This window comes from Triticum dicoccoides, chromosome 1A (assembly GCF_002162155.2).
Source record: "Triticum dicoccoides isolate Atlit2015 ecotype Zavitan chromosome 1A, WEW_v2.0, whole genome shotgun sequence".
NCBI lineage: Eukaryota > Viridiplantae > Streptophyta > Magnoliopsida > Poales > Poaceae > Triticum > Triticum dicoccoides.
Window position 1 is genome coordinate 5,401,406 of NC_041380.1, and position 61,063 is coordinate 5,462,468.

Below are 61,063 nucleotides of genomic sequence, written 5' to 3' on the forward strand. Positions count from 1 at the left end.
TCGTCGACGACTGCCGGTGGCTGCGTTGCAGCCCTCGTCGTTTGATTCGGAGGTGCCGGTGCTGCGACTCGACGCCCAACAGTGCCGCCAGTGCGGCGACACAAAGCTCCTTGGCGCCGGTGTTGCGATGCGGCACTCGTCGATGTCGCCGGCGGCTGCTATGCAGCAGCAGCACTCGTGAACGCAGCCACGTTCAACGCTGTTGTCGGCGCTGTGACATGGCGGCCGTCGTCGGTTGCCGGCGCTGCTATGCAGCACCTCGCGACGCTGCGCTGATATGGCGGCTCGTCGGCGGTTGCCGTTGCTGCGATGCAACGTTCGACGGTGCTGCCGGCGCTCTGACGCGGGGATTTGTCGGCGGCGGCCGGTGCTACAATGCATCTTTGCCGGCACGGCGGCACTGCTATGCAACAATTGTGACGCTGCTGCTATGTGGTCCGTCGGCGGTCGACAGTGCTGCGGCTGATTTTGGGATGCAACACTCGCCGAAGATGCTGGTCAGATGGGTGAGGTGCCACGGTGCGGCGACGCAGCACGCCCCGACGGCTGCCGGTGTTGTTGCGATACATGGGCCGCTGCGGCGGAGGGACAAGGATACGACGGGGGCTTCTTTTGCGTGATCGGACGGCTACACGACGAATCGGACGGCTACAGACCTAACTGATTTTCCGTGGGAATCAGTCGGTTGATTTGTAGCAGCCGCCATAAAATATACAATGCATGAACATGTTTTAAATGCGTTAATATTTTTCTAAAATGTACAAATATTTTTTTAAACCGCGAGAACAAAAACTTGACATTTGCCAAACATTTTTAGATTACATGGTAAACATTTTCTAAAATTGTATTAAGTAGTAATATATATAATTATATTCATCTCTATATTGTAGTGCATTTTTGGAACATAATCATAAACAAAAAAAAAGGCCTCATACTGGAAAAAAAAAGAAAAACAAAGAAAGGAAAACGGAAAAGGCCTGTAATGGACCGGCCCACTACTTGGCTCTCCTTGAGGCAAGCGGTTCCTGCTTCTCCCTCATCCGGCCTGCGGGCCACCGATGCCAAGTTGCGCCGGCCTCGTCGAGCTTCTTCACCGCCGGCGAGCGACTACGGTGTCCGCTCGTCGGCAACGCCACCGACCACGTCCGCTATTCTACATCGAGGACGAGAGGATACCGAGGAGAGAGGCAACCGTGGCCATAAAGATCAGCTCCCGCACTCCACCTGTTCGATGAAATGCCCACAACGCGCCACAGGGCCGTCTTCTTCTCCTATCTTCGCGGTCGCTCGCCAGTCCATGCTGCCATCATTAACGTTGACAAGTGACCATCTAAAAGGTTGTCCCACAAGGTATAGCTGAATCCTGAATCTAGTTGACGTTCTTTCATACACATTTGATTTTTTTCCCTGCTAAAATGCATCAAGCTTTCAAAGCCGACATGGACTTCAAATCGAGGAGGCAGATCTTTATTCTGAGCTTAACTTACGTGCTACACCAAGTGGTCATGTCCCGGCAAGGCAGCAGGTATATGTCAACTACCTGACTAGTTTCTGTGACATTTCCCGTGCAATCACAGTGAGTGAAGTTGTAAAAGGGTTTCTTTATCTCGTCACATGATCGAAATGACAGGCTAGGTACCTGCGATCATTACGGAAGTATTTCCTAACCTATAAATTGTGTATTTCGGGTTCACTTTCATGGCAAGTACATATATTGTTGGTGTGAACAACTGAGCTTATCCTAGCTTGATATTACCAGAAAAAACAACTCATGGGAGGACATGCAAACCACTTTAATGCCAAACATGTTCTATATGATGGATTTGACCCTGAGCTTTTGGAACAATTACCGTTGTCTCGGTCCTATCATACCACAGCACATGCTCTGCTTCATTTCTGTTTCAGTGAACGTCTATTCTTGTGTCTCAACCAGTAGACTAATTTGTTGTGCTTGCTTTCCTCTGCTTGTGCAGGAGGATGAACTAGGACTGCCTGCAGTGCCACACACGTCAATTCGTATCTGAAACTAACAAAAACAAGCCATGGTGTAGGTTTGATCTTGATGTACATGGTTGGCGCTTTGTTTGTGCATGGACAAATTCATTGTATCTTTCATACCACTGCAAGTCGTTGAACAATGGTAAATGGAGCTATTCTCTATACGATTGTACATCTTGTTCTTAGTATGTCTCTGATTGCACTCTTCATGTCTATGATTGCACTAGCTTAGCTCTCACCATTGACTGTCACCTGGGGCTTTTCATCTCATCTCATCCTTTGTTTAGCTTGTATTAGGCATGAAGAAAAGAAGGTTGTATCTTTGTTCCATGTCAATTTCGCCAACTAATGCTTGAATTTAAGTGTAGTAGTAAATTATTTGTTGTTCCATCCTAGGGACAAGGATTACATACTCCTGGATACAATGCTCCATCACAAGGACCAGAACTTCATACTCCTGCCCTACAATCCTCTGTAAGTCCTTTTACATAGTACTGTGGTAATTTTCCTTTTTTACTCACCTAGCTCTGCGTGTTTACATTCATTTGTTCCTGTTTACGCATCGACCACTTGATTTGTGATTTTTCCTGCTTGGTCCAAGGTATTTTACCTTGATTCCTAGAGAACAATAAAGCATGACCGCTGATATCACGCCAGTTAGTAGATAAATGTAGAAATATTAATACACCATATCAAGTACCCTTGTAGAATGTAGAGAACAGCCAAAACAACGTGTCGTATGTGGGTATTATGTCTAAACAAATATAACATAGACACTGCATACATTTTACAAGCACCCCACAAAACAAATTATATTTGTGCATTGTCGGAAATCAGCAAGCGAGCAAACAAAAATATCAAGAACACGGGACACCGATCTTTACGTGGAAAACCCTTGCGGGAAAAAACCACGGCCACATGATGGTGATCTTTTACTATATCAGGAGAGTGGCTACAAATACATAGACGTACAACGAGTCATCAACTCATCCTTACTTGTTGTAATGTAAATGCGCTGAAATGCACGGAACATGAACTAGAGGAGGGTTGCTCGATGAGCATTTGGTATGCCTCCCGCATGCTTGGCCTTGCTTGTGGAGAAGATTCCAAGCAAGAAAAGGCCAGCTTGATGAGCAGAGATAACCTATTCTCTTCTGTTGTTGGTGTTGTCAGTCGTTGGTCTAGAATATCTTTCACCAGTATGACTTGTTCTCCGTTTGACAAAGTACCATCTAATAGATCCCTTGGATGCTTCCCCATCACTAGCTCTAGCATAACCACTCCAAAGCTATAGACGTCGCATTTCTCTGTCACAACATATGTGTACGACAATTCTGCACAAAATAAAAACATTAGAGTTCCGTCAGATGAGTCCTTCTAACGTGAGAAGAAAGGTTATAGTAGTACTAGTACATACCAGGAGCTATGTAGCCATACGTTCCTGCAAGTGCACTCCAGTTTGATGAATCAGGCTTAAGAATCCTTGCTGTGCCGAAATCTGAGACAAAAACCTTGAAGGTTTTATCAAGTAAGATGTTATTGCTCGTGATATCTCGATGGATTATAGGTGGACTGCATTCGTGGTGCAAATAAGATATTGCTTGAGCCACATCATTTGCAAGAGCAATTATCTTGTGCCAATCCAGTTCCTTTATTAGTTCCTCATTTTCCAATGTCATGTGGAGGCTTCCCTGCTGAATGTAGTCATAGACAAGAAATTTATATGCTGGATGGGAGCAGAATCCATACATTTTGACAATACTTCGTTGTCGGATCTGTGATAAGATTTCCATTTCACTGCAAACCTTCTTTCGTCATCCAACTCTTCTTCAGTCTGATAAAGCTTCTTTACAGCAACTAGCTGCCCGTCTTGGAGTTGTGCCTTATAGACTTTGCTGTATCCTCCTGTTCCAACGATGTACTTATCGTCGAAGTCCTCTGTTGCCCTTACAATGTCGTCAAATGCTAATCTTCCATCAAAATTCCAAACAGAGAATAGGTCCCTTCCTTGAGAAGTAACATTTTCTTGAGATTTTCTCTTGTTATGATTAAGCATTATTATGACAACAATTGCAACAACAATGCTGAAACCCACCACAAGAAGAATTGGCAAAAGCAAACCAAGTATCTTCCGTTTATGGTGACCAGCTACTGGAGTTGAATAACAAGGTGGTAGGCCAGAGAGGTTACCACACAGACCTTTATTGTGAAGAAACCAACTTGTTGAAGCATTTTGAAGTAGCCGTGTTGTTGGTACTGGTCCTTCCAAGTCATTGTATGACACATCGAGTGTTGAAAGGCTCAACATGCTTGCGAAGGAGGATGGAATGCTGCCACCAAACTGATTATGTGATAAATTCAGAAATTCTAGCATCTTCAACTTCCCAAGTTGTTGCGGCAACACACCACTGAGATTATTGTTGCTGATCATATTTTGTGCTAGATGTAGTATCAATAGTTGAGTACTTGCACCTAGATTTGGTGAGATGTGCCCCGAGAGTCTATTTGATGCCAAGCGCATTTGTACGAGTTGTGGGTACACACCAAAATTCTGAGATATATCTCCTTTTAGGTGGTTCCTCTCAAGGTTAATTTTAACCAGACTCATACATGTCTTTAAACTCCTTGGAATGGGGCCATTGAACCTATTATAAGGTACAACGAGTTCTTAAAGTCTGCCACCTGAACAAATATTTTCGGGTAAAGGTCCTGAAAGTGAGTTGTAAGACACCCCAAGTTCAACAAGGCTGGTGAGATTTCCAAATTCGTGAGGGAGATGGCCTGATAATTTGTTAATAAAGATTTACAGTTTTCGGATGCTTTGCAACTTCCCAAAAGTTTTTGGTATTGATCCTGAAATTTGGTTTAGATGCAAGCCTAAATATTCGAGGTTTATCATATTGCCAATTTCCTGGGGGATGGAACCGGTTATCTGATTTTCAAAGAGGGATAGGTGTACTAGCTTGGTAATATTTCCTAAGAAGTCGGGAATAGAGCCATATATTTGGTTGTTGCTCAATTCTAGGTCTTGGAGATTCAGTAAGATGCCCAATACTAAAGGTATTGGACCTGTGATTTGATTTCCATAGAGATAAAGTGTATTTAGCATAGTGAGGTTGCTAAGTTCTGGGGGTATTGAACCTGTGATTTGATTTTCATAGAGATAAAGCGCATTTAGCATAGTGAGCTTGCTAAGTTCCGGGGGTATCGAACCTGTTATTTGATTGTCAGAGAGATCAAGCATGTTCATCTTAGTGAGATTGGTTATGGAGATTGGATCTGGAACTGAAAAATAATTTGAACTAAGCGCAAGACTTTGCAAATGGACTAACCTACCTAGTTCTTGGGGTATAGGCCCTGAAAGTTCATTATTATACAGGTTCAAAGTATCTAGTTGGGTCAGATTTCCAAGGGTTTTTGGTATCATGCCGCCTAAGGAGCTGTTGCTTAGCTGTAGAAGTTGTAGGTTGACAAGCCTTCCAATCTCCTCAGGAATTGGTCCTGATACTATGTTTTGGTGAATGACAAGTTCAGTTAACATTGTTACGTTACCTAGAGATGCAGGGATATTTCCTGTGAGGCTGTTAAATGCGAGATAAAGCAGCCTAAGACTTTGTAGATCACCAATCTCATAAGGAATTTTCCCAGTGAGCTGGTTGTGGGTAAGGTCAAGTACCGAAAGTTCTGACAGGGAGCTGACACTAGCGGGTAGTGCACCATGTAGACTGTTGTTACTAAGGTTGATATATGTGAGGAACGGAAGAGCCGAGAAGTTGAGCTCACCAAGCTTTCCATGGATGCCATCATCCGGCAGAAAGATGTCAGTCACCACCCAGGGCATGCGACGGCCATGGTGGATAGCTGTGCACATGATGCCCGTCCAGTTGCACGGGCTGGTGTTTTCCTGCCAGGAGCTCATCTGTAGCGATGGAATCGCAAGTGTAGCCTTCCAGTGGAGGAGGGCCATGTGTTGAGACCTCAGCGAGATCCCTCCATGCCGTGCTGCATGTGCTTCTTGCAAGAGAAGGGGATCACAAATGTTTCATTTTGCTGCCTAGTGTTTGCATGTTGTGTGTGGTGGGGGATGTGATTCAATACACACTGCAACTACTGATATGTAAATAGTGTTATGAGGTCCTCAGTGAACCCACATCATTTGAGTGGAAGCTTCTGCTGGATGACTATTCTTCAGTGTCTCCATCTCTGCCTACTGGATGCCTATTAGCTCTTGTTCGGACACTAGCATATCCCTTTGGCACAACAAACAACAAATCCGGAAAATCCCCATGTGCATATTTTGAATTAGCTACTGTTCTGCCCTAAATCATATTTTAATGTTGTTAAACAGGAAAATGAAGTGCAACATGTTAATCTATGCATTTTTCTAAGTAAGTTACATATATAATTTATTTAATTCGGAGCTACGGTTCATTAGCTATGAAATAAATCGTCTTAGCATGGCATTTGAGCAAATTGAATCAAAACGCATTTTAAACATTTTTAACATGGATGAGAGTTGGATATTATGAAACTAGACAGAATTCTAAACATTTTTCATATTTAAAACATTTTAATAAGATGCATGGTTGTGGATTTATTATATGCATGATCTATAGGGACTTTTCTGTAAACATTAAAACCTGGGATAAATAGGAAAATTCATCCAGAAATGAAAAAAACGTAATGGGCCGAATCTGCTGGGCGGACTGGGCGCAGGATGTGAGTGCCTCACCATGGGCTCTTGGCCCGGTCGGTGCTGGGTTTGTCTACTGGCGCAGGACGCGGGCTGCTGGGATGGAGGTGATCGAGGCCTGGTCCACGCGGGCGCGGTCAACGCACACGAGCGAGCGCTTGTTCGTCTCTGACGAGAGGAAGCAGGCGGCAACGGGACTTGCGGCATCGGCGGACCTCCGGGAAGAAGATGGCGGCGGCCGGGCGAAGCTGTGGGCGAGGAGCGGCAGCGTGATGACCCACAATTATAGGGGATCTATCGTAGTCCTTTTGATAAGTAAGAGTGTCGAACTGTTGGGGAACGTAGTAATTTCAAAAAATTTCCTACGCACACGCAAGATCATTGTGATGCATAGCAACGAGAGGGGAGAGTGTTGTCCACGTACCCTTGTAGACCGAAAGCCGAAGCGTTATGACAACGCGGTTGATGTAGTCGTACGTCTTCGCGACCCGACCAATCAAGCACCGAAACTACGGCACCTCCGAGTTCTAGCACACGTTCAGCTCGATGACGACCCCCGGACTCCGATCCAGCAAAGTGTCGGGGAAGAGTTCCGTCAGCACGACGGCGTGGTGACGATCTTGATGTTCTACCGTCGCAGGGCTTCGCCTAAGCACTGCTACAATATTATCAAGGAGTATGGTGGAGGGGGGCACCGCACACGGCTAAGAGAACGATCACGAAGATCAACTTGTGTGTCTAGAGGTGCCCCTGCCCCCATATATAAAGGAGCAAGGGGAGGGGCGGCCGGCCAGGAGGAGGCGCGCCAGGGAGGAGTCCTACTCCTACCGGGAGTAGGACTCCCTCCTTTTCCTTGTCCAACTAGGAGAGGGGGAAGGAAGGGAGAGAGGAGAGGAAGGAAAGGGGGGGGGGGCGCCGCCCCCCTCCTTGTCCAATTCGGACTAGAGGGGGAGTGGGTGCGCGGCCTGCCATGGCCGCCCTCCTCTTCTCCACTTTGGGCCCATGAGGCCCATTAACCCCCGGGGGGTTCCGGTAACCCCCCGGTATTCCGGTTTTATCCGAAACTTCTCCGAAACACTTCCGGTGTCCGAATATAGCCGTCCAATATATCAATCTTTATGTCTTGACCATTTTGAGACTCCTCGTCATGTTCGGGATCACATCCGGGACTCCGAACAAACTTCGGTACATCAAAATATATAAACTCATAATGAAACTGTCATCGTAACGTTAAGCGTGCGGACCCTACGGGTTCGAGAACAATGTAGACATGACCGAGACATGTCTCTGGTCAATAACCAATACCGGAACCTGGATGCTCATATTGGCTCCTACATATTCTACGAAGATCTTTATCGGTCAGACCGCATAACAACATACGTTGTTCCCTTTGTCATCGGTATGTTACTTGCCCGAGATTCGATCGTCGGTATCTCAATACCTAGTTCAATCTCGTTACCGGCAAGTCTCTTTACTCGTTCCGTAATACATCATCTCGCAACTAACTCATTGGTTGCAATGCTTGCAAGGCTTATGTGATGTGCATTACCGAGAGGGCCCAGAGATACCTCTCCAACAATCGGTGTGACAAATCCTAATCTCGAAATACGCCAACCCAACATGTACCTTTGGAGACACCTGTAGAGCTCCTTTATAATCACCCAGTTATGTTGTGACGTTTGGTAGCACACAAAGTGTTCCTCCGGCAAATGGGAGTTGCATAATCTCATAGTCATAGGAACATGTATAAGTCATGAAGAAAGCAATAGGAACATACTAAACGATCGGGTGCTAAGCTAATGGAATGGGTCATGTCAATCACATCATTCTTCTAATGATGTGATCGCGTTAGTCAAATGAAAACACATGTCTATGGTTAGGAAACATAACCATCTTCGATTAACGAGCTAGTCAAGTAGAGGCATACTAGTGACGTTTAGTTTGTCTATGTATTCACACAAGTATTATGTTTCCGGTTAATATAATTCTAGCATGAATAATAAACATTTATTATGATATAAGGAAATAAAATAATAACTTTATTATTGCCTCTAGGGCATATTTCCTCAGTCTCCCACTTGCACTAGAGTCAATAATCTAGATTACACAGTAATGATTCTAACACCCATGGAGCTTTGGTGCTGATCATGTTTTGCTCATGGAAGAGGCTTAGTCAACGGGTCTGCTACATTCAGATCCGTATGTATCTTGCAACACTAGTGCAGAACCGGGCAATAGCACCGGTTCGTAAGGCCCTTTAGTGCCGGTTTAGGAACCGGCACTAAAGGCCCCCCCCTTTAGTACCGGTTCAGCACGAACCGGTGCTAAAGGGAAACCACGTGGCACGAGCCAGCTCCGGGGGCCAGGAGTCCTTTAGTACCGGTTGGTAACACCAACCGGTACTAAATGGTTGTGGGTTTTTATTTTATTTTGTATTTTTCAATTAAATTTGTGTTATCAATTTAATTTAGGATTGTTTTACGTTATAATGAGTTGTAGTCGTCGTCATCATCATCATCATCATCGCATATGAATAAATAAATAAACTCTAGCTAGCTAAAAATCATCATAGTCGTCTAATTACCACTATTTAATCACCATAGTCATTACCGCTAGCTATATAATCATCATCAACGCTGGCTAGCTTAAAGAGGAAACATTCACTTTGTAACAGAAGCAAAGATATCATCAAGTTCAACATAATCATCACCAACATCGAAGTTCAGGACACGGACATGAGACAAGTACTAATTAAGAGCATGAACTAGTAGCTACTGATCCTGCTGCTCCCTCAGGTAGAATAGCATAGAACATGTATAGCTCTCCTGATTCATCATACTGGAGAATGCAGATGAATCTGTCTCCTAATCTTGGGTTGCGCTTCTCCTAGCTGCCCCCTAGTACTTCTCTGCGATCGTTAACAATTTTGCTCCAATCTTTCACTATTAAGCATTCTTCGCTTTCAGAAATCCTAAATGCACTCATGTGCAATGTAGGAAATCTTGGTCGTAAGCTAACCATTGACATGCGACCTTTTGTCTCGATCCACTGAGACACAACTGTCATCGGAAGTACCTGTTGAAGAACATCGTATAGTAATTAATATACTAAGCAATGAAAGTTTAGCTTCAAAAATAATGTATGCAAAAGATGCTCTAATTAAGGACAAATATTTAAAATCTTACCATCTTTCAATTATAGATGTGACCGTAGTTCAATACGATCACCATTGGTCGCACGTTTTGAGTACTAACATTTTTAAGTTCAGGAAATTTTTTTGTCTTGACAGTATTAAGATCTTCAAGCCATGAAACATAATGACTTATCTCCTCACAGTTTAGTTGAGCCCCGGGGCAGTAGTAGGTCCTGTCTACCAAGCGCTGGACATGTTTGCTTGAACCAAAATAAGCTGACAATATAAATTAGTTGTCAACTATTTTTGAATAAACTGTATCAAAGACATAAACATATGCATGCATGGTTGAGAAAAACTCACCAAATGGTAGAACTGGAGGCGTTTGCACATCGACCCAGATGTCTATATTACCTTCAATATCATCTTTCGGATGAATATCAAAGGTGATAACCATATCAGGCTCAAATGCATAAGCCTTGCATAGTGCTTGCCAAGTTTTGCATTCAAAATGGGTGTATGTGTCTCCATTATATAATTTGATGTTGAAAGTATACCCATGCTCCGTCTTCAAGTAAACTCTCTTTACCTTCATATCATCTATAGCACTAAAACCTATCTTATTCAAGACAAAAATTCTTGCATGGCAAGGGATGCGCTAGTAGAATAGTGAAAATTTAAAATTATAAGTTGAAGCAAATGAAGCATAAGTTTTGCATTCAAATAATAATTGACAAAGTGACTTACTGTATCAACTTCGAATGTCTCATCCAGCTTGATGCTGAAGCGCCTACCATCAACAAGGAAATTTTGGTCGCACAGGCCACGCTGGTCTTCACAGTGTTCGCACATAATGAAATCTTTGTTGTCGTCAGATGACATTTCCTATGTTCATATAGGTGAAACATTAAACATCTATATCTAGCCAAATATATATTCATCTAACATTTGACATTAATATATCTAACTATATTCATCTCTAACAATTGACATTACTATATATTTAACTTTTCTATCGAATTCATCTAACATTCGACATTAATGTAACATTTATATAAACTAAAAATATATAATAAATTAAATAAACAGAAAAACTCATTAACAAATAATATTTTAATTAGATCATCAAATCTCAGATACCTAAATTTTCTTACTAAAAATAAACTAGTTATATTAATTATTCAACTAGTTCAAATCTCATATACCTAAATAAACTAGTTCGATGATTTTCTTACTAAAAACAAACTAGTTATATTAATTATTCAACTAGTTCAAATCTCATATACCTAATTAATATCTAGCTATATTCATCTCTAACAATTGACATTAATATATATTTAACTTTTCTATCTAATTTATCTAACATTCGACATTAATTAACTTTTTTTAAAAACAGAAAACAGAAAATATGTAAAAATATGTGTGTGTGTGTGTGTATGTGTGTGTATGTATGTGTGTGTATGTGTGTGTGTATACTGCAGTGCCGCCCCGTACGCCACCGCCCCGTACGTATGAGCGGGGACGCCGGCGTACGGGGCGGGGGCGGCGGCGTACGTACGGGCCGGTGCGCGCGGCGCGGGTGCGAGGGAGACGTACGGCCGCGGCGATGACGACGGACGGCGGCGTTCGGGGCTGCAGCGGCGTTCGGCGGCGTTCGGGGCGGCGGCGTTCACGGTCATTTAGCTCTCTAAACAATTAGGTAAATGACCGAAAAACAACAAATGATGTCAGAACATGTTGGAAATTGATGACGTCGCTTTAAATGCTGCATACTGAACACAAAAGAAGTCCGGAGTTCAAATAAGTTTAAAAAACATTGAAGTGGCCATGTAACAGATGAGTTCTCGTCTGAAACCCTGATACTCGGAAAGAATTTTTGTCCAGTTTGTACATGAAGTGCGTCCAGTTTTTGCCGTGACCCTCTCTACTCTTTCGCGCATGCTATGCAGGTGATATGATGATACCATGCCAAGTTTTAACATTTTCAGGATTCATTTTGTAATGATTTTCAATTTCACGGTAATTTAGCTCTCTAAACAATTAGGTAAATGACCGAAAAACAACAAATAATGTCAGAACATGTTGGAAATTGATGACGTCGCTTTAAATGCTGCATACTGAACACAAAAGAAGTCCGGAGTTTAAATAAGTTATTAAAAATAAAAAAGAGGTGCAATGCTGGTTAATTTGCTTCAAGCCATTCGGAATAGTGTAGACTGCACTGCACATAGCTCAGTGCAATCTATGCTATTTCGCAAGGCTTGAAGCTAATCAACATGTAGGTGAGCATTGCAACTCTTCGTCATTGTCTGTGCACTCACGGCTTATAAACCGCTCATACTGCCGCTCTCTTGGCGAGGTGGGACTAAAAACAGCTTGCCATAATCTCATTAGTACCGGTTCGTGGTACGAACCGGCACTAAATGGTGATGGTGGGGCCATAGCCTGACCGCAGGCTGACACAGCCTCTTTAGTACCGGTTCGTGGCATGAACCGGTACTAAAGGTTCGCCACGAACCGGTACTATTGATCGCCGCCACGAACCGGCACTAATGTACACATTAGTGTCGGCTCTAATTCAAACCGGCACTAATGTGCTTCACGTTTGACCCTTTTTCTACTAGTGCAAATCTCTATGTCTCCCACCTGGACTAGATCCCGGATGGAATTGAAGCGTCTCTTGATGTGCTTGGTTCTTTTGTGAAATCTGGATTCCTTTGCCAAGGCAATTGCACCAGTATTGTCACAAAAGATTTTCATTGGACCCGATGCACTAGGTATGACACCTAGATCAGATATGAACTCCTTAATCCAGACTCCTTCGTTTGCTGCTTCTGAAGCAGCTATATACTCCGCTTCACATGTAGATCCCGCCACAACGCTTTGTTTAGAACTGCACCAATTGACAGCTCCACCGTTTAATGTAAACACGTATCCGGTTTGCGATTTAGAATCCTCCGGATTAGTGTCAAAGCTTGCATCAACGTAACCATTTACGATGAGCTCTTTGTCACCTCCATATACGAGAAACATATCCTTAGTCCTTTTCAGGTATTTCAGGATGTTCTTGACCGCTGTCCAGTGATCCACTCCTGGATTACTTTGGTACCTCCATGCTAGACTTATAGCAAGACACACATCAGGTCTGGTACACAACATTGCATACATGATAGAGCCTATGGCTGAAGCATAGGGAACATCTTTCATTTTCTCTCTATCTTCTGCACTGGTCGGGCATTGAGTCTTACTCAATTTCACACCTTATAACACAGGCAAGAATCCTTTCTTTGCTTGATCCATTTTGAACTTCTTCAAAACTTTGTCAAGGTATGTGCTTTGTGAAAGTCCAATTAAGCGTCTTGATCTATCTCTATAGATCTTAATGCCCAATATGTAAGCAGCTTCACCGAGGTCTTTCATTGAAAAATTCTTATTCAAGTATCCCTTTATGCTATCGAGAAATTCTATATCATTTCCGATTAGTAATATGTCATCCACATATAATATCAGAAATGCTACAGAGCTCCCACTCACTTTCTTGTAAATATAGGCTTCTCCAAAAGTCTATACAAACCCAAATGCTTTGATCACACTATCAAAGCGTTTATTCCAATTCCGAGAGGCTTGCACCAGTCCATAAATGGATCGCTGGAGCTTGCACACTTTGTTAGCTCCTTTTGGATCGACAAAACCTTCCGGCTACATCATATACAACTCTTCTTCCAGTAATCCATTCAGGAATGCAGTTTTGACATCCATCTGCCAAATTTCATAATCATAAAATGCGGCAATTGCTAACATGATTCGGACAGACTTAAGCATCGCTACGGGTGATAAGGTCTCATCGTAGTCAATCCCTTGAACTTGTCGAAAACCTTTTGCGACATGTCGAGCTTTGTAGACAGTAACATTACCGTCAGCGTCAGTCTTCTTCTTGAAGATCCATTTATTCTCAATTGCTTACCGATCATTGGGCAAGTCAATCAAAGTCCACACTTTGTTCTCATACATGGATCCCATCTCAGATTTCATGGCTTCAAGCCATTTTGCGGAATCTGGGCTCACCATCGCTTCTTCATAGTTCGTAGGTTCATCATGATCTAGTAGCATGACTTCTAGAACAGGATTACCATACCACTCTGGTGCGGATCTTACTATGTTTGATCTACGAGGTTCAGTAGTAACTTGTTCTGAAGTTTCATGATCATCGTCATTAGCTTCCTCACTAATTGGTGTAGGTGTCACAGAAACCGGTTTCTGTGACACCTCATCAAGTTCTACTTTCCTCCCACTCACTTCTTTTGAGAGAAACTCCTTCTCTAAAAAGTTTCCGAATTTAGCAACAAAAGTCTTGCCTTCGGATCTGTGATAGAAGGTGTATCCAATAGTTTCCTTTCGATATCCTATGAAGACACATTTCTTCGATTTGGGTTCAAGCTTATCAGGTTGAAGTTTTTTCACATAAGCATCGCAGCCCCAAACTTTAAGAAACGACAACTTTGGTTTCTTGCCAAACCATAGTTCATAAGGCGTCGTCTCAACGGATTTTGATGGTGCCCTATTTAACTTGAATGCGGCCGTCTCTAAAGCATAACCCCAAAACGATAGCGGTAAATCAGTAAGAGACATCATAGATCACACCATATCTAGTAAAGTATGATTACGATGTTCGGACACACCATTACGCTGTGGTGTTCCGGGTGGCATGAGTTGCGAAACTATTCCGCATTGTTTCAGATGTACACCAAACTCATAACTCAAATATCCTCCTCCACGATCAGATCGTAGAAACTTTATTTTCTTGTTACGATGATTTTCAACTTCACTCTGAAATTCTTTGAACTTTTCAAATGTCTCAGACTTATGTTTCATTAAGTAGATATACCCATATCTGCTTAAGTCATCTGTGAAGGTGAGAAAATAACGATATCCGCCACGAGCCTCAACATTCATCGGAACGCATACATCTGTATGTATGATTTCCAACAAATCTGTTGCTCTCTCCATAGTACCGGGGAACGGTGTTTTGGTCAGCTTGTCCATAAGGCACGGTTCGCAAGTACCAAGTGATTCATAATCAAGTGGTTCCAAAAGCCCATCAGTATGGAGTTTCTTCATGCGCTTTACACCGATATGACCCAAACGGCAGTGCCACAAATAAGTTGCACTATCATTATCAACTCTGCATCTTTTGGCTTCAACATTATGAATATGTGTGTCACTACTATCGAGATTTAATAAGAATAGACCACTCTTCAAGGGTGCATGACCATAAAAGATATTACTCATATAAATAGAACAACTATTATTCGCTGATTTAAATGAATAACCGTCTCGCATCAAACAAGATCCAGATATAATGTTCATGCTCAAAGCTGGCACCAAATAACAATTATTTAGGTCTAATACTAATCCCGAAGGTAGATGTAGAGGTAGTGTGCCGACTGCGATCACATCGACTTTGGAACCATTTCCCACGCGCATCGTCACCTCGTCCTTAGCCAATCTTCGCTTAATCCGTAGTCCCTGTTTCGAGTTGCAAATATTAGCAACAGAACCAGTATCAAATACCCAGGTGCTACTGCGAGCGTTAGTAAGGTACATATCAATTAGATGTATATCACATATACCTTTGTTCACCTTGCCATCCTTCTTATCCGCCAAATACTTGGGGCAGTTCCGCTTCCAGTGACCAGTCTGCTTGCAGTAGAAGCACTCAGTTTCAGGCTTAGGTCCAGATTTGGGTTTCTTCTCCTGAGCAGCAACTTGCTTGCTGTTCTTCTTGAAGTTCCCCTTCTTCTTCCCCTTGCCCTTTTTCTTGAAACTAGTGGTCTTGTTGACCATCAACACTTGATGCTCCTTCTTGATTTCTACCTCCGCAGCTTTTAGCATTACGAAGAGCTCGGGAATTGTTTTATCCATCCCTTGCATATTATAGTTCATTACGAAGCTCTTGTAGCTAGGTGGAAGTGATTGGAGAATTCTATCAATGACGCAATCATCCGGAAGATTAACTTCCAGTTGAATCAAGTGATTATTATACCCAGACATTTTGAGTATATGCTCACTGACAGAACTGTTCTCCTCCATCTTGCAGCTATAGAACTTTTGGAGACTTCATATCTCTCAATTCGGGCATTTGCTTGAAATATTAACTTCAACTCCTGGAACATCTCATATGCTCCATGACGTTCAAAACGTCGTTGAAGTCCCGGTTCTAAGCTGTAAAGCATGGCACATTGAACTATCGAGTAGTCATCAGCTTTGCTCTGCCAGACGTTCTTAACGTCGTCAGTTGTATCAGCAGCAGGCCAGGCACCCAGCGGTGCTTCCAAGACATAATTCTTCTGTGCAGCAATGAGGATAATCCTCAAGTTACGGACCCAGTCCGTGTAATTGCTACCATCATCTTTCAACTTCGCTTTCTCAAGGAACGCATTAAAATTCAACGGAACAACAGCACGGGCCATCTATCTACAATCAAACATAAACAAGTAAGATACTATCAGGTACTAAGTTCATGATAAATTTAAGTTCATTTAATCATATTACTAAAGAACTCCCACTTAGATAGACATCCCTCTAATCCTCTAAGTGATCACGTGATCCAAATCAACTAGACCATGTCCGATCATCACGTGAGATGGAGTAGTTTCAATGGTGAACATCACTATGTTGATCATATCTACTATATGATTCACGCTCGACCTTTCGGTCTCCGTATTCCGAGGCCATATCTGTTATATGCTAGGCTCGTCAAGTTAAACCTGAGTATTCTGCGTGTGCAACTATTTTGCACCCGTTGTATTTGAACGTAGAGCCTATCACACCCGATCATCATGTGGTGTCTCAGCACGAAGAACTTTTGCAATAGTGCATACTCAGGGAGAACACTTTTACTATGATAATTTAGTGAGGGGTCATCTTATAATGCTACTGTCAATCAAAGCAAGATAAGATGCATAAAAGATAAACATCACATGCAATCAATATAAGTGATATGATATGGCCATCATCATCTTGTGCTTGTGATCTCCATCTTCGAAGCACCGTCATGATCACCATCGTTACCAGCGCGACACCTTGATCTCCATCGTAGCATCGTTGTCATCTCGCCAATCTTATGCTTCTACGACTATCGCCACCGCTTAGTGATAAAGTAAAGTATTACAGGGCGATTGCATTGCATACAATAAAGCGACAACCATATGGCTCCTGCCAGTTGCCGATAACTCAGTTACAAAACATGATCATCTCATACAATAAAATTTAGCATCATGTCTTGACCATATCACATCACAATATACCCCGCAAAAACAAGTTAGACGTCCTCTACTTTGTTTGTAGCAAGTTTTACGTGGCTGCTACGGGCTTAAGCAAGAACCAATCTTACCTACGCATCAAAACCACAATGATAGTTTGTCAAGTTGGTGCTGTTTAACCTTCACAAGGACCGGGCGTAGCAACACTCGGTTCAACTAAAGTTGGAGAAACTGACACCCGCCAGCAACCTGTGTGCAAAGCACGTCGGTAGAACCAGTCTCGCGTAAGCGTACGCGTAATGTCGGTCCGGGCCGCTTCATCCAACAATACCGCCGAACCAAAGTATGACATGCTAGTAAGCAGTATGACTTATATCGCCCACAACTCACTTGTGTTCTACTCGTGCATATAACATCAACACATAAAACCTAGGCTCGGATGCCACTGTTGGGGAACGTAGTAATTTCAAAAAAATTCCTACGCACACGCAAAATCATGGTGATGCATAGCAACGAGAGGGGAGAGTGTTGTCCACATACCCTTGTAGACCGAAAGCGGAAGCGTTATGACAATGCGGTTGATGTAGTCGTACGTCTTCGTGACCCGACCGATCAAGCACCGAAACTATGGCACCTCCGAGTTCTAGCACACGTTCAGCTCGATGACGACCCCGGGACTCCGATCCAGCAAAGTGTCGGGGAAGAGTTCCGTCAGCACGACGGCGTGGTGACGATCTTGATGTTCTACCGTCGCAGGGCTTCGCCTAAGCACCACTACAATATTATCGAGGAGTATGGGGGAGGGGGCACCGCACACGGCTAAGAGAACGATCACGAAGATCAACTTGTGTGTCTAGAGGTGCCCCCCTGCCCCCGTATATAAAGGAGCAAGGGGGAGGGGCGGCCGGCCAGGAGGAGGCGCGCCAGGGAGGAGTCCTACTCCTACGGGGAGTAGAACTCACTTCTTTTCCTTGTCCAACTAGGAGAGGGGGAAGGAAGGGAGAGAGGAGAGGAAGGAAAGGGGGGCGCCGCCCCCCTCCTTGTCCAATTCGGACTAGAGGGGGAGGGGGCGCACGGCCTGCCCTGGCCGGCCATCCTCTTCTCCACTTTGGGCCCATGAGGCCCATTAACCCCCCCCAGGGGGGGGGGTTCCGGTAACCCCCCCAGTATTCTGGTTTTATCCAAAACTTCTCCGGAACACTTCCGGTGTCCGAATATAGCCATCCAATATATCAATCTTTATGTCTCGACTATTTTGAGACTCCTCGTCATGTCCGGCATCACATCCGGGACTCCGAACAAACTTCGGTACATCAAAATATATAAGCTCATAATGGAACTTTCATCGTAACGTTAAGCGTGCGGACCCTACGGGTTCGAGAACAATGTAGACATGACCGAGACACGTCTCCGGTCAATAACCAATAGCGGAACCTGGATGCTCATATTGGCTCCTACATATTGTACGAAGATCTTTATCGGTCAGACCGCATAACAACATATGTTGTTCCCTTTGTCATCGGTATGTTACTTGCCCGAGATTCGATCGTCGGTATCTCAATACCTAGTTCAATCTCGTTACCGGCAAGTCTCTTTACTCGTTCCGTAATACATCATCTCGCAACTAACTCATTAGTTGCAATGCTTGCAAGGCTTATGTGATGTGCATTACCGAGAGGGCCCGGAGATACCTCTCCAACAATCGGAGTGACAAATCCTAATCTCGAAATACGCCAATCCAACATGTACCTTTGGAGACACCTGTAGAGCTCCTTTATAATCACCCGGTTACGTTGTGACGTTTGGTAGCACACAAAGTGTTCCTCTGGCAAACAGGAGTTGCATAATCTCATAGTCATAGGAACATGTATAAGTCATGAAGAAAGCAATAGCAACATACCAAACGATCGGGTGCTAAGCTAATAGAATGGGTCATGTCAATCACATCATTCTCCTAATGATGTAATCCCGTTAATCAAATGACAACACATGTCTATGGTTAGGAAACATAACCATCTTCGATTAACAAGCTAGTCAAGTAGAGGCATACTAGTGACGTTTAGTTTGTCTATGTATTCACACAAGTATTATGTTTCCGGTTAATATAATTCTAGCATGAATAATAAATATTTATCATGATATAAGGAAATAAAATAATAACTTTATTATTGCCCAACGAGGAGTAGCAGGAAATGATAAGCGGTTTTCAACAAGGTATTCTCTGCAAGTATTGAAATAAGTGGTAACAGATAGTTTTGTGATAGGATAATTTGTAACGAGCAACAAGTAACAAAAGTAAATAAAGTGCAGCAAGGTGGCCCAATCCTTTTTGTAGAAAAGGACAAGCCTGAAAAACTCTTATATAGAGAAAAGCGCCCCCGAGGACACATGTGAATTATCGTCAAGCTAGTTTTCATCACGTTCATATGGTTCGCGTTCGGTACTTTGATAATTTGATATGTGGGCGGACCGATGCTTGGGTGCTGTTCTTACTTGAACAAACATCCCACTTATGATTAACCTCTATTGCAAGCATCCGCAACTACAACAAAAGTATTAAGGTAAACCTAACCATAGCATGAAACATATGGATCCAAATGTGCCCCTTACGAAGCAACACATAAACTAGGGTTTAAGCTTCAGTCACTCTAGCAACCCATCATCTACTTATTACTTCCCAATGCCTTCCTCTAGGCCCAAATAATGGTGAAGTGTTATGTAGTCGACGTTCACATAACACCACTAGAGGCTAGACAACATACATCTCATCAAAATATCGAACGAATACCAAATTCACATGACTACTAATAACAAGACTTCTCCCGTGTCCTCAGGAACAAACGTAACTACTCACAAAGCATATTCATGTTCATAATCAGAGGGGTATTAATATGCATAAAGGATCTGAACGTATGATCTTCCACAAAGTAAACCAACTAGCATCAACTACAAGCAGTAATCAACACTACTAGCAACCTACTAATGCCAATCTCGGACTTGGAGACAAGAATTGGATACAAGAGATGAACTAGGGTTTTGAGAGGAGATGGTGCTGGTGAAGATGTTGATGGAGATTGCCCTCTCCTGATGAGAGGAGCATTGGTGATGACGATGACGATGATTTCCCCCTCTCGGAGGGAAGTGTCCCCGGCAGAACAGCTCTGCCGGAGCCCTAGATTGGTTCCGCCAAGGTTCCACCACGTGGCGGCGGAGTCTCGTCCCGAAAGGTTGCTTATGATTTTTTCCTCGACGAAAGACATCATATAGCAGAAGATGGCCACCGGAGAGCCAACAGGGGGCCCACGAGGCAGGGGGCGCGCCCTGGGGGGTAGGGCGCGCCCCCCACCCTCGTGGCCAGGTGGGTCCCCCTCTGGCGTACTTCTTCCGCTCAATATTTTTTATTATTTCCAAAAATAACTTTCGTGGAGTTTCATGACTTTTGGAGTTATGCAGAATAGGTCTCTAATATTTGCTCCTTTTCTAGCCCAGAATTCCAGCTGCCGGCATTCTCCCTCCTTATGTAAACCTTGTAAAATAAGAGAGAATAGGCATAAGTATTGTGACATAACGTGTAATAATAGCCCATAATGCAATAAATATCGATATAAAAGCATGATGCAAAATGGATGTATCACAGCGCGATGGCTGGATCCGGCCAGGAAGGGCCTGGAGGCGGCGCGACGAACTGAGGAGGCGACGGCCTCGGCTCCTGTAGCAAAACGACGGCGAGGTGGAGAAGTCAGTAGCGGCGCAAGGAGCTCACCAGCGGGCGGTGAGGACGACGCAGAGGCGACCCGAGGGCACAGGTGAACAGGGCGGCGCGGCTCATCTCCCTGGACAGACGACCATGGCGAAATCGAGACAGAGACGGGGTCGGGCAGAGGAGGCGCCCACGGCGTTGGACTTGGTGAAGCAAGGGAGCTCCGGGACGAGTGGGACGCGGGGGTGGACGCGGGTGGACGGATCCGTCCGTCTCTCGTCTGGGCCTGGTGCAAACGGCGGCGAGGGAGCTCGGCCAACCATGGTTGTTCCTGGTACAGAGAGGGAGAGGCATGAGAGACGAGGGAGAGAACCAGAGGAGGAGGGACGGAGGAGAAGAAGAGGGGAAGGGGCGACGAGGTCCTAGTGGTGCTGCTGCTTGCAGCCGGTGGCGAGCTGCTCGTGATCCCCTCGGGATCGAGCAGAGGAGGCGCTGGTGGATGGAGGGGGTTCTTGATTGGTGGATTCAGGATTGGGAGGGATCCCGAGGTAGATGGTGAGTTGGTGGCGGCGGCGGACACGGAATGGATGGGACAGATCCCCTAGGTTTTAGGGTTTGGTCTCAAATTATACTAGTGGTGGACTATATATGGCAAGGAGGGAAGTTTGGATCTTCCGATCGAAATCTGATGGACGAGAATAAATATGCTAGGGAGTCCATTAAATAAAACGATGATATTTTTGGGATGTTTGGGGATGACCCGGACCCAACGGTCACGACCGCCCGGATCGAGTTCGGGAAAGTTTCGGACACGCACGCAAAGGGGGTTAGGCGGTCACGGTCAAGAGGGAAGCGAAAACCCGATGGGACTTGGAACGGTCAACGAAGGCAGGGGAAGCGAGAACTACGGGCGGATGCAAGTTTAAAAAAATAATAATGATGGCAACGAGTGCCGATGCAATGCGGATGATGCCATGATGAAATGCAACAAACAAATAAAACACACGCCGACAACAAAAACATGGAAGGCATCTAGAGTGTCGGTCTTGGGGCGTCACAATACTACAACTCAACTTAGAAGAGAATGAGGTGTTGTCTGCCCCATTCACTAAGAAAGAGGTGTTCGATGACATAACACAAATGAAACATAATAAAGCGCCCGGGCCAGACGGGTTCCCGGCTGAATTCTATCAAAGATGTTGGCATATCATAAAGAGTGATCTCATGCCTATGTTCCATGATTTATTTGAAGGCCACCTAAATTTGTTCCACCTCAATTTTGTAACAATAACTTTGTTGCCAAAGAAGGTGGAAGCCATTTGCATTGAGTAGTTTAGACCAATTTGTCTTCTCAATGTAAGCTTTAAGATCTTTACAAAGGTTGGCACGAATAGGTTGACGCAGTTTGCACATTCGGTTGTGCAACCCACTCAAATTGCTTTCATGCCAGGACGACAAATCCTTGAAGGGGTGGTAGTCCTACATGAAACATTACACGAAATCCACTCGAAGAAACTCGATTGGGTTATCATCAAAGTGGATTTTGAAAAAGCGTATGATAAGATCAAATGGCCCTTCCTACAGCAAGCCTTACGTATGAAGGGATTCAATGAAACCTGGAGGTCTCAAGTGGATTCATTCATACAGAAAGGCAGTGTCGGGATAAAGGTCAATGATGACACCGGAAATTATTTCCAGACTCGTAAGGGACTAAGACTGGGAGACTCCATGTCTCCTATGTTGTTTAATATCGTAGAGGATATGTTGGCAGTACTTATTAGTCGGGCTAAAGAGAGTGGCCAAGTAGGAGGTCTCATTCCCCATCTTGTAGAGGGGGGTGTCTCCGTCTTACAATACGCAGATGATACTATTATTTTCATGGAACACAATCTTGCAAAAGCTAGGAATATGAAGCTTATTTTATGCCTTTTCGAGCAATTGTCCGGGCTCAAAATCAATTTCAATAAAAGCGAACTGTTCTGCTTTGGGAGAGCTAAAAAAGAACAGGATAATTACAAAAGCTTATTAGGTTGTGAAATGGGATCCCTACCCTTTAGTTATCTAGGGATCCTAATTCACCATAGACGGTTAATGAACAAAGAATGGAAATGTATAGAAGATAGATTTGAAAAAAAGTTGAGCTGTTGGAAGGGCAAGCTCATGTCTTACGGAGGAAGGCTGGTGTTGATTAACTCGGATTTGATGAGTTTGCCAATGTTCTTCCTATCTTTCTTTGAAGTACCGGTAGGGGTACGGAAAAGATTGGACTTCTACAGATCCCGTTTCTTCTGGCAAAGCGACGAGGCCAAGAGAAATATAGACTGGCTAGATGGGATATTATGTGTAGACCCAAAAGACCAGGGCAGGTTAGGGATCGAGAACGGGGGGCTGTTATCACCATCCAAGAGGCCAAGCGTACTCTTTCCTGTTTCCTCTCGTCCCTGGCGGCTGGAACCCTAGCCGCCACCAGGGGAGGCCGATCTTCCAACGCCGCTCTCCGGCGGCTCCCCTCCGCCGGCGACCTCGGTCGTCGGTGGTGAGGGGGGGGGGTCGCCGGATCCACGCGTGTGGATCGCTTTCACTCTCTCGTAGTCTAGGTTTTTAGGTTGTTCATCGTCTTTGCTTCGGCGACGACGATGACAATGCTGAATAAAGATTCTTCGGATCCTTCCCTGACGAGGCCATCGGTCCTATGGTTGGGGATGAATTTGAAAACCAGTCTGTTCAAGCAAGGATGGCGTGGCGGCGGCGGCATCCTCGTGGTGGACCTGTGTCCTCGAGCTCCGCCGTTGTGACGGCGTTTGCTCCAGCGTCGGCGCGAAGCTTGGGAGGTAGTCCAGGTGCGGATGCAGATTGTGGTCTGCATCGACGATATCTGGAAGACGGAGCATGTGCTGGGCTCGTGGTTCGTGGATGGCAGATATGGTTTCCTCCTTCGGTGTTTTAGTCGTGGTGGGGTGCCAGATCTGGAGTTTGATGGCGTGTCCGGGGTGTTGCCCCGGTCTGATTCATTCAACGGTAAGGGCTTCACTTTTAGTGAGCCACCTTGGAGGTCCGCAAAGCTGCATATCAGCGATGGAGCCGCGTCGAGCTCGGGTGAGGAGGTGATTCGTCATTATTTCCTTCGGTGGCTGCTGTGGTGGTGCCAGAGGCAGGTGACGGGCGTTGGTGTCAAGCTCAGAGATGTTCTACTATCTTTTCAGTTTTGTCATGTCGGTCTTTACGTGACTTGTACTTTGTTCTTTCTGATTTAAATGAGACACGTATTACCATGCAAAAAAAGGTTAGGGATCGAGAATTATAGGTAAGGAATAGGTGTTTGCTTAGCAAATGGTTATACAGATTATCGACGGAGACCGAAGGCATGTGGGTACAAATCTTGCGGAATAAATACCTTCATACTAAGACTTCGGCCCAGGTGAATGCAAGACCAACAGACTCACCCTTTTGGAAAGGGTTAATGAAGACAAAAGTAACTTTCTTTCAGGGGAGTTTTTTGAAACTATGATTTTTTTATAGCGAATTCAAAAACTATATGACTTACAATGTTATTTGCAAAACTATGACCCTGTGAGCCTCTTTTAGGCCGAAGACCAACTTTTCGGTCAGCACTAAGCCGAAGTAGGCTCTTCGGTCTCTTGATGGCCGAAGACAGGCGCAGCTGGGCCAAAGAGTTGTTTTCGGCTTTGCTCAAGCCGAAGACCACTCTTCGGCCATCTTTCGGCCGAGGAGCTCATAAGCATACTGCAAGTCCGGCGTACGGCACGGACGACCTGAACGTGTGCTCACACGTTAGCTGCACCGAGATTTGATGCCCATGCATGTGTTTAGTACGTGGGCAGCTCGCCGGCTGGCTGGTTGTGTGCACGTATTCGTATAAATACGACGCGCTTGCCGGCTGGACTATATCGATACGTATATTGTAGACGCATGCGCGTGTTCTAGTACCGTAGTACGTATGCACCAAGTCTTGATGCATGTATTGCTACCTCGGTCCTGATGCATGCATTAGCCACGCATGAACCACATGCAATACCGATCAGCCCTTCGATGCATCAGTCTATCATCATATGTACGCTACGCATGCATCGATCGCCGGCGCTCTTCGGCCAAATGTTGACCGAAGAGTGGTCCTCGGCCTCGGCAAAGCCGAAAATAGCTCTTCGGCCCAGCTAGCACTAGTCTTCGGCCACTAGAAGACCGAAGAGCCTACTTCGGTCTAGTGCTGACCGAAAAGTTGGTCTTCGGCCTAAAAGAGGCCGACAGAGTCACGGTTTTGCAAATAACACATTAGGTCATTTAGTTTTCAAATTCGCTATAAAAACCGTCATAGCTTCAAAAAAAGTTCTTCTTTCAGCAGGTGAAGTTCCTAATTGGTATTGGTACTTCTACCAGGTTCTCGGAGGACACTCGTCTAGGGGAGACGCCCCTGGCCTTACAATACCCATCTCTATATAATATTGTGCAACGTAAGGAAGATTATGTCGCCACAGTATTAAACTCAGTGCCACTTAATATCCAATTTAGGAGATCTCTTGTAGGGGAACGTTGGAATGCTTGGTTACACCTGGTATGTAGGTTGATGGATATTCAACTTTCAGATCAGGCGGATACAATTAGTTGGAAATTAACCACGAATGGAGTATTCTCTGTCAAATCCATGTATTTGGACGTAATTGATTCCGGGCCATTGTCGAGGTCTTTGCACACATGGAAAATTAAAGTTCCACTCTGCATCAAGATCTTTATGTGGTTTGTCCACAAAGGAGTCATCTTGACCAAAGATAATCTGATGAAAAGGAATTGGGTCGGTCAATCTAGATGTTGTTTTTGTGATCAAAATGAGACAATTAAACACCTTTTCTCGAATGTCCACTTACAAAACTGTTATGGCGATCCATCCATATAGCTTTTAACGTTAATCCTCCAATGAGTATAAACACGTTATTTGGGACGTGGCTTAATGGAGTAGACATGCACACAGCTAAACATATTCAGATAGGGATATGTGCACTATTATGGGCTATCTGGAACACTCGAAATGATATGATTTTTAATGGGACAAAATTCACTAATTTTTTGCAGGTTATCTACAGAGCTCCAGCCTGGATCCGTATGTGGTCGTTACTCACTCATGCGGACTACAGGGAGCTTATGGTTATTGGGTGCAGCTGATGGGAGACGGTTGCACGGGCTATCTTCAGCCGATTTGGATGGCGAGCTAATAATAGGCTAGGTGTGCAGGCATCATAGCCTGTTTTTTATAGCCGAATGTGGCGCTTTCTCGCCGGGTGTGGCGTTTTACAGTTATGTTTATCTTTCTTGCTCAGATTTTGAGATTCCATGGTACTTAAGACCTTGTTTTGATTTTAATAATATGGCTGCATGCATCGATTGATGCATAGGCCCGAGGTAAGCCTTCTTTTCAAAAAGGAATTACAGGCCTCCAGGGTGGACATGACACTACTAGGGAAAACCCTAGCGGTAGCGCGGATATTTTACCTATCAGTAGCGCGGGACGACGCGCTACTGATAAGGCGCTACCTGTCGTCCCACACTACTGCTATACATGGCTTTATATTTTATTTACGTTTTATTTTTTACTTTCTCCTTTTTCTATGCTTTCATTTTCATTTACTTTTGTACTTGTTTTTCATTTTATTTTATTTTCGTTTCCAGTAGTGATGAGGACATCAATACCATTGTTACACCCACAGCCCCTGCTGGTATACACACTGGACCGATTACTAGAGCTCGTGCACGCCAATTGAATTATCCGGTACTTTCGTTTCTTGGTAACGATTCTAATGTTCATGAGAATATGATGCAACCTAAATTGGATACATTTGTTTTGCTTACAAATGAAGGGCCTAGCTTGGACAAGAAAGATGAACCTTGGAGCAAGTTCAAGCATGGAGATGATGGCATGCGCAAGGGGAACAAGAACGGAGTTACAAGTGATGATTCCAGGACTCTGAAGCCACCATAATGAGTGCATGAAGCATGGGACGAAATATACAAGATGCCACTTCATAAATTTCGTCCAGAGGCTATTTTAGGTGCTGCGTCACCTTATTATTGGGCCAGTCCCATGTATTTTCGAAGTACTTAAGTATAGGCTGTTTTTAGAGTCCGTATGTGTGGGGAAACAAGAGTTAGGGTTGGTTTCGAACCCCTTCACCAAGGGCCATGAAATTCCCCCTCTCTCCTCCATATATACATCCCTTAGGGCATTGTTTAGGCTTTGGGTTTTGTTTAGATTAAAAGTTCACCATAGCTGCAACTTTGCGTACTTCGTTTGTGTCCAACGACCAGACCAAGACGTCACAGAACCCCACCTTGATCAATAAAGCTTTCATCTTATATTCGCACTATCCAGATTGCAATCTCAGTTTCTTGCTTGTTCTTCGCTTGCTCGCAGGAAACATACCCTCGTGGCCAGGTTGATCGTGCTCCGGCGTGGTCAATAACCCTCGGAAGTTGGTTTAGCGATTGCTAAGGCGCAACGTCTCGCACGTTCGTAGTCGGATCGTCAAGGTCGACTCCCACAGAAAACGATAGCCACCATCTCATCGAAACATCGGGACACCTTTGCCTTTATCAAGTGGTATCAGATTTTCAGGTTGCTCAGTAAGATTTTACTGTTTTTCGTAGATTAGATCGAGTCTGTTCTTCATACCTACAGTCCACGAAAAAGCCAAAAAAAATTAGGGTTAGTTCATCCTATCCGAACCAATCTCAGCCTTTGCATTATCTTTTCTGTATTTGCTTTGTTGAATTTGCGGTTGCACCGTCGTGTCAAGTTGCTGGTCTTAGCGTCTAGTCCTTTAGAGTTTCGAGTTCTGTTCACAGGTTGTCACGCCGCCGCCGCACCATCGTCGTCAACATTACCATATACCACCACCCCACCATATACATCGCCGCTGCCATATACAACCACCAATCCGAGTCCACATATACCATCGCCATATACCACCACCAATCCGAGTCCAGATATACCATCGCCATATACCACCACCAATCCGAGTCCAGATATACCACAACAGTCCGAGTTCCACCAGATTCATCTCCGCCACCAGTCCTAGTCCGAGTCCAGTATTTGTTGCTGTGTTTTCGAGTTCCAGATCACGCCATACTCCGAGTCGTGACAGAGTAGGACTCCCGAGATTCCGTGCTACCCGCAGAAGAAAAAATAGTTCCAAACTAAAAAAAACTAAGTCTGGAAAATTCTGGCTAGGCAGTTTTTAGACCATTTGTAGACTTTTTCGAAAAAAATTTGTTGCGGAGCAAAAAAATGTGCAAAAAAAAGTGAAAAAAAAGAAAAAAATCAGAGTGTGCTCTTCCATTGTTTACGTGCAGCGTCGTGATTTTGTTAGTGTTCTAGGCTCGCGTCTCTAGCACGGTCTAGCCTAGGACCAGCACAGTACCGTCGTTGAGCGTTTATTCAACTTTGCATCTCTGAATTGATTATTGCTGACCCTGTTTGCTACCATATTATAAGCCTTCCCAGTTCCACATACATCTACGTCGTGCGTTTGACTCTCCCTGGTAATCGCTCTATCCAAGCTTTGAGAGTTTTGACTATGACGGTTGCCGATCACCGCCTGCTGCTGGGTAAGATCTGGTAAGAATTTGAGATTGGCTTGACAGATTTGTGACACCACCACGACCTCTTGTTAGTATTCTGTAGGATCATATTCTTATGTGTTTCTATTGTTGCTAACCATGGCAGGATCACAAGCCGACGAGACTGATTGGGAGAACATGACGAATAAGGAGTTGCATGATAAATTTCAGCAAATGATGAGTGGACAGGTGCAAGATGTGCTAAATAGATTTGAAGAGGCCATGGAGAAGATAGATGGCATGGAGAAGACGTTCGAAACAAAGCTCGATAACAGGTTCAATGAATTGCTCGCGCGTTTTCCACCACCACCACCGGCTGCACCTAACGCACCTCTACAACAACAACAACGAGGACTACCTACACATCGTGAAACAGCCCTCCGCCGAGCGAGCCGTCTCCCTCTTGCACCTGGCCAAACTATTGGTGCTGCTGTTGATACTTCTGTGGCTCCTGCTGCTGATGCGGAGGATGATGATTTTGCCGGCGATTACGAGGATGAAGTTGATCAAAATCAGAACTACGTGCCACCACCAGCACAGCAACCACCAGGTCATCCACATGCAAATAATGGCAATGGTAGGGCTCACCCTCAGGTACGAGATCATGACCATCTCCCTAAACTAAAATTGAATATTCCACCATTTGAGGGTAGATATGTCCTGATATATATCTTACTTGGGAGTTAGAAACTGAACAATAATTTACATGTTTACAATATCCCGAGGAGAGACGTGTTCCTGCTGCTGTTTGTGCATTCACTAGTTTTGCATGTGTTTGGTGGTCTGAGCATTGTAGATTATATCCTATTCGAGCTACTTGGGCTGCTTTGAAAACTGCTATGCATATTCGTTGGGTTCCACCATATTATCAACGTGAATTACTTCAAAAATTGCAGCGTTTAAGACAAGGAAAAAACTCTGTAGAAGAATATTATCAGGAATTACAAACTGGCATGATTAGATGTGGTATTGTTGAGGAGAATGAAGCTATGCTTGCACGTTTTATGGGTGGATTAAATAGAGAGATTCAGACCATCCTAGAGTATAAGGAGTATAATAATATCACTCATTTATTCCATCTTGCTTGTAAAGCTGAATGTGAAGTGCAGGATTGACATGCATTGGCGCGAACTAACTTTTCTGCAGGTCGATCTTCATCATGGACACCATGTGCATCCTCTACTTCCACTCCACCATCACCTCCATCAGGTGCCACCTCCAGCCATGATACAAGAAAGCAGGCACAACCACCACTATCTGCCAAGAGCACACCTGCTGGACCTGCGCAGAGCTCTTCTTCTTCCATGGTATCAACAGGGCACACAAGTGATATTATTTGTCGTCGTTGTAAGGGAAGAGGACATTTTGCGAGAGAATGTCAATCTCAGCGTGTGATGATTGCTACTGAGGATGGTGGGTATGAGTCCGCTAGTGACTATGATGAGGAGACTTTGGCTCTTATTACACGTGAAGAACACGGTGGAGATGATTCTGATCATGAGACGCAATACATGGCTGCTGAAGATGCTGACAGGTATGAATGTTTAGTTGCTCAACGTGTTTTGAGTGTGCAGGTTACACAAGCTGAGCAAAATCAGAGGCATAATTTGTTCCATACAAAGGGAGTTGTGAAGGAACGTTCTGTTCGCATCATCATAGATGGAGGGAGCTGCAATAACTTGGCTAGCATGGAGATGGTGGAGAAGCTATCTCTCACCACAAGACCACATCCACATCCTTACTACATCCAATGGTTCAACAGCAGCGGCAAGGTTAAGGTAACACGTACTGTTCGTGTGCATTTTAGTATCTCTACATATGCTGATTATGTTGATTGTGATGTGGTACCTATGCAAGCATGTTCCTTATTACTTGGTAGACCATGGCAATTTGATAAAAATTCTGTACACCATGGTAGAAACAATCAGTATACTCTTGTTCATAAGGATAAAAATATTACTTTGTTTCCTATGACTCCTGATTCCATTTTGAAAGATGATATTAATAGAGCTAATAAAGCAAAACAGGAGAAAAATAAGAGTGAAAACTAGATTGTGGCAAAAGAATTTGAGCAACAAATGCAGCCTACTAATAATAAATAATCTAGTGTTGCTTCTGAAATTAAATTGAAAAGTGCATGTTTACTTGCCACCAAATCTGATATTGATGATCTAGATTTTAGCAAATCTGTTTGCTATGCTTTTGTGTGCAAAGAGGCATTATTTTCATTCGAGGACGTGCCTTCCTCTTTGCCTCCTGCTGTCACTAACATTTTGCAGGAGTTCGCTGACGTCTTTCCACAAGACGTGCCACCGGGATTACCACCTATTCGAGGGATTGAGCATCAAATTGACTTAATTCCCGGTGCATCATTACCTAACCATGCACCATACCGTACCAATCCAGAGGAGACGAAGGAGATTATGCGTCAAGTACAAGAACTGCTCGACAAAGGTTATATACGCGAATCCCTTAGTCCTTGTACTGTTCCTATCATTTTAGTGCCGAAAAAGGATGGTACATCGCGTATGTGCGTTGATTGTAGAGGCATTAATAATATTACTATTCGTTATCGTCATCCTATTCCTAGGCTAGATGATATGCTTGATGAATTGAGTGGCTCTACAATATTCTCCAAAGTTGATTTGCGTAGTGGATCAAATTCGTATGAAATTGGGAGATGAATGGAAAACAACATTTAAAACTAAGTTTGGATTATATGAGTGGTTAGTCATGTCTTTTGGGTTAACTAATGCACCTAATACTTTCATGAGGTTAATGAACGAAGTTTTACGTGCTTTCATTGGATGATTTGTGGTAGTTTACTTTGATGACATATTGATTTATAGCAAATCTTTGGAGAAACATTTGGAACATTTACGTGCTGTTTTTATTGCTCTACGTGATGCATGTTTGTTTGGTAACCTTGGAAAGTGCACCTTTTGCACCGACCGAGTATCTTTTCTAGGCTATGTTGTTACTCCACAGGGAATTGAAGTTGATAAAGCCAAGATTGAAGCTATTGAGAGTTTGCCGCAGCCCAAAACGGTCACACAAGTGAGGAGTTTTCTTGGCCTCGCTAGTTTCTATCGGCGTTTTGTGAGAGATTTTAGCACCATTGCTGCACCTCCCAACGAGCTTACAAAGAAGGATGTGCCTTTTGTTTGGGGTACCGCACAGGAAGAAGCCTTCACGGTATTGAAAGATAAGTTGACACATGCTCCTTTACTCCAACTTCCTAATTTCAATAAAACTTTTGAGCTTGAATGTGATGCTAGTGGAATTGGATTAGGAGGTGTGTTATTACAAGTGGAAAACCTGTTGCATACTTTTCTGAAAAAGTGAGTGGGCCTAGTCTGAACTATTCTACTTATGATAAAGAATTAGGCTGTCAGGACCCCGATCCTAAGTCACATCGATTTAGCATGTAATACCTCATATCACTTTGCGGCCTCACGCACGGTATTCCCACGGGTGTCGCCTTACCATGCCCGGGACCGTTTGCTTGCCTGGTAAATCAACAAGGGAGGCACTGCTTCACAGACAGGTACTCTGGAACGTCTCCGGAGCAGGACCTATCGAGAAGGAACGGTGCCAACAATCAAAACACAAGCATATGCAACACAATGATGCATGAACATGGCATGAAGATGTGATGCTGATTGTGCTAATGCAGCTAGCATTATATTTGGATGAAGTCCATTTGAACCAGGTTCAAATGCATCTCCAAAATAAGCTCTTTATATAAGCCATTATAGTGTTTCACTTATACAACATGTATAAGTTGGTTTGTCATGCATGAAACTAGTACAGATGGATAGATTACATTTTTCTGATAATTTTTCATATATAAATTATATGCTCTTGTTCGGACCTTAGAAACATGGCAACATTATTTATGGCCCAAGGAATTTGTTATACATTCTGATTATGAATCTTTGAAACACATTAAAAGTCAAGCAAAAATGAACCGTAGACATGCTAAATGGGTTGAATTCATTGAGACTTTCCCTTATGTCATTAAACACAAGAAGGATAAAGAAAATGTTATTGCTGATGCCTTGTCTCGTCGTTATACTATGCTTTCATAACTTGACTTTAAAATATTTGGTTTGGAGACCATCAAAGATCAATATGTTCATGATGCTGAATTTAAAGATGTATTGCAGAATTGTAAGGAAGGGAGAACTTGGAACAAGTTCGTTCTTAACGATGGATTTGTGTTTCGTGCTAATAAGCTATGCATTTCAGCTAGCTCCGTTCGTCTTTTGTTGTTGCAGGAGGCGCATGGAGGAGGATTAATGGGACACTTTGGCGTCAAGAAGACGGAGGATATACTTGCTACACATTTCTTTTGGCCAAAGATGAGACGGGATGTTGAGCGTTTTGTTGCTCGCTGCACTACATGTCAAAGAGCTAAGTCACGACTCAATCCTCATGGTTTATATATGCCTTGGGAGGATATATCTATGGACTTTGTTTTAGGTTTACCTCGAACAAAGAAGGGGAGAGATAGCATATTTGTTGTCGTGGATAGGTTTTCGAAAATGGCATACTTTATACCATGTCATAAAAGCGATGATGCTGTTAATGTTGCTGATTTGTTCTTTCGTGAAATTATTCGCTTGCATGGTGTGCCAAATACTATTATTTCAGATCGTGATACTAAATTTCTTAGCCACTTTTGGAGATGTTTATGGGCTAAGTTGGGGACTAAGCTGCTTTTTAGTACTACTTGTCACCCTCAAACTGATGGACAAACTGAAGTAGTCAATAGAACATTGTCTACTATGCTTAGCGCTGTTTTGAAGAATAACAAGAAAATGTGGGAAGAATGTTTGCCTCATATTGAATTTGCTTATAATCGTTCATTGCATTCTACTACTAAGATGTGCCCTTTTGAAATTATGTATGGTTTCCTACCTCGTGCACCTATTGATTTGTTGCCTCTTCCATCTTCGGAGAAGGTTAATTTTGATACTAAAGAACGTGCTGAATTTATTTTAAAAATGCATGAGTTAACTAAGGAAAACATTGAGCGTATGAATGCTAAATATAAACTTGCTGGAGATAAGGGTAGAAAACATGTTGTGTTTGCACCTGGAGATCTTGTTTGGTTACATTTGCGTAAGGATAGATTTCCTAATTTGCGCAAATCAAAACTAATGCCACGTGCTGATGGTCCTTTTAAGGTGTTAGAGAAAATAAATGATAATGCATATAAACTTGAGCTGCCTGCAGATTTTGGGGTTAGTCCCACTTTTAACATTACAGATTTGAAGCCTTATTTGGGTGAGGACGATGAACTTTCGTCGAGGACGACTTCATTTCAGGAAGGGGAGGATGATGAGGACATCAATACCATTGTTACACCCACAGCCCCTGTTCGTATACACACTGGACCGATTACTAGAGCTCGCGCACGCCAATTGAATTATCAGGTACTTCCGTTTCTTGGTAACGATTCTAATGTTCATGAGAATATGATGCTGCCTAAATTGGATACATTTGTTTTGCTTACAAATGAAGGGCCTAGCTTGGACAAGAAAGATGAACCTTGGAGCAAGTTCAAGCATGGAGATGATGGCATGCGCAAGGGGAACAAGAACGGAGTTACAAGTGATGATTCCAGGACTCTGAAGCCACCATAATGAGTGCATGAAGCATGGGACGAAATATACAAGATGCCACTTCATAAATTTCGTCCAGAGGCTATTTTAGGTGCTGCGTCACCTTATTATTGGGCCAGGCCCATGTATTTTCGAAGTACTTAAGTATAGGCTATTTTTAGAGTCCGTATGTGTGGGAAAACAAGAGTTAGGGTTGGTTTCGGACCCCTTCACCAAGGGCCACGAAATTCCCCCTCTCTCCCCCATATATACATCCCTTAGGGCATCGTTTAGGCTTTGGGTTTTGTTTAAATTAAAAGTTCGCCATAGCTGCAACTTCGCGTACTTCGTTTGTGTCCAACGACCAGACCAAGACGTCACAGAACCCCACCTTGATCAATAAAGCTTTCATCTTATATTCGCAATATCCAGATTGCAATCTCAGTTTCTTGCTTGTTCTTCGTTTGCTCGCAGGAAACAGACCCTCGTGGTCAGGTTGATCGTGCTCCGGCGTGGTCAATAACCCTCGGAAGTTGGTTTAGCGATTGCTAAGGCGCGACGTCTCGCGCTTTCGTAGTCGGATCGTCAAGGTCGACTCTCACAGAAAACGATAGCCACCATCTCATTGAAACATCGGGACACCTTTGCCTCTATCAAGTAGCGCCTTACACATAAACGCTCTGCTACAACAAAATTAGCGGCAGCGCTGTTTCTAAAAGAGCGCTACTACTATGTGTAGCTGATCGGCTTAGTGGTGGGAATTTTTCTAGTAGCGCTTTTACAAAGGGACGCGCTACTGCTATATGTGTATCTGCAGCGCGGTTATTTCTCGCGCGCTATACTGCTGTCTAGCAGTAGCGCCCTTTTTTTACATGCGCTACTGCTAAAGTTCTGTGTATAGACTTTTCCATAGTAGCGTGAGGACGGCATATTAAAGATTTCTTTATTGCTTTTTTGTTATCGATCGAACAAGCATGTCTTTGTAAACATAATGTTGCAATGCATTATACCGCCATAAACTATATGTATGTAAAAATACAGCGTGCAGTGGCCAGTTGCATACATAGAATAGTTTCAACTTGATTAACTCTGGCCAGAGTGTATACATAATGTCACAATGAGGCTGGCCTTGCTGGAGTGGAGTGTACCACGGCGATCCAAGATCGCACTTCTGTAGGAAGGGGATGCGAATACGACATTCTTCCACTAGCATGCTTTCTACTGGACCGGAAGTTGGAGAATGTGATCCACAGCTTCGTCGTTGATACCATGGTTGTTTCAGAGCATGTGCCCATGGCAGATGCATCCTATGGACAGTTCAACTCGCTTATGCGAATGACCGAGGAGCGTGAGTTCTCGCCGAACCTATCATTCTAGGATCATGCTCGGAGGACTTGGCATGCCTCGAGTCTCCCTTCTCTGAGGAGGTGCGCGAGGTGGTGAGTGTTAAGAGTATATTGGCATTGGTTTGCATTTGGTAGTATAGGATTTGTAATTTATCTACTACCTTATCTCTAGGAGAAGCTTCTTTCCCTCCAAGCCTTGTACACTATATAAACTGCCCAAGGGCTTAAATTACACATCGACTTCTGCCATATTCATTGTTACATGATATCAGCTACAAGATCCTAAACCTAGCTCCACCAAAGCTTCCCCGCCATGTCGCCCCAAAAGAATGATCTGTATGATCTCCACCTAGGGCAGCGCAACCCGTAGCTAGGGTCCATCTGCTGATCAATTTCATTGGCTGTCTTTGAGTCTCTTTATTACCATGGTTGGTTTTTCTCTTCGCCAATCGCTCCACAAGCAATTATTTTGGTTTGCCGACCATATATCAGATTGTGCCGCCGACTACTTCGACATTGCTGTCGTCCCTACACCGGTCAACTTGTCACAAACTCATGTGGATAGGGAGGCCGTCAGCCGTATGAAAGGACACCTAAGCCCTAATGGTAGTTTGGTGTTGATGATACAATATTAGTTGGGATTATCGAGTGATCTATATGCATAGTCCCAAGAAAGGAAATGTATGTAGGTTAGAGACCCCCCCCCCCACCCACCAAAATAAAAAGGCAAAAGGTGGGTTTGCATCGTAATTTTCCAGAGGTTTTGGATTCTTTGAGTATAGGAAAAGCCACACTAGAAAGAGGGGTTGAGGTGGCGTTCAAGTTGGTGGATCACAATATTAAAATATAGTCCCTCTGTAAAGAAATATAGTATCGTTTAGATCACTAAAGTATATGCCATGTCCACCACAAAGGTCAAACCATAAACCTACACGACAACATTCACCTTAAGTTTCCCTGTGCCAGCCTCTCTGGACAAGGCGAAGCTAAGGTCCAGAACTCCGGGTTTTGTCCCATAGCTCTTGAATTGCTCCGGAGTTAAACCCCGCAGCTCTGGGTTTTATCTTTGGGTCTGGTGGTTTCGCGATTGGATGGACCATAACTCTGCACTTGTACCAGATCTTATCTTTGAGATTGTAAGTCCATGTCGAGAAAACAGTCAGTTAGTCAATTAAAAGCAATAGGCAGCTAAAACGACTCGGGCTCTCGCGACCGCGTCGCCCCCACGGGCGACCGGCCGCGCCCCGGTTCCTCCTCCGCCAACTCTCCCTCACTCGCCCCTCCTCGCCGCCGTCACCGGCGTTGGCCGCCGTGCCTGGCCCGGGCGACGCTGGTGGCGGTGGCCCCCGGCCATTGCCCTCTCGGTTGCTCTCCGGCGCGGGACGGAGGACGCCGGGGGGTGCTCCCTAGGCGGCGGCGGTCCGGCGTGGCGGCGGGGCTTCCTGGCGCGATGCGGGATATCGGCTGGACGGTGGCGTCGCCGTTGGTGGCGGGGTGGCGCGGCGGCGAGGCCAGGCGGCGCCTGCTCGGCCCAGATCTGGGCCCTTCGGGCCCCATCTGGGTCTGGGCGGGCCGACGGCGGGGCGGGTCGGTGGCATGGCTTACAGGAGGCGGGGGAGCGGCGATGGGCGTTGGGGGCTGGCGGTGCTGGCGCCGCCCTGCTACAGCGTGGCCGGTGGAGCTTAGCGGGCCCGATTTGGGCCTGGCCGGGCCAGTGGTGTCCTGGTATGCCCTACTACTGCGTCCAGACGGCGACTGCGATGGTGACGGAGGCACGAGCCTCCTGCACGATGGCGGAGGAGGTGGTTCCCTCCCGCGTGGCTACGGCGCCGCTGCTCCCATCGACCAACTCCTCCTCTCATCGTTCTCTTGGCCTCGTGGTGGTGATCTCAGTGAGACGGCGTGGGTGGCGTTGTGACCGCGGTGGCGCATGCTGGTGGGCGGCGAGCTGGCTGGTTCGCTCCGATTCGGTTGGGCGGTGGGGTTTGGAGTTGGGAGAAATCCTTGCCGGTTCTTCCGGCTCCGATGCGGTGACGCCTGCGGGTGCCACCATTCCTCCCTGGAGGGTGTCGGTGGTCTTCATTCCCCTCTACCCTCCGCGTGCCGGGGGAAACCCTAGGACACGTCCAGCGAGCAGCGTCGTCGGCGTCGCATTCCTTACTGGAGGTGTTGTTTGGTATGCGGAGGATCGGAGCCTAGGATCGTGGTGGGTAGATTTCAGAGGGCGCAGAGGTAGTGGGTCATCCGCGCTTTGTCGAGCTGCCGGTGTTGGCATTGTTTCTTCTTCTTTTTCTTTGGCTTGTTGTGCTGCTCGCCCCAGCGTATGCTCTGTGATCGGTGTTGGTGCTTTGGAATACAAAGCGGGGGAAAACCCTTTTTTGGTAAGTCCATGTCGATAATTTTTGGAATTTGGTGGGTGGGGCGGAGCGGCTATAAAAGCCACCCCTTCTACCTACAACCCCAACTTTGGATCAGAGTTGCCTCCCATTATTGACCTTGACAAGGCTTGCTTCCCACCTTTCCCTCCAACCAATCTTGCTAAAACTTTGTGAAATCAAAAAGGAACCCTAGATCTACTTTTCTACCAAGCCAAAATCGTGATCCCCTACTTGTGCTTCGCCAAATTCTTCTCTCGGAGTTGTGGGGACTCCTAGGCGGTAGGAGTCCATTCTGGAAGCTTTTAAGGTGTGGAAAGCTCCGGGAAGTGTTTGTGAAGGTTTGGTGGTCAACTCAAGGACAACCACCAGTGATTGAACTCCTACTTTTTGTGTGAGGTTCAAGGAGAAGGTGAGACTTTGTGGCGTCGAGTGTACTTGGTGTTGCCGACACCTCTCCAATGGTCACTAGCTTCCACCCAAGAAAGTGAACATCAGGATACATCTTCGTGTATGTGTGCCTCAATTATTTCATACCATACTTTTGTCACTTGTGATTGTTTATCTTGCTTATCGTCATATAGGGTGTATCACTCGTGATTGGTTACCTTATTTACCTTGTGGTTTACCTTATTTCCTCGGTTATACCAAAGCTTTGTAGTTTGTGATTGTTTACCTCTGTTGTTTATCTTGCTTATCCCTTGTTTATCTTGATTATCATCATACAGTGACACCGCACCCGGTCGTCTTCGCCACTCTTGCAAACCGAGGTCTCCCTTGGCTACCGCGGCCTCCCTAGACATGGCATCGCCACCGTTTGGACATGGTCTTCATCACACCATCATCTTCTACCTCGCCTACTTTGAGTACCACCACGCTTCTACACGCAATCAGCATGGTTCTATGATGAAATTGAGCTTAAATGTAGAGTTTGAGAACTAAAATTGCCATTTTGAAAGTTCAGGGACTACTATGAGCCTCAAGCAATAGTTAAGAGACTAAAACGACTATTCTGTCAAAAGCAAAGATAGGTTGGCCTAATGGAGGATAGAGATTTTAGCCAACATTATTGTCCTTGATAGGAACAATGTTGCCCCAGCTCAGGAAAATTTTAGTCCCTGTGTGTTATGAGGACTTCACGCCAAAAAAAAAAGACTTGTTTAGCATGGCTCCGGTCTGGCAGTGGCTTCTAGGGAGGAAGCGTACAGGACACTTTAGGAGGATCAGTTTTCTCGTGATAGAGAGGGGCTAAAGCCGTTTTTGGCTAAGAACCGGAGCTGCAAAAAGTGACTCCTCCAAAGAAGCATCTAATGAGGAGCCGTGCCAAACGAACCCTAAGTACACATTTTGTTTCTTTGCGAAGGACTGCATCTGGATCATGGTTTAGTGAATTTCAGTGATTTCAGTTTGCATTTCAGCCAAATGACCGAAATATTCACTTGAATTCAATATTTTTTTAGAAATTTGAAAAAATATTTTGAAAAATATTTGAATTCCTGTGTTGTACTGAAATTATTGAAATATTTTAGCTGAAACGTAATATTTCAGTGTCTACTGAATTTACTGAAATTAAGTGAATTTCACCGAAATCTCACTAAAAGTGAAAGCCATGATCTGGATACAAGTTCTTCGAGCTCTAAATTAGCATAAGCGATGATTAATGGTTATGAAAATTGAAAAGGGAGAAATACAAAATGGCCAGTTGACGCACGGTTAAATAAAGAATGTCACAGGAAACACAAAATACATACACAAGAATGGATCATTTGGGAAAGTAGGACATGGAACACACAAAATACATGTACAATAGTGTTATAGTTCGAGGTATTAGTGTAATCTAAGTACCTCTTGAGAACAAGATAAATACAGTACATAAGTAGTAGGGCCTCTTGCATTGAGAACAAGCTATTGATATATAAGGTGAGAAGACATTATTTGACAAGGTGGACATGGGTATGAACCACTGTCTAGCTGTTTCTTAACTTTGCTGGGTTCAGCTCAACCTGTTCCAAATACACGAGGTAGCACGAATTACGACTGAAAGCAGCAGTGAAATGTGGAGAGAACTAACTGCTCGTATAGCACTCCTAGTCCAAAGGACACAGCAAAGGCGACGGCGAAAATGATCTTCTCGCTGCAGTCCCTTGTGATCATAATGGATGTCGGAGCTGCTTCTGTAGGATAATTAGGATTACACTGATGAGAAAGCATAGAGCCACAGAGCTTTGGGTTGCCATCAAAACTAGAATTTGGAAATGTACTTAATTGCCCTTCTGTTGGAACAGGCCCTTCCAGGTCATTGTTAGAGACATTGAACTTGGAAAGGAAGTGCAAATTTTTCAGAGCCGCCGGGATCTCACCCGTAAGAAGATTGCTGGATAAATCAAGAACCTGCAGGTTCGTGAGGTTACAGAGAGAATGTGGGATTTCTCCATCCAATCTGTTGAAGCTTAGATTGAGTGTATTGAGTGCTTCTAACTGACCAATGTCTCCAGGGATCCTCCCAGTGAAGTTATTATTGCTCAAGTCCAGCACTTCAGGGAAGGCACTAGCCTGGCGGTATTGATGCCAAAAAGTCATATAAATAGGCAGGGCAAAATAACTTGGATCCAAATGAGCTGCAGGCTTGATTGATTTAAGCATTGTCATATCCAATAGTTCCGTTGGAATCTTCCCAGAAAGGGTGTTGTTTGATAGGTTCAGATATAAGAGACAGTTTAGGTCCTTGATCCAGCTTGGTAGTTGTCCTTCCAATCGATTGTGGTTCAGAAGTAATACCTCCAGGTTTTTGAGTTTTGACACCCATGTTGGCATCTTACCAGTTAACGAGCAGTGATCTATTCCAAGAGCTCGCAGATTGTCAAAACCATCCATGGTTTCGTCCTGTGGCATGGCTTCACGCATGAAGTTCTTGCCCACGAACAAGGCCCTGATACTATTGGACCTCTTTAGGATCTGAAATGCCTTTGTGATGTTTGTGAAGGAGTTGTAATAAAGTGATAGGAAGGTGAGGGACTTGAGGTTGAGGATCCTAGGAGAGAGCTCACCATGGAAATTGTTTCTAGACACTCGCAGTGCCATCAAATTTGTGCAGAAGTAGATGCTTTCCGGAATCACACCAGTGAAGTTGTTTGCTGCAACATCTAATCGTTTTAGATTTTGCAGCGTGGCAAAGTTGACACTGCCGAGCTCTCCACCAAACTTGTTGTTCTTGAGGTTAATGTCTGTGAGGCTTGTACAGTTGCACAGACTCGGTGGCAGCTCCCCAGACATCTGGTTGTAGTCCAAAAGGAGCTCCTCCAATCTCCTGAGCTGGCCTATGGATTCTGGAACCTTGCCAGTGAAATTGTTCTCTCCAAGGTCTAGAGCAGCCAAGCGAGTGAGCTTGGCCACGTGTGCACCATCAAGTCTTCCTCGTAACCCAGCGTTGCGAAAGGAGAGGCGCTCTAGCAGGGAGGTAGATTTGAAGAGTTCATCCGGGATAGTCCCGGATAGGTTGTTATGACCAATGCTGAGCACCCTGAGCATGGAGCAATTGCCAAGCGCAGGCGGGATGGCACCACTCAACTTGTTGTACTGGAGGTCAAGCACAGCAAAGGAGGATGGTGATGCAAGGCAGAAAGAAGACGGCACCTGCCCGCTAAAGCTGTTGTTGCTCGCGTTGAGCACCACCAGATTTGACGTCAGCTTCCATGAGCTCGATGGAAAATCTCCGGTGAACATGTTGCTGGAGACGTTCAGCGCCTGCAGCGGCAGCAGCCGGCCGTGAGTGGCCGAAGATGCTGCTGCTGGCAGCTCGCCTAGCTCTCCGCTGAGGCGGTTGAAGCTGACGTCGACGACGACGACCCTGCCGGCCGACACGAGCGGCTCGAGTGGCAGGCCACCGGACAGCGAGTTGTGGGAGAGGTTGAGGCGCCGCAGTCCGGTGAGGTCACCAAGAGCCGGCGAGATATGGCCTTCGAGGCCTCTGTTGGCCAGCGAGACCTCGACGACCGTCCCGTCCATGTCGCAGGTGACGCCGTCCCATGAACAGCAGTCTGCCGTGCCGTTGTTGCGCCACGACACGGCAAGGCCGCTGTCCCTCGTCAGGACGGCGAGAAACTGGAGGAGGGAGCCTTTCTCCTGCTCGACGCACGGTTTGCTGGCGTGAGAGAACATGGAGAGCGAGAGCAGCAGTACGGCGAAATTGAGGCCAGACAATGCCATGGCCACCAACCTGCTGCTGCCTCTGATCTGATGCTTTCTGTGCAAGATCTTATATATGTATAGTGGCCGGATGGAGTGCTCCCACTACTAGTAGACAGTAGTCAAGACTCGAGTAGTCTGCTACGGCATCAGCTCGGTATATATTTTTGACGAAAAACAGCATTGTGCTGATTTCATTCATTAAGATAGGATGAGACACCCCAAGAAATACAGGTCAAGGTTCAGGACGGCTGAAAGCCAGAAAGGGAAAGGAAAAGCTATACAAATGTACACTAGAAAAAGAAAGAAAGAAAGAAAGAAATTATCTCGCGCCTGTCCATTGTGCTACGGCATCACCTCGGTATATATATGGACTGAATGAAAGAAAATATTCTTTATCGATATATGTTCTATTTCTACACATAAAACGTAAGAATGAAATAAGGCACTACACATTAGTTTTGATGTCCTGCAGAAGATATTAAAAGACCGCAAGCAAAGTATTCGTGTGTTAAAAAGTTGATGGGGATGTGATTAATTCTGTGCGCACGGCAACTCTATATTTAGCCATTATGTCTTGCACTGTTACGAGCTCTTAAGTCAGTCAACACAAAGCAATTGAGTCCAAGTTGCTGGTGCCAAGACCAGACCATAGACCTCGCTCATGTCTTGGTCCTTCCCACACACAAAGAGAGTAGACGCATGATGCCATGTACGTAACTGCAATCCAATTTCTTGAGTCTACACTAGCAAAAGGAGGATGACCCCCGGCCTCTGCATCTGGACGATACATACGGCCACTTTATTAATTATTTTCACAAGACCTTACAAAGTAATACAACAGTAAGACTAAAGCCGCCGTCTAAGCACCTCTATCCAACTGATGAAGGGGCGCAGATAGCCTGGGCCTAATACCAAACAGACATCACAGCCAAACATAACATCTAAGACCTGAGAACCCATTCAGGACGCCTGCCGGGCATGGGTCTCACCGGTCCGGCGTGCACTCAGATGCCGCCGCCGCCAACTACCACCGGTCCGGCGTGCACTCAGATGCCGCCGCCGCCAACTACCACCGCTCCATCTTCAGAACTGTATTGATGCATCAACCTTAATCGGTCTAGCTATCATCGACGCCACCACGGCGCCAAACGGCACCTCCTCCCTGCGCGCACACAGCTGAGCACGTCGCGGTCGCCACTGATACACCTCAGCGCCATGCTGCCAGGTATCACCAGCCGACACAGCTTGAAGTCCTTGGTAGATCTGTCGTGCGTAGCACCTGCCGACCAGGCATGAAGCGTAGCACCTGCCGGTCAGGCATGACTTGACATCACCACCGAACCTCCGTGCAAGACGAAGCCGCTCCACCTCCTGCCTCTGACATCCAGCGCTGCTCCGCAAACAATGCTCCCAAGAGAGAAACGACACCGCAGTGCCGCCATCGTCCGATCTGGAACACCAGATCCTAGGGTTTCCCCCGGAGCAGCACGAGTGGATCGACAGAAGTTACACGACGATGCCTTCATCAAGGTAACAGCGAGAACGCCGCCATCGCCTGCCGTCGGCTCGGTTTTCACCGACAACCATGTCTCCCCCACTCGCAGCCGGGACAAGATGATGGATCTCGAGATCCGATCACCAAGCCTCTGGCCGGCCATCTCGGGAAGAAGATGACCACCACGTCCACCAGTGTCACCACGCCAGGCACGCGTCGCCGCCGGCACCCCCATGGTGCCTAGAGGCCGACAAGCCCCGATGAAACCCCTGCCTCGCCAGCCGCCATGGCCCAGACCCCGGCACCACCAGATCCAGATCGGATCGGGGTCCAGGGCCCCAAGCCGCAACCGCCGCGGAGGCAGCACCACTGGATGGTGCCTAGCCCTCCAGCCCGCCGCCGAGTCATCGCCGGAGCTCCGCCGCGCCATGCCACCAAGCCGCCACCGGGATACCTCGCGCCGCCGCCAGAGAAGCCACAGCCGCCGCGCGTTGGAGCGGCCTAAAGCCGCAGCTGCACCGCCGCCAGGCAGGGGCGCCGCCACCCAGCACGCCCTCCGCCGCGCCGCTGGGCCCCGCCCAGCCCAGCGCCATCTCGCGCCGCGCCGTCCCGCGTTGGACGCCCATCGCGAGGAGAGGGGCAAGATCCCCGCCGCCACCAACGCCGGCCGGTCTTTGCCCGGCGGCGTTGTGCGGTGGCGGCGGGGGGAGAGGTCGACGAGGGAGTACGAGGGGCGGCGGCTAGGGTTTCCCCCGAGGACGCTCGCGGGAGCGGCTCGGGGGTCTGCCTCCTCAGTATTTACTATTACCTCTAGACTGGAATGAAAAGATTTTGCTGCCCTCTTGGGTGAGTAAAAATCTTCTGGTCAGAGACAGATATAAACACGATACAAAATACCCGATGATTGGCTTCGTAAGGTCATACAAACATCATTTTCAAATTTGTAGCGCGGAAATAGCATCTAAACGGGCCTATCACAGCACACACTGCATTTTTCCTTTTTAGTCCTACCATCTAAACTCACAATTTACTGGGCTTCTAGGTTAACTTAGTTGTTCCATAACGCGGGGTTCTGATGACATGCTACGGTGGTACGCTCTATTGTAGATTATATTTGACCATAGTCCAAGTTTTATTGGGTTTTCATGACAGTTTGCGGTTTCATGACAAATTCATACAATATCGATCTTAATAAATTACAGGCGAAGGGGCCCCCGCCCCCGCATCGTCCCGTGGGCGACTCGGGCGGCAGAACTGCTGCCGTCGTTCTAGCCCTTCCGCCTCCTCTCCTCCTCGCCAAAGCCTCTCGCGGTCGTCAGCAATGGCGGGAGCTCTCCCGCACATGCGTCTGCTCTACAACCACCTTCCTCTCTCGATTGGAACTCGCCAACGGTGTTTGGCTCACGCTGTCGCTGCCCTGGCGGCTCTTCCCCATGATAGGCGAAGTCTGGCCTCAACGTCCAGCTGTGTGGATGTGGTCCCTACCACTGGCGTGGTTGGGTTTTGCCTCGCCAGATCAGGAACGACGTGGTAGTGGCCGTTGGGGGGTGGGGTTCGGCCACCACTGGCGGTACAGCGGTGTGTTGGAGCTCAGGGGTAGCCGCGTCCTCGCTGATGCTGGTTGGGACCTGTTTTTTATGGATCCGGCTTCTCCATCTCCGGCGGCTATGACAACAACCTGCCACGGCGGCCTCGCAGCTGATTTTGGTCGCCATCGAAACATCTTCATGATGGATCCTCTCTCTAGATCTGGTGGGTTCCTAGAGTAGTGGGAGGCAATCTACGGACTACGGCTTGACACAAATGGCATGCTTGTGCAGTGTCGGCGGTCGGTTTTCTAGTCCAACATATGTAGCTGCTGGGATCGTGGAAAAGTGGTGGCGAGAACACATGATTGGCTTCGACGAGCTCTAGGGTGAAAATCTAGGTCTGACCCAAGTTGGTCAATGGTGATTTTCTTACTTTGTTACCTTCTGGAAGGCATCGCCCGGATATGCTTGGACGGGTTCTGCAAGGTGGAAACCTAGAAACCGATCTTTGGTGGTTGGATGCGGTGACGGCGATGTTTGAGCGTCGCTCCCATTCTGAAGGCGTTTCTGTTGAACAACCCCATTGCCCTTGTGAGTTCATGAGATGGTTGGTGCGGATATGGCCATAGTTGTAGTCCTTGGATTGCGTATTTGATCTCTTTAGGCTTTCTTTTTCTTTTTCCTCCCTTAAGCATAGCTTTGGTCTTATATTACTTTCCTACTTACCAGCGTATTTTGGGTGTATGTATGCACGCGTTGGCGCTGTTTGCGTCCTAGCTATGCAGAGATCAGTTGTGTACTCTCTATGTTTATATCCACTTGATGCATCATTTTGAGTTAATAAAATCTACCATTTGTCGGAAAATACTAATAAAATTTCATGTAGTGATCAATGAAATTTTGTGATTGTAACTGACCTTTGCGATACGAAAAAAAATACAAACACGGAATATTGAGAAATACTTTTTTTTTTCTTGGATGAGAAAGGAAATGGAAGCATGTACATGCCAACGTAAACTCTCTTGAACCAAATTGTCCAACGTAAGTAGTACCAATTAATATATTTCAAATAGAAGTCTGAAAATCCTCTTTCGCTGCAATCACGGGCGGATGGCGACGTTTCTTCTTCGAGTTTGTCTTCCGGGCTTTAATCCTACTCGAATTCGTCCGTCTGGAAGTAGTTGACGGGGCTTTAGCATAGATTCCTGCCATCTCCTTGGGGCGGTGAGGTTGCGGTAATTTCTCGTCATGTAGCGATATTTGATGTCAGGTGTTTCAGATCTATGCAAGAGTTCAATGGCGATAACTGCAGCTCTAGGGCGCTGGTCCTTAGGGCATGTGCACGAAGATTTTCCGGCTGTCATCGACAAGGTCAAGCTGGCTCGGCAGGGGAGCGGTGACAACAATGCGTCAGCAGTGGCGGATCCAGGAATTCAACTTTGGGTGTTCAAATTTTTTTTTTCACCCTGAGAAGCCAATTGATCCACTGCAATACAGATTGTTTACAATAGCAACAATATCTCACAAGACAAAGAAAATTACAAAATAGAGAAGAAAATTTTCAGAGTTGGAACTTGGAAGGGGATTCATCTTAGGCTTAGAGATGAGGTTGTTGGTCATGTTGGAGCCATTTTTGTTGGAACCTCCACTCTCTAGCCCTAGCTCGCCTCTCCCTCGTGCTCTGCTCGCTCACTGCTGCCGTGGCTAGCTCACCGAAGAGAGGAAGAAGAAATTCGGAGAAATTCAGAGAAACTGTGGACACAGAGGTTTTCCCGGCGCACGAACGCCCCCTTTACTCCCTCGAGCACGAACTCGACTGTGTCAAACCATTACAACGTCACCACGCGGATCCCCGAGCCGGCGCCCTGGGCACGCACCCACGCCTCCACTCGCCCACGATCATCTCCATGTTCTGCGTGCTCTGGCCGCGCCCGCTACGCACCTGCGCGCGCCCGCATCTCGCGGTGAGCACCAGCCGAACGACCCCAATCGCCCCGCATGGCTCGCCAACGGCCCCTGCACGCTACCCTGGTGCACGGTCACGCCCATGCATCCAACACACGCACACACGCACGCCCTACTCCTCGGACCTGACGCGCCCAGCAAGTCCAGTGCGCGCCCATACCCGCACTCGACCTGCCCAGCTTTGTCGCCGTGGCTTATTCGCCCATCATTCACGCCCTAAGCCGCGGCTCGGAGCAGCCCGGCGTCCTCGACGTCCACGTCCACCATCAGCGCACGCCCCGCGGCCGGCTCCTTCCGCAGCAGGGGGCACTCCCGCTTGAAGTGCCCTCTGACGCCGCACTTGTAGCACTTCCCGCGACGGTTGTCCCCGCCGCCTGATGCCGTGCTCGCCACGCCGTCGTCGTCATCCTCTCCGCGTGCACCGCCCCGACGCCGCTCACGCGCACGCCACTGTGCCGCGGTGTATAGCAGCTTCCCGTCCGCGCCCTCGCCGCCTGCCTGTCCTCGCCGACACAGCCGCTCGTCGAACGCCTTCAGGCGCCCGAGCGCGTCCTCGAAGAGCAGCTCCGACAAGTTGCAGAACTGCTCCATCCCGGCGACCGCCGCGTACAGACGATCCGGGACGCAGTCCAGGAGCTTCCTCACCATCGCCGCGTCGTCGAGGGTCGCTCCCAGCCCGGTGTAGCGCGCCGCCATGCCGCTGATCTTCCCCGCGAACGCGTCCAGCGACTCGTCACTCACCATGCGCAGGAGCTCGAATTCCCCGCGTAGCGTGCCCAGCCGCGCCGCCCGCACGCGATCAGCCCTGACGAACCGGGCCTTCAGACTGCTCCATATCTCCGCCGCGATCTTCTTTGCGGCCACCTGCAGCAGCAAATCGTCGGCGAGCGCCCGGAGCAGGTAAGCCCGCGCCGGCTTATCCTTCTTGGCAATCACCGCCGACGCAGCGTCCTCCGGCGGCACCATCGCCTCCCACAGCCCGGCGGCGTCCAGGTCGGCCTCCACCTTGATGGCCCAGGTGATGTAGTTCTCCCCCGTGAGCACCGGCGCTGCATGCGCCACCATGTTGCCTGATCCGCCGGCGTACGGCACGATGGACATCGTCGGCGAGCTCCCTCCTCAACGTGGCTCTGATACCAATTGTTGGAACCTCCACTCTCTAGCCCTAGCTCGCCTCTCCCTCGTGCTCTGCTCGCTCACTGCTGCCGTGGCTAGCTCACCGAAGAGAGGAAGAAGAAGTTCAGAGAATTCAAAGAAACGGTGGACACAGAGGTTTTCCCGGCGCACGAACGCCCCCTTTACTCCCTCGAGCACGAACTCGACTGTGTCAAACCATTACAACGTCACCACGCGGCTATATATCCCCGAGCCGGCGCCCTGGGCACGCACCCACGCCTCCACTCGCCCGCGATCATCTTCACGTTCTGCATGCTCTGGCCGCACCCGCTACGCACCTGCGCGCGCCCGCGTCTCGCGGTGAGCACCAGCCAAACGACCCCGATCGCCCCGCGTGGCTCGCCAACGGCCCCTACACGCTACCCTGGTGCACGGTCACGCCCATGCACCCAACACACGCACACGCGCACGCCCTACTCCTCGGACCCGACGCGCCCAGCAAATCCAGTGCGCGCCCATACCCGCACTCGACTTTCCCAGCTTTGTCGCCGTGGCTTATTCGCCCATCAATTTTGCACTGGCATGCTCCCCTCCCGGCCTCGATGACTGCGGCGGCCGCCGCCACAACGCTCATGCTCGCCTGGTTGTGGCTCGCCATAGGCGTTCGGCACAGAATCGTGCTGCCGCCTCGTCCATGGGAAGAAGCGAAGACGGAACCGGCTGTCGACAGAACCGGCTGTCAGACGTCTGCTGGGTGAGTCTCATGCGTACATGCGTGGCCGGCTGCTAGCTGCTGCTGAACTGGGCATATTTGCGTGTACATCTGAAATGGGCTGCGTGGACAATGGACAGAAATGGATGGCTGCTGCCGTCCTATGTGGTTGCTACCATATATTGATATATGCCTATATATATAAGATTTTTCTTGCAGAAAAATTTGGGTGTACATCTGTACACCCATGCCGTGCCAGGCACGGCACGATCCGCTCCTGTGCGTCAGCGGCTAGTTCTGGCGGCAGTAGTGGTCGTTTGATGGTTTTCGAATCTCGATGTAATTTTTGTTATGTTTGAGATGCTCTGTACTTCCGGTGAACTTTAATAATAAATCTGATCATTTTCGGAAGAAAAAAATACGTGCCAGAGATAGATAGATTTGGGTTTAGTCCACAATCCTATTCCTAGACGACCAAAGTCCTGCCTTTTCACACGAGCACCAAATCGTACCACACCAAGACTGGCCCATGAGACACGCTCAACAAGTCTTTGCCTGGACCACCCGCACGCCCCTTTCACATCAGATTTTTTTTTTTTTGAGAAATCCTTTCACACCAGATCAAGAGTTAAAGGCGCGTTGGCGAATATAGCTGGCCAAACGGCCGTGCTAACTGGGCCGGCCCGGTAGCACGCAGGAATGGCACGGCCCAGGCACGGCACGGCCCGGGCTAAATGGGCCAGGCACCGCACGCGGCACGCCATGGGCCATGCCTGGACCTGGAGGCTGGGCACGCGGGCCGGCACGGCACGGCCCGTTTAATTTTTTTTGAAATATATAAATAAATATGTCCTATATAAATATCTAGTACTCTAATATGTTCGATAATTTTGTAGTGCATGCGTACATTTGTAGTGCTCTAATATATTTCTTTCTATTTCTTTTAATCTTTTAGTATTTCTAGAGCATAGTTTGTACTCTTTTACTTCTTTGGGATGGAAGATTTTAATGGGGCAAGCGCTAATAAAACTCTAGATTTATCCCACATAATACTCTATATTTTTCTACATTTTGTTTGGACATTTTTTGGACTTTTTTTCGCTGTACAGAGGGGGAAAACGCGCCACCCGAGGTAAATATGCGCCAGCGACCCAGCGTGCCATAACTGGCCGGCGTGCCTGGGCGTGCCGCGTGCCGGCCCAGATAGGCTGCGTGCCGTGCCTGGGCTGTGAGCTCCCGCCCGTGGGCCGGCGCGGCACGGCCTGGCTAATAATCGTGCCGTGTCGTGCCAGGCACGATTGCCGCAGACCGGGCCGTGCCGGCCCGTTTGGCCAGGTATATTGGCGAACGAGGGACATCATGCCACACACACGACAGGAACGAAAGATTTGCCCTCTCGGATGTGTACAAATTTCATGTAGGCTGATATATACACATAGAATAAATAAAATAGAAACCCGAGGATTTAAAAATTACATTTTTCATACTCCCTTCCCTCCGTCCATAATGTACCTTGCAAAAAAGTCTTGCATTATGAGACGTAGGCAGTATTTTGTAGGCATGGTAAAGAAAGCATGTTAAATCCACAAAGTGTCGTGCTGCTTCCGAGCTCAAATGAGCTCGGTGAACTGTAAATTCGAAAATAAATTCTGACATTTTTGTGTGATAAACTTTAACAAATTTTTTACGAGCATGAAAATTTTCACTTTGAAATGACATTCGTGGAAGTCACAGCAAAAAAAACAAGGTCAGCACTCCAAAATGCTTTTGAAAATAATGTTTTTGGAGCACCGATTTTTTCTTTTGCCACCACTTCCATAAATGTGATTTCATGATGAAATTTTACAAGCTCTCAGAAAAATTGTCAATATTTCACAGAAACAAAAACCAGAATTTTTATGATTTTACTGTTCATGCTCATTTGAGATCGACCTGAGAATAGCTACATCCTTAAATCCCTAAAAAAATTGCCACTGTTTCGAGTATCATGATGACCTCTTTGGTGTGGCCTTGATGCATCATGCGCAAATCTTTGAGATAGTTTTTCCATTGCCAATGCATATAATCACGTAAACCGAGCATACCTTATCCAAAAAAGAAAAAAAAGTAAACCAAGCATAGCTGAAAACCTCTTGCTGCTCTAATTGCCATCAACCTTTCAATCTCTTCAACAGTTAATCCTGTCAAGTACTCCTCTCAAAACACCTCTACCATGGAGCGGGCAAACTTGACAGTGACATCAAGACATGTGCTCACTCCCATCCGGACCATATCATTAATGACATTCTCAAAGCAACCATGCATTTTTGCAAAGTAGAGAACGACAGTTTTCCGCAACAATCCTTTGTGAGACAGAAGTAGGTATCATTTGCCTCCACGCCATCCACCGCACACAAGAACAAGGTTTTGCTTATCCGGAAACGAGCCGAAAAAAATCCATCATGCCAAGTAGTCCTTGTAGAGCAGCCATGCACCAGCGATCCTATCTCGATTTACAATTCTCCTCCCGTTGATCGAACCCTTGAAGTTCAAAACATGCTCCACTTCCTTCTGGATGCTGCTCGTCATTATAAACACATCATCCGACGAATACGTCGACAAACTCTCTTTGAATGAATTCATCAAGCTCCCTGCTCTGAAACTCCTCATCTACTCGCACAAAACCCAATCCATATCTGAGGCGGATATAAGGTGAACAACGAAAGCAAACGGAAGGAAACTCTCTCAAAGGGCACCAATCAGCCAACAACAGGACTCATCTACTCGCACTAGGAACCCTTGCTGCTAGGGAAAGGGCAATGCATACATCTTCAAGAAGCTGATGCCGATGTCTGAGCGGGCGGGGTTTCAAATTCCAATTCCCGGTAGAGCAATAAACATTCCCCGGCTGCATGTACACAAAAGCAACCATAATATCATCATCCTAGACAAAGTAAATAAATCTTCTGGACACGCACAAGCAGTGATGATCACGATGGGTCACGGCACGTCACAGTTCTAAGGCAAGGCACTGCACAGTGAGTTGCGCAATTAAAAAAAAGGCACTAGCTCTAGGCTCTCTACACCACTGAACAAATATTACGTTGAAAATAGACAAGAGAAGCCGGAAGGCAACCCAGCAGGAACTCCCTCAAGCCTATGCGAACTTCTAATCAGATCAGTTGGTCCTTTGTCCAGCCAAATGTTCTTTCTTCACTGCCTTGGCTGCCTCCCTGAAAATGAAAATGTCAGACATAACTATTTAGAGGCCTCCAGGGTGGAGCTCAAGCTAAAAATGAGGACGGCAATATTAAATTTGTTACAAAGATTTCTCTATTGTTTTCTTTATCGAACAAGCATTTCTGTGTAAACACAATGTTGTGACGAATTATATATACCACCATAAAAGAGCACGAGTTCTCATAAATAAACAAATATGTACTCCCTCCGTTCCTAAATACTTGTCTTTCTAGGCATTTCAACACGTGACTACATACGAAGCAAAATGAGTGAATCTACACTCTAAAATATGTCAACATACATCCGTATGTAGTAGTCATTCGAAATGTCTAGAAAGACAAATATTTAGAAACGGAGGGAGTACATTCCAATAGAGCGTGCAAGCCGTGGGATACATAGAACAGTTTCAACTTGATTAACCCTGGCCACAGAGATATACATAATGACACAATGAGGCTCGCCTCGCTGGAGTGGAGTGTACCACGGCTTGTCTGCGATCCAAGATCGCACCGCTGTAGGAAGGGGATGCAAATACGACATTCTTCCACTAGCACGCTTTCTACTGGACCGGAAGCAGGAGAATGTGATCCACAGCTTCATCGTTGATGCCGTGGTGGTTTCACAGCATGTGCCCATGGCGGATGCATCCTATGGACAGTTCAACTCACTTATGCGAATGACCAAGGAGCATTAGTTCTCGCCGAACCTATCATTCTAGGATCCCGCTGGGAGGACTTGGCAAGCCTCGAGTCTCCCTTCTTCGAGGAGGTGCGCGAGGTGGTGAGTGTTAAGAGTATATCGGCACTGGTTTGCATTTGGTAGTATAGGATTTATAATCTATCTACTACCTTATCTCTAGGAGAGGCTTCTTTCCTTCCAAGCCTTGTACACTATATAAACTGCCCGAGGGCTTAATAAAATACACACTGACTTCTGCCATATTCATTCTTACTCCCTCCGATCCAAAATAGATGACTCAATTTTATACTAACTTTAGTATAAAATTAGTACAAAGTTGAGTCATTTATTTTGGAACGGAGGGAGTACATGGTATCAGCTGCAAGATCCTAAACCTAGCTCCACCAAAGCTTCCACGCCATGTCGCCCCAAAATAATGATCTGTATGATCTCCACCTGGGGCCGTGCAACCCGTAGCTAGGGTCCATCTGCTGATCAATTCCATTGGCTGTCTTTGAGTCTCTTTATTCCCATGGTCGGTTTTTCTCTTCGCCAATCGCTCCACAAGCAATTATTTTGGTTTGCCGACCATATATTAGATTGTGTCGCCGACTACTTCGACATTGGGGTCGTCCCTACACCGGTCAACTTGTCACAAACTCATGTGAATAGGGAGGCTGTCAGCCGTCTCAAAGGACATCTAAGCCCTAAAGTGAGTTTGGTGTTGATGATACATTATTAGTTGGGATTATCGGGTGATCTATATGCATAGTCCTAAGAAAGGAAATGTATGTAGGTTAGAGACCCCCCCCCCCACCCACCAAAATAAAAAAGGCAAAAGGTGGGTTTGCATCGTAATTTCCAAGAGGTTTTGGATTCTTTGAGTATAGGAAAAGCCACCCTAGAAAGAGGGGTCGATGTGGCTTTTAAGTTGGTGGATCACAATATTAAAATATACTCCCTCTATAAAGAAATATAGGATCGTTTAGATCACTAAAGTATATGCCATGTCCACCACAAAGGTCAAACCCTAAACCTACACGACAACATTCACCTTAAGTTTCCCTGTGCCAGCCTCTCTGGACAAGCCGAAGCTAAGGTCCGGAACTCCGGGTTTTGTCTCCTAGCTCTTGATTTGCTCCGGAGTTAAACCCCGAAGCTCTGGGTTTTATCTTTGGGCTGGTGGTTTTGCGATTGGATGGACCATAACTCTGCACTTGTACCAGATCTTATCTTTGAGATTGTAAGTCCATGTCGATAATTTTTGGAATTTGGTGGGTGGGGCGGAGCGGCTATAAAAGCCACCCCTTCTACCTACAACCCCAACTTTGGATCAGAGTTGCCTCCCATTATTGACCTTGACAAGGCTTGCTTCCCCCCTTTCCCTCCAACCAATCTTGCTCAAACTTTGTGAAATAAAAAAGGAACCCTAGATCTACTTTTCTACCAAGCCAAAATCGCGATCCCCTACTTGTGCTTCGCCAAACTTCTTCTCTCGGAGTTGTGGGGACTCCTAGGCGGTAGGAGCCCATTTTGGAAGCTTTTAAGGTGTGGAAAGCTCCGGGAAGTGTTTGTGAAGGTTTGGTGGTCAACTCAAGGACAACCTCCAGTGATTGAACTCCTACTTTTTGTGCGAGGTTCAAGGAGAAGAAGGTGAGGCTTTGTGGCGTCGAGTGTACTTGGTGTTGCCGACACCTCTCCAATGGTCACTAGCTTCCACCCAAGAAAGTGAACATCAGGATACATCTTCGTGTATGTGTGCCTCGATTATTTCATACCAGAGTTTTGTCACTTGTGATTGTTTATCTTGCTTATCGTCATATAGGGTGTATCACTCGTGATTGGTTACGTTACTTACCTTGTGGTTTACCTTATTTCCTTGGTTATACCAAAGCTTTGTAGTTTGTGATTGTTTACCTCTGTTGTTTATCTTGCTTATCCTTTGTTTATCTTGATTATCATCATACAGTGACACCGCACCCGGTCGTCTTCGCCACTCTTGCAAACCGAGGTCTCCCTTGGCTACCGCCATGGGCATCCCTAGACATGGCATCACCACCGTTTGGACATGGTCTTCATCACACCATCATCTTCTACCTCGCCTACTTTGAGTACCACCACGCTGCTACACGCAATCAGCACGGCCGTAGTTAGTGGTTCCGCTGACTACACCTTTGTCTACACCTTTGTCTGTCCACCACAACTTCCTAGCCAATGTCATCACCTTGGACCCGACAACACCTTGTTTACTCCGGCAATCATGGCCTGCACCAGCACTCTCCTTCCCTGCACACCACACCACACTTGTCTTGGAAGCCTCCTAATGCGATTCTCTCTGACTTGGCAAATAGTTTGTGATGGTACCCGTCTATGCACGTCTGACAACACAATGCATGTCTTCTTCCTCGATGTGTCCCTAGGCCTGGAAACTCCATCTGGCAACTCGTCTCTAACGGATTCGACAACATCAAAATCGTCATCTACACCCTTCTTGACGACTACTTGGATCGCGTCCCCATCTTTTCTATCAGCGCATCCTTGCGCCTACAACTCCATGTGCTTATTTGCACCCACGGCTTCACATGCGGCTACCTCGACACCATCAACCTAGTCCTCTACATCAACTAGTGTCCCCTCATGCAGCTACGTCAGCCACAGCTACACGGCATACACTCTCGGCTACCTCAACATTAACACAAAGGGCTATCGTCTTGCCTAAGCACCTCATCGGTTTCCTCAACAAAAAAGGCATGCAAGAGCAGCACTATCCACGACACTCCCATTATGACCGCCGAGGATGTCAGCCGGTTGGTTTCTACCTTAAGGTTTTCTCCAGTCTGACTATCCATGACACTCGAGTTGTTTGTGATGCTACCGCTACGACCAACGAGAGATGTTATAGGCATCTCTCTGCATTTGGCAGTATAGGATTTGTAATCCACCACCTACCTTATCTCTACAAGAGATTTCTTGACCTCCAATCCTCGTACACCATATAAACTACCTAAAAGGCTTAGCACAATATAGACTTAATTTCACCATATTCATAGTCTTTTAGTGAGGGACCAACACCGCAGCTAGACCCTGGTCTAGACAGATTCATAGTCGAGTTCCTCTAGTCATGCTAGGGTATTATGAAGGCTGGCATGCTTGCCACCTTCACGAAGCTCCACTTACTCAATGTGTGTGGTTTTAGGGACTTAATTAGAGGAATTGTTGATCTTGCTGCCAAAGAGGACAGACGCTTCCACCCTAATTAGTCTCATCCACATTCTCGCCCAGCAACATGGCTTTCACTAAAGGCAACTGATAGGCGCCGGCGGTCCGGCCCAAAATTTGGCCGGTCGAGCGCCAGCCCTCCGATTTGAATAGTATCAACCGTTAGATTTCTTCCTCGATGCACACAGGTCCCCCACGCGGCTACAACCGTTAGATTTCTTCCTGTGTGATCCAGTTATCCCTGGATCAGTGTTTTATGAGGGCCACATTATCAAATGTGCACTTTGTTCGGTTGTTGTTTATATATAAAGCAGGGCGAAAGCCTGTTTCGAGAGGAGATGCCTTTATGGATTGGTGGCAGCAGGTCATCCTATCATATCGACCCGACATGCTTGCGCAAGGGAACCACTTCAGTGATCATGCTCACAGCTTGGTGGATCTGGAATCTGAAGTGAAGGAGAGATGTAGGCCACAGAATCAATTTTCTTTTTAAATATTGCGTTGGCAAGGTCTTGAACTCAAGACCTCTTGGCTCAGATACCATATTGAATTCATGCTCCAGCCAACTCATCCAAAAGTCCGAACTAATGGAGAGAGACGGGCAATATATTTCAATAGTGTGGTGTTGTATTTCTCGGGTGTCACTCTTCTTTGGTCTTATATATAAAAAATTCTATCAAGGCGCATTTTTTCTTTTTGCATTTTCCAGGGAAAGAAAAAACAAAGTTATGTTCGGATTAAAAAACATACCAAAATGCTTGACGTATCTCCACATTTGCAGCATCCAGCTTCCCTCCAGTCAAGAATGCATGGCATGCTTCCTTACACCTCTAAGGATAAACACAAGCAGCAGATTATCTACATCGTGGGTGAAGTGTAAAACAGCAAACGACTAGAAAATTGCAATTTAATCTCACCTTGAGCGACATGAGGGCAGCTCCCTTCCGATAGTGACCTTTTGGCCAATCAGCTCGCAGCCTTATGCAAGCATTAGCATCAAGCAAAGCAGCATATGCTTCACCACTCTTTAGATGACATAGACTCCTATTTGAATACAGCATTGCATCGGCAGGATCCACTTTGATTGCCTGCATCAAACCAAATCATAACAAGCACAACCCGTTATCCCAGAATCACATAGAAAATCATAATTTATTGCATTCATGCCAAAGTTAAATGATGGAACCAACAGAGCGCTCTGATCGGAAGGTATGACCACGCAACAATATATTACCTCACTGTAGAACTTTGATGCAGCAGCATAGTCCTTCCGCTCGACTGCTTTTGCACCAAGTAATTTTAGCTCAGTCTTCTTATCTTTATCACTTCCCTTGTCCTATACCATTAAAAAAATTATGCATATTAGCAGTATGTATCTAATGCAGCTTTCCGAGGCTAGATGTCCAATGATATAACTTGTCCCCTTTCATGGTTGCCTTTTTCTGCATTCAATTTAAGCCTAACCCGGCTACCTTTATCACTTTGCTTACCCTGAATCACGGTGATTAAGCACCATGACAAATACACAAAAAGTAAACTTAATGTACAACTTTACAAAACTCAAACTAGCAAAATTTAAGCACTTCGGCAAAACACACCTTAAAATTGGTACGTACTTCCTCTCCAGACTACAGCTTTGAACATTTTTTGCAATGACAACACCTTAAAATTGGTCAAAAATGGTGAGTACATATCCACAGCAAAACATACTTGACAGGCTTGAAGCGAGAAAATGTCGCAATGTTATCTCCATGAACAACATATTTCTATTTTGGTTTCTTTCAAGCAGTTACTAGGATTCTGTTCCAATTTCTGTATCGAGATCCTATTGAGTATTGGGCAAAGTTTCTCTCTAAAGTGTGTTATGACTTCCTTCCTTTCTTTGACTGATAGCGTCTTCGCAGGAACTTATGCTCGATAAGTCTCTTTTCTAAAAAAGTTTGCCGGATAAACTAGGTAACGATGTCCAAGTAAATGTTAGTTCTACACTTACATTTCTACAATTTTTCTATTTATCTGCCAGCAAAATTTAGTGAGAAAGATCATGGTCAAGACTAACGAGAATGAACAACAGGCATCTTGCTTCATAGTAAAAATTTAGTTCATACCTTGTTCTCTGAATGCCTTAATCTTGCATGGGCAATGATTCCTTCAACATTCCAATTGGACATAGATTGAATGGGTGAAGTGAAAGGAAATAGAATCTCCACAAGCTTTTTCCTTCCAGATTTTGCAGCAATTTCTATTGGTGCCATATGGCCCTGTTATGAAAAAAAAAACAAGATGGATATATCCATAGAGCATAATCAGAACATGTGTCAACAGAAGACATATGGTCCATCTAGTAGCATGTTAAAAACAACATGACATACTAAATCAGAAATAATGAATATTTAATATTTCCCTGTCATGCTCCACTAGTTGGCAACACAACATCAACACCAGAATGTCGGTTAAAAAAGTGCCAAGGAGAATAACAATCAAGTAACAACAGCAATTTGCAAGAGTCAAGAATTTACATGATTGCTTGGAATATTGGCATCTGCGCCGACCTCCAACAAGTACTCAACACATTCAGACAAGTATTTGCTAGTTGCCATAACCAATGGAGTATCAAGATTTGTACAGTTCAAATCAGCACCGGCCTGTGGATACAAGTAATGTATCATATGAATTTGTCGATATTTACACAGCTCCATAAAATACAGGAATCCAGTGAATAATCCACATTGGGTTCCTCTACCAGTGAAGATAAACAAAAAGTTGTATACCAGACCTTGACAAGGAGCTTCATGCACTTCAAAGCAGCAGACTCACTAATTCTTCCAGAAGCAACACAAAGAACTGCAGCCATGGGTGTACCTAAATCTGCTGAGACCCTGTTTGGCTACAAGTTTTTAGGGAAAGGGGTCATTTGACATGTAAAAGAGAAATTAGTCTACAGATATGTTAGTGATGCTCCTCAACTACATAAAAAATAAAATACCCATTACATCAGCATTGTGCTGCAACAAAATCTGCATGATGCCAGTCTTCCCATATGAGGCAGCAACATGTAGTGGCGTCCCTTCACAAGAGAATACATCAACACTAGCTCCTTTAGATAGCAAGAGTCGAACCAGTCGGTCCTTCCCTAGGAAAAACAAAAGTATGCAGTGGCATTAAGAACAATATTTTATTTTAGACATTCTTATTTTAGGAAGAACAAAAAAAATAGATCAGGAGTATATCATTCAAGTGATGTGTGTTTCATTCAAGATACACACACATACCCCAATGCACATGACAAATGCATGATTGAATTCAATGTCATATCGAATAGTACAAAGAACCAAAAAGGTAGGGGGAAATCTGAATCGGTATGATGTACTATCACTGTTTAAGTACAGACATATGAATATGCAGTCCAAAAACAAAGTGATGATGGCCATCAGTAACCATATCAGGCAGAACTTCAACATATAAAGAATAGTAATGTTGGTACCTTTGTTTTGTGATCAAACAATTAATAAATATACCAAATGTTAATAGATGCAGAAAGAGAACCTTCTTTTGTAGCGTAGTGCAGAGGAGTAAAGCCTTTGTTGTCTTGCTTATCAGGATTAGCACCTTTGTCAAGCAAATACTTCGCAGCAATGGATTTACCATGTGACACTGCACAAGCCAGAGGTGTCATGCCTGCAAAGTGTTACAAAGAAGCAATTTAATCCGATCATACATACACATCGTACGAGACTATCACAGCATAATGCAAGGCATTAAAGTTCTACGAAGTACAAACGCATCATAGATTTATAGTATACCAAACCATAATTACAATTTGGATCTATAAAAAGTCACGCTTCAACACAGTTTACATGACAAAGGGGGCCTTTTCCATCAGAAATTTACAAGAAACTATCTGATGCAATGTTAAAAGCAGAAATCACTTTGCAGATGCATATGGACAAGGGACTGTCATTCAGAAATCATAAGCATTCATTTACAGGGGGGGTTCTCAAAATCAGGTACGGACTCATGGTCACATATTGTAAAGAAACAGAGAAGAAAATCGAATTCATAAAATACATTTAGCTTGACCAAGTCACCTGAGAAAGTGTGTGCACAAAAGAACCTATCAACGGACTTTACGGGCAAAAAACACATTACATCGGGCAACTAGAACAGTGAAAATGTCGCAAAAGAGGAAAAATCATGTAAACAAAACAAACAAAAAATAGGACAGGGAAAAGTATATATGCATATATAACAAGAATGAACCCACATGATCAGTGTTTGCATGCCATATATAATGATAGCATGCCAACACTACACACTAGCAAAAAAAAAAACTAAATCAAATTAATGAAAACATGAAAACACTTAATCTAGCAAGAAAACACGCACATACCCGAATCATTGTTGGCATCAACATTGATGTCAAACCCAATCTGCTCCACCAAGTATTTGCAAGTCTCCAATCTTCCCTTACCCGCTGCCTCATGCAATGGGCCAAAGCACTCCATCTCTGAAGAGGGAGTTGATTTACAATGGTCCTTATCATCATCACCCAATATCAGGGGTGTAGTCACTGTAAGAAGTGGGTGGACATGTGTACGCCCATTATTTTTGGCAAAAACAGTGATTAACTATGTACAATATACGCATATACAAAAAATAATAATTCGACAAAAGCACAAGTGTATCCCTGCCCAATTAGCTCCTGAACCAACCTTCTTCCATTCTCTCCACCAAAGGCCCAATCAGCTCCCACCATCCCAACTTTGGAGAAAACTAAACAACAAGCAAAGATGTGGGGCAAACCCGACCTTGACTCAACACCCTAACCAGCGGGCAGCGGTGAGACCCAGAGCTGGTCAATTGGGCATGAAAAATCACATCTGGTACGGGATGCGGCAGACAATGGTGAGTTCCTTTCATGCCATGGTGTCAATTTATATATTCTCAATTATTGAATGCCTTCCTGATTTTGTGCTACTTCTATTATTTTTTAATGTGCATCATTATATTAAGAAGAAAAGAGTATATGAAGACACGTACAAGCCCATTAGAGCAGAGCTTAGAATGAGGGGAACACCCGAAAGAAAAATATACTACGTCCAGATCCAAACATACTCTATGGCAAAATGCTAATAAGACCTTTGCCCCCCTCCATACACAACAATTCGTCCTTATCCCTAATTTCATGCATAAGAGCATT

General features: G+C 45.6%; 2 protein-coding genes and 1 pseudogene across 2 annotated transcripts; all 3 read right to left on the minus strand.

Annotated features, from left to right (window-relative positions):
* Positions 1 to 2,979: 2,979 nt before the first annotated feature.
* On the minus strand, positions 2,980 to 6,019 carry LOC119295650 (annotated as a pseudogene).
* Positions 6,020 to 39,773: 33,754 nt separating this feature from the next.
* On the minus strand, positions 39,774 to 41,948 carry LOC119295658 (receptor-like protein 2). Its single transcript, XM_037574101.1, has one exon. It carries the CDS (start codon positions 41,946 to 41,948, stop codon positions 39,774 to 39,776), a length of 2,175 nt encoding a protein of 724 aa, XP_037429998.1.
* Positions 41,949 to 51,904: 9,956 nt separating this feature from the next.
* Positions 51,905 to 60,368, minus strand: LOC119295669 (ankyrin-1-like). The gene is made up of 10 exons (XM_037574112.1): positions 60,254 to 60,368; positions 59,410 to 59,541; positions 58,857 to 58,996; positions 58,640 to 58,750; positions 58,383 to 58,508; positions 57,972 to 58,124; positions 57,098 to 57,199; positions 56,781 to 56,951; positions 56,614 to 56,693; positions 51,905 to 51,959 (listed from the first exon to the last, which is right to left on the minus strand). Exons 1-10 carry the CDS (start codon positions 60,366 to 60,368, stop codon positions 51,905 to 51,907), a joined length of 1,185 nt encoding a protein of 394 aa, XP_037430009.1.
* Between the last annotated feature and the right edge of the window lie 695 nt (positions 60,369 to 61,063).

What these genes read in the sequence shown, in the direction of transcription:
- LOC119295658 (XM_037574101.1), bottom strand. Translation starts at nt 41,948, where the DNA reads ATGGCATTGTCTGGCCTCAATTTCGCCGTACTGCTGCTCTCGCTCTCC.
- LOC119295669 (XM_037574112.1), bottom strand. Translation starts at nt 60,368, where the DNA reads ATGGAGTGCTTTGGCCCATTGCATGAGGCAGCGGGTAAGGGAAGATTG. An exon ending in CATCAAAGTTCTACAGTGAG is followed by an intron (nt 56,952 to 57,097) that starts GTAATATATTGT and finishes GGTTTGATGCAG; the next exon opens with GCAATCAAAGTGGATCCTGC. An exon ending in CTGCCCTCATGTCGCTCAAG is followed by an intron (nt 56,694 to 56,780) that starts GTGAGATTAAAT and finishes GTTTATCCTTAG; the next exon opens with AGGTGTAAGGAAGCATGCCA.